This window comes from Dipteris shenzhenensis, chromosome 17, assembly GCF_047967505.1.
Source record: "Dipteris shenzhenensis isolate YYH24624 ecotype China chromosome 17, Dip_SZ_1.0, whole genome shotgun sequence".
NCBI classification, from domain to species: Eukaryota; Viridiplantae; Streptophyta; class Polypodiopsida; order Gleicheniales; family Dipteridaceae; genus Dipteris; species Dipteris shenzhenensis.
The window spans coordinates 15,479,948-15,543,925 of record NC_141612.1 but is presented as its reverse complement, the minus strand read 5'-3'; the positions used below and the strand labels follow the sequence as shown (position 1 = coordinate 15,543,925).

At 41.2% G+C, this 63,978-nt stretch overlaps 2 protein-coding genes across 3 annotated transcripts; one reads left to right on the top strand and one right to left on the bottom strand.

The window, feature by feature from the left end:
• Positions 1-5,865: 5,865 nt before the first annotated feature.
• Positions 5,866-7,583, top strand: LOC147891735 (uncharacterized). The gene is made up of 3 exons (XM_087387854.1): positions 5,866-6,161; positions 6,250-6,677; positions 6,864-7,583. Exons 1-3 carry the CDS (start codon positions 5,997-5,999, stop codon positions 7,303-7,305), a joined length of 1,035 nt encoding a protein of 344 aa, XP_087243980.1. The 5' UTR covers positions 5,866-5,996; the 3' UTR covers positions 7,306-7,583.
• A 32,644-nt stretch (positions 7,584-40,227) lies between these two features.
• Positions 40,228-54,191, bottom strand: LOC147891734 (uncharacterized). Of its 2 annotated transcripts, none has more exons than XM_087388158.1 (7): positions 54,106-54,191; positions 53,875-53,981; positions 42,094-42,590; positions 41,791-42,011; positions 41,453-41,601; positions 41,205-41,243; positions 40,228-40,899 (listed from the first exon to the last, which is right to left on the bottom strand). In XM_087388158.1, exons 1-7 carry the CDS (start codon positions 54,185-54,187, stop codon positions 40,468-40,470), a joined length of 1,527 nt encoding a protein of 508 aa, XP_087244284.1. In that variant the 5' UTR covers positions 54,188-54,191; the 3' UTR covers positions 40,228-40,467. The 2 variants fall into 2 exon arrangements, with proteins under 2 accessions (XP_087244284.1, XP_087244285.1); XM_087388159.1 differs by having other exon boundaries at positions 42,094-42,572.
• Between the last annotated feature and the right edge of the window lie 9,787 nt (positions 54,192-63,978).

Genomic DNA, 63,978 nt, shown 5'->3' with positions numbered 1-63,978 from the left:
TGTTAATGTGCTGCCTATTTTAGGCATTTAGGCCTCAAAAGTAGGACCTCATTTGGTCCTACATGGGGTCCTACTTTTGAGGCCTAAATGTATGAAATAGGCAGCGCATTGACGCACTGCCTATTTCAGGCATTCAAGCCCTAAAAGTAAGACCCCATATCTTTGGAATTACAAATCCAAATGGGGTCATGTCATACATCAAATCAAATGGCAAGAGCCAATTTAGATGTTTTCATGCCTATTTTATATATTTAATAAAACTATATGCATCAAATAATGTTGTTTATCAATTTTTGGCATACACCCCCAAAATCAAGACCCCCATTGGAAAGAAAGTTAAGGAACACAAGTGCTTGTTCTTATGTTCAGGAGATTAAAAAAGAGGCCTGGTAGCCCAAAAATGGCAGCGCATCAATGCGCTTTCATTTTTGGGTTGCCAGGTCTCTTTTTTGTTGTCTCACGAGCATACATATGGAGGTTATTATACAATATAACTAAGAAGTAGTATTGAAGTAGTTCTACAATTTGGATGTATTAAGAGCATTCATATAGCAAGGAAGAATATAATAATTGAATACATTTTTTTCAATACATATTGCTAGTGAGACTACCAAAAAGAGGCTTTACCCCTCATGATGTCTCTGGATACAGAATATGAGATTGCTTGATGTTTCGGCACCTTAAAATTTTGGGGCATTGAGTGGGAATGTCTCCAGTAGTAGCAAAAAATGGCATTTCTGTTGCATTGGCATTGAGTAGGAACGTGCTCTAAAACCACACCTACCCTCTTCTCTAATATTAAATGCATAATATTAAATGTATTATGGCCTATGACCCATGGGGTAGCTATGCCATACGTGGCCCTTTTATTGCCACTCACCCACAATAAATCATGGTCGATCATCATGTAGTTATTCCCTTTCTCACATTCTAACATGTGAAGATTTAATGTACATGCATTATGGGCACATTATATTGCAATTTATGACTAATTTTTTTTATGAATGCATGATACTTGTATATGGTCAAAGAAGGTATATTATCATTTTTGAATGACAACATTACTCTATGCTCCATTTTATCCTATATTAGAAACTATGATCACTAGATATTACATAAATGTATTGCTCCATTATATCCTATACTAAAAACTATTTTGACCCAAATACATAATGCCAATTGAGGTTAGTACTTATGACAAGTGATGAAAACAATCTAATGGTATGAATGAGATCTTGTAAATTTTGGATATATAATATGGGTACTATGTTGATTGAGCTATTTTTCTAAGGGAATATTTTCAACTTAATTACTAAATACATACTTACAATGGTGACCTGATTCCCATCTATATGTATAATCAAGTTTTACTTTGTGTTTAAAAAAACGCTTTTGCATAAGGTTAAAATTCGAATAGTATTTATATTTATTTAAGACTACCCATTGAGCTGGCTCCTATCCTTATATTGAACATGATAATGTTCATAAAGATTTTATGAATACAAATAGATAGCATTGGCTCTCTTTTTAGTGGTTGGGAATGAACCCTAAAAGTACCCTAAAATGACTATGTATTCCCTTATTTGTAGCATGGAAGTGATCATGGTAGAGTGGCATAATCCCTATTTTGCTTTTTTCATAGGTTCTTTTGCTACTTATGGTTGGCGGATACACCATGGCATAGATCCGAATAGATATTTGGTTTTTTGCTTCAACTTGCTTGACTAGACTTTCCTTGATGATTGTTTGATTGTGCATGATGAGTAGTCGCTGGCTTAATTGATGCATTAAGTGCAATGTTTTCCTTAAAGTTTTTCATACTACAGGATACGAGTTTGCTTATACGGGTGGAAATAGAAGCTTGTTAATGCCTGGTGCATATTTTCCATTAGATGCAGCAGGATACTAGTTACAAAGTGTCTTTGCCAATTATTTCACTTGAATCATGCTCCTCTTATGCTTGAGTTTGTGGTCACGTATTGAGTTTAACATAATAGTCTACAGGATACTGGATGAGCACTCAACATAGTGGTTAGATGCATTCATTTCTAGTTCCGATAGAACTATCATTCAGACATTGGTCATAATAGAAGTATGGAGGGCTAAAATCCTTTTTTGGCTCCCTAAGTTTTTTAAAGCATGGTATTGTCCAGATTACATAGGTATTTTCACTAAGCAAAATTAATCCTTATGATGAAAATGTGTTTTTTTTCATTTGACATAGTTAGTTCTGTTTCCATGTTTTTGGATCGAATGTATGGATGATCTTCTGCAAGCATAAAAGACATGATATGTATATGTAGCACATGATCATGTTTACATATTTTCAGTCGTATATTCTACCTTGTGATCTATCATTATCTTGCTGTGTGGATGTTCAATCTGAGTAGTGTTTGCTTTTTTTATCGCAAATTTTATGTATTGTTGTGTCTCTACCTCTCCACAATGACTCAAATGTGATAGTATGGGGATGAAAGAGAAGTTAATTGTGAGTTTCAGGCATGCCGTCATTGTTGGAATATGTTTAATTTGCTTATGATCACATCAATTGTTCCAATGATATTGAGAGGAATAAGATGCTGGATGAGGTTCTCGCTCGCTTGAAACCTATTTAATCTTGCTCACTTATTTGGGACTGCTCGCTTTTTGGTTTGATCCCTTTTGGCTTCTCTTTTGGATTTTCTTATCTTTTTTCCTCAAGCTTGGCCCACTTCTCACACTAATATGCAATATCTCTCCTAGGTGGGAATTTGCCTTGTTTCTCATTGCCATCAAAATTCCACCTATACCTCAAGAAAAAGGGATGGTCCATTGGCAAAAACTTCCTATCATTCAGAGAAACCACTTTCCTTAGGTCCTTGGTAAATCTAGTATCCAATTCTTCATCTCATGTTGGACATGCAAGGTGACCCTTTGTTGTGAGAGCTGCAAAAGTAGTTTTTCAAACAACTAAAATGCATGCTTATCAATGGATCAACACATATTTGCAAAGAATCATGGTAAGAATATAATATATATCTAAGCATAACCATAAACTAGGATAATCATGAAACATCCAAGTTACATCATTTGAGCATTTAACATCTCACATGATTCTAGGATGGTGCATCCTCTTTTGCAATCAAGGCTACTAGTACTTCTTACATCCAGCTCCTTGATGAGCTTATGAGAGATTTGATTGCATTTGATGCCAACAGATGTTTAGACAGTGTAGATTATGTTCAGCTCATGTACTTGAGCATTCAAGACATTCAAATCTCTAGCACTCTAAGACCTTCCTTATGGAATTTGTAATATCCTTTACTTTGAAACTAAAAGTACTTCATTCAAGAAATCAAGCCCTCCCCATGGAATGCATCACATTTTTCTACTGTCATACTTTTTTAGGTTTATGGGATATTACCACAAAGTAAAGTCTCTTATCTGCAGGTGCCCCTATTGTTCTATAGGCCTTGGATCCCTCTATCAATAATGTTTATACATATTTTTATCATCCCCTATCATTCAACAAATCATATTCTACTTCTATATATCTTGTATAATCCTACCACTTGTATTGGTTTGGTGACATCATTGTGGTTTTTCTCAATTTCCCTAATCAGCTTCACATTTGGCATCTTCTTCACATTAGCTTCAAAGTCCACAGTGACTTATGACATGTTTAGCTTTGGCTCATCAATCTATAGCACACAATCATTGACTCATCAACCAGTCTTTGATCCAGGAGGACTTATTTCCTTTTGGCATAGTTGCATCTGTCCCTTAGTCTATTTTTTGTTCCCAAAGGCAAAGGATTCTCTTTAACTTAAGCGGGGAAAAGGAAGGTTAATGCACATTATCCTAGTTGTGCTCCTTGTATAGATGCTGTATAGTCACTGTGCTCACACATGCACATACTGCTTTGATGATTTTAGTTTTTTTAAATTTAGTCTTGATTACTATCATATGCATTAGAATATTCAAAAGGATCTTGTAGATAACCCTCTGCTTTTCTAGTGCAATTCAGGAGGTGTTGAGAATGGTGTAAATTGTACCATTGAGATAGGGTTCATTGGATAAACCCTAGCCCTAAAGGGTGAACATGTATATGCCTTCTCAACCCCATCCAACAAAAGCACATCAAAGTTGACATTAATGTTCTCCAAGAAATTCAACGTCTAAGAAATTTTCTTTTCCTCTCTCTCTCTCTCTCTCTCTCTCTTTGATGAGGAGTAAGCATGGTCTTGTGATAGTGTATAACACCAATAGTCTACTTGCTTTCATTGGTTAAAGTTTTTCTTTTAGGCCTCTTCTAAAAAATGTACATTGCAAGTTCTAGAAGTAACATGGGGGACTTCCTCGAGGCAATTTAGCTCATCAACAAATGTAGCAAATTTGAGGGCAAGAAGCATTGAGAACGGTGGCACAATTCATTTAAATCTTTTTTGCTTGAAAGCCTCATTTAATCTGTGTCAACCTCAAAAAATTGGCATTGTTTAATCAAAAGCATTAACCACCTTTACTTAGCATTTTCACGTCCAATTGTCCTGCCATGCTCGACTATCTAGGTCGTGTTATGTGGTAGCTTGATAAAACAAAAGATTCCCATTTTTGAATTTAGTGTGACTCATTTGGAAAAAATTGCAAATTCTCTTTGACACGAGTTAGTAACACTATGTGACTTATAAGAAAACCTTGATAGAAGGATATGATTTTTAGTTATGCAGATAAGATTTGTACATTAACCAATCCAGTTATGTTTGAGTATATTATCTAGTTTAGTGGTTCATGTGTGCATGTATATGTTAATGTTCATCTTGTGTGGTTTCAAATTTCCAAACAATATAGATTGTGTTGATAAATTTTAAATAGATTAAAAGAGTTCAACAATTTAGACAATGCTCTTTTCCTAAATGTTTTGTTATCTACCCCATCCCATCATTTGCATTTAGTTGCACTTCTAGTGTGCATAATGGCCCATGATTGTGGAATTCAAGAAATGAATTTTTTTTGCAAATAAGAATCCAAACTCCAATAGACCCCCATGATGACTATATAGCATTATCGAATCATTAACATTCATATTTTGGTTTTCCTAAATGGTTCATTTGTACCCATCTAATCACTATTTTTGGAACTACAAGCCAATTTCAATCGCTAAATTTTTGAACATTGAAATGTTGAACAAAGGTGCATCCCCAAAAGAGGATGAGTTTCCTGGTTTTTTTTAATAGCATCGTGGAGAATCCAATGAGAGCCATCCATTAATCCCAAGGGGACATCTCAATGATGCCTCAAGATCCTCCACTTTTTTTAAAAAAAATTTCATGGCCATTGAGCTTGGGCCTCAACTAGCAGGGATTTTAAGAGGAGTTTTTTGGAAGGTGTGTGTACTTTTTTTTGGGTGACGTACTGAAATTGAAGGTGGCAATAGTGTGCCGATGTGGGGTGATCAAGAGAAAGAACTGAGTTGCCCCTAGATTGGCAAAGGCACACCTAGAGACTCTCTCTTTTTTTTTCCAGACATCTACCCCACACTCACCCACATGTGGTCCTATCGGGGGGCACTCGTGTTGGATCGGTGGGCAGGGTCCACAGTTGTGATCAACTCACACACACATACACACGCCACTCTCTCTCTCTCTCTCTCACACACACACACACAACCACACACTATAAGACACAAGGCCCCAACCGCGGAGGGGAAGCCGAATGCTCAAACAACTAACTCTGGCAGGGATGAAGGTGGTGGAAGGGAGGGCGAGGAGTGGTTTAACCGGGGTTAAGGGTGGGGGGGGGGGGGGGGTCGGGTGCGTCGGTTGTTTCATCCGGACAGGCCTAGAACGTTCTGAAAAAGAAGGGGCTGCAGAAATGGGGTGTCTTTGTTGGAGGAAGTGACTTTTTTGCTCTTCATTCTTCATCATCTTCGTTTTCTGTTCTGCTTTTCTGTATTGCTTCTTCATCTCCATCTCCATCTCCATCTCCATCTCTGTATCCTCCATAGCCTCCCTCTTTCAATGGGTGTCGACTACTACAGCATCCTCAAGGTCCCCAAAGCCGCCTCCGATGATGACCTCAAAAAAGCTTACCGTAAACTGGCCATGAAATGGCACCCCGACAAAAATCCCAACAACAAAAAAGAAGCCGAGGCCAAATTCAAGCAGATCTCCGAGGCCTACGAGGTTTGCCTCTCCTTACGCCGATCCTCTATCTGCCTGATTCATATTATGGTTCCTTGCCCTCATCTGGTGCTTTTTCCCTGATTTCCAGGTGCTCAGTGATCCCCAGAAGCGCGCAATCTATGATCAATACGGGGAGGAGGGTCTCAAAGGACAAGTTCCTCCTCCCGGTGCCGGTGGAGCCGGTTTTGCCAATGGTGACGGTCCTAGCGTCTTCAGATTCAATCCCAGGAACGCAGATGATATCTTTGCCGAGTTCTTTGGTGGAGCCAGTCCTTTCGGTATGGGAGGATTTGGTAGCATGGGAGGAAGAGGTGGACGGAGTCCCTTTGGTGATAGCATGTTTGGAGGTTTCGGTGGCACAGAGAGCGTTTTTCGGTCGTTCGGTGATGCAGCAGCTCCTTCAGGTCCAAAGAAAGCGGCTCCGGTCGAAAACAAGCTTCCTTGTACTCTAGAAGAGTTGTATAACGGCTCTACTCGGAAGATGAAGATATCCAGGAACATCGCGGACGCTAGCGGGTATGTGTAAATTTGTTTTCTTGTTTGATTGGAATCCGTATCTCGTAATAGAAAGCTGTTATTTTTCTTGTCCTCTCGATGTTGATCTTACTCTGTCTGATGAAGGCTACAGCTTTTCGAAAAGGTCGCTGTGTTCCTGCTAGTAAGCAAGGCAGTAACCGGGTTTCGGTTCTTTTATCTGTGCAGGAAAACATTGCCCGTGGAAGAAATTTTGACGATTGATGTAAAACCGGGCTGGAAGAAAGGCACGAAAATTACTTTTCCCGAGAAAGGCAACGAACAGCCAAACGTTGTCCCTGCTGACTTGGTTTTCGTGATTGACGAGAGGCCACACGATGTTTACAAGCGGGATGGAAACGATTTAATTTTGACTCAGAAGGTTCCGCTGGCAGACGCACTTACAGGAACCACCGTGACGTTGAACACACTGGATGGTCGGACTCTGAATATTCCAATCAACGAGGTTATCAGCCCGGGTTATGAGAAGGTCATACCAAGGGAAGGAATGCCGGTTGCTAAAGAGCCTGGAAAAAGAGGGAACCTGAGGCTGAAGTTCGACGTCAAATTTCCCAACAGGCTTACTGCAGAACAGAAGGCAGGGATTAAGAGGCTTTTGGGAGGAGGTTGAGCTCTTTAGCACGGATATGCACCTGCGCATCTTTGCAGTTCACTTCTGTGACTGGGCATCCTAGATTGGGCACAAAGTTTGAGGTCACGAAAACAGTGACTTCTTGAATCTGGCCTCCAGGCTCCAACCGTTTGTCCCTGTCATCTATACTTTGAATGAGGCTGGATCATCTTTATAAAAGTTGCTGATGTCAGTATTTGGCTTGCACTTGTACATGTTAGAGGTATCGCTAAATTAGATACAGTTAAGCTTTTTATTTAGAGTGTTAGTTTGATCAATGGGTTCGGGTCCTCAACTGTTGATTTGTCTTATAGTGCGGTGGCCATAAGTGCTTGCTTTTATGTGAACGTCTAGGCCTGAGAATGCTGTTGACAATACGAACGGCTTGCACAAGGCACAAGGCCCGCCTGAGCTTGGGACACTAAAGTTTAGTTTACAGAAACAGATTTTGTACCGCATCAATGAATGTTGTTGAGATGGAATGTATTGACAGATTTTTGTAATTAATTTTGGGAGTGGTATGCCTATGATTTTCCATGTCCTAACCTTAAGCTATACTGGTAAAGTTTTTGAACTGCAGCAGAGTTGATGTCTTTTAGTAACTCTGTGTATGCACAAGTTCATGGAAATTCTCATGACAATAGTTACTTGGCAAAAGAAGGTGAAGTATTTTGCAACATTTAGGTCATTGACAATTGATTGCTTTATTTGAGAGCAAAGACATGTTCTAATTGCAAGAGCCTCAATTTTCACTACTCATTATAGGGTTAAATTTACCAGTGGTCACTCGTTAAAAATGCTGAGAAAGGCTCCATGTGTCCGGTACAGACTAGAGGCAAGTTCTTAAAGGTCAATTTTAATAATGGCCATGCGCGGTGATCTATACAAGTACTTTTATTATGTTGTCAAATCTAATGAGTAATTGCCTGATAAGATGGAATAATTTGCGAAATGGCTACATTCGATGGCTGGATACAGTGGAAACGATTGCTACTCGAACACTCCTTTCATGAATAACTGCTTGGTAACATCTAATAATTTGTATGAACTGTGTATTTGGTTGGAGGCTAATCTATTTGATTAGCAACTGTAACATCTATATTTTCTGTGGGTAATACAGTGTCAGGGTAGGACTACAGGATACTTCTCTCCTATCTCTTGCTTGTGTTTGTGTGCTGGTTGGTTTCTTGTCTGCATGGTGCTGGAGCCACTATGGCTCACCTGGGTGTGAAAACAACTCTCCAAATAGAGCTATGGTGTGAAAACAAAGGTCACGAGCTTGAGAAAGGGTGGCTGGTGGTCATGAGCTAGGTGAAAGAATCTCAAATACTCTCCTACTGAGGTTCACTAAAGTGCTCGTCTTACTCAACAAGATCTACCTCTGTATGGGCATGGACTGCTATGGAGCCGGAGGTGGTTTGGGGATGAGTTCACTTGAAGCTCTCCAAGTATTGTGGGTGTTACGTGGGCTTGGGTTACATGAGGTCTGGTGATGGGCTGCATGATTTTGTTTTGGTACAGAACCTTGCAAATCACATTTGCATGGAAAAGTTACTATGAGTGTGTTGGAAAGTCAGAACAGTAAAGACTAAGATAATGCATTGACCACACACAAGTTCAGGATACCTTGTCAAAACGAGAATGCTTGCTTGCTACAGCCCTGCAGCAGCAGACCTATTTATCATGGAGTTATCCCATATCACTAGAACTTGTAAATGATCAAGTTATCAAACATTAAAGAATTGCAAAGAATGATATTTTTAGTAGTCTTTTTTATGTAGAAAGATGGATATATCATATGAAATTGATGGTTGAAATCCTGATGCAAGAAAGTAATTGTGAATCCTTGCATTCCATGCACAGGGTGCTTCTTTCAAACCATAAAGAGAGTTCTACAAGTTTCTTTCCATTATGTTGATAAATAGGTCAATCAAAGTGTGAAGCAAGAGCTATGATGCTTCTAACTGTAGACAACTCTGCAACTAATACAATTTAGGTATCTTCATAATTTATTCTATACTCTTGGGCATATCCCTTGGAATCCAACCTAGATTTGTACATTGTCAACTTCTCCATTTGAGTTGAGCTTGACTTTGTAAATCCATTTGCAACCTATGGGCTTTTTCTCTGCACAAGGATCTATCAAAGTCCATGTTTGATTCTTGATAAACATTGTACTCTTCATGCATTGCTTATTTCCATTACTTTTAACATGAATGCAAAATTTAATTCCATTAGGTCATACAATGTTATCAACTCTGTGTACATGCATGTATGCAGAGAATACTAAAGATGTGGAAGCATACACTTAGGTGCACAGTCGAAAAGATATGTATTGATGTAGAAAAACAAGTGCCAATGATTATACCTACAACCAAAAATGGCCTTGTATGCTGTCCTACCGTCCGTAGATTCTCTCTCTTCGCCACTTGTAGGATGAGCCAACCTGTTCCTCCTGCCAGCTCTACCTTGATATAGATCTGTCCCAACAGTCAGCACCTAAAAGACTTATGCTGATCACTAGGGCTCCCGCCGGTCTTCCATTGCAGACCAATAGATAGGGAGGGCGCTTACAAAGGGGAGCATGAACCTAGAATGAGAATGCCTCATCATATGAAATGTCATATAACATGTTCCGTCATATGACAGAAGTATACTAGAAAATGAAAAAGCAAATTATTCCAACTTTGAACAAATTTATCCACTTGAGATGATGTATGACACTCTAGAGATCTTAGAATATGAAAAAGCAAATTATTCCACTTGAGATGATGTATGGCACTCTAGAGATCTTAGAGCTTATAAATATACAATATGCAAGAAAAGGAGTCCATGTCCTAGGACTAATGGCCTATGTAATAAATTGCCACAAAGAATTGCCTTAGGCTCTCAGCCCTCCTTACAAAATAGGCAAAACCTAGGAGCCAAGTACTCTGTCATATAGAAGAAAAGGCTTCTACAACCAGGGTGGCATAGGTGGTGTTCCCCCTTGTCATGGACCTCTTGAAAGGTGCTCTCCCAATATATGAAGTTCCGTACAAACTAAGTTATGTTAGACCCAAATACTGATAAGGTGTCTCATGTGGCTTCCCTAAATCTAAACCAAGATGAGATCTCTATGCTAATCGTGTGGCAGCGAGAGAGCCACCCACATGGTAGTCCACCATGTTGTATGTTAACCTCCCCACCTCATCGACTTTGCAAAATGTAAAGGCCATCATCTCTATGATAGATTACCATCCAAGTATCCCCCTCAGAACCTTGGATTTTGTAAAGCACCATACCTAGGGGTTCTATTCCACCTTGAGCATGTATCAACAACATCCGCAATTCGAATCCATGAAATCTTGCATAGTGAAATCTGTGTGACCCCCCACATCGATCCCCACTAGCAAAAATGTCTCTAGTTGTCTCAGGACGAAACATCCTCCAAATCTCAAGTGACTAAGTGAAAGGATTTGGCAAGATCACCACCTGATCCTTCTATCATCATGCAACTCGGCCAACTTGGAGAAGCCTCTCAATCACATTCATTAGTTTGCAACTTGAACTTACTAAGGTCCTTGTCACTTACCCCTAGGGCAATCTTATAGCAAGTGTCGAAAGCAACCTCCACGAGAAATCCACTAGTGTTTGTATGTCTATTCAAAATAGATTTCCATCCCAAGAAGAACAACTCACATGCCAATAAAACAAACCATGCATTGCATTCAAAGCCCATGCATTAGTAGAAATTCACAATGCTATTGTGCATGTTCTATTGTTTCTTCTAACCTATAACTTCATGCACATGTCACTTTATTCATCATCATAATTCAAATGGCAAAACTTACCTTTTAGAAGAAAAGAACTCAAAATTTAATTGAGTTGCAACAATGGAAGAGAACACATAAAATATATGAAACAAAACAAATGCACACGACACAATATATGAGATTGAAATGAGGGGCTCGTCCATAAGGGGACTTTATTCACTTCCACTTCAGGCCATGATCTCAATCAAGGCACGTTGAAGAGGATCATCATATTTCTCATCTATTCCACATCAATATCTCACCATGATCTTGACACATGGCTATTCCACTATCAATTCCATGCTTCCTGCAATCCAAAGAAGAAGCAACACCAAGGGCAAGAAATTCTATAACACCTAGATTCTTTTTTAGAACTCAAAGAAGTTCCAACATGCAAATAGTGTAAAATTACATGAAAGACAATGAGGAAGTTCCTTAATTCTTTGTTAAAGAGTTTATCCTTATCTTCCTATCTCCAAGAAGAGATGAAGGACCATCACAAGAAGAAATTGCAAAACAAAGAACTTCCATGACAAGATCTTCATCACAATGTAACTTGCAACACTCAACAATGCAAAAAGAACCTTTCAACTTGAGTAACAATACATCCAAGATCTATGCTCACATATCCATCATGACCAAGGCTGGGAATGGATGGAGAAGCACCCTTGAAAGGGGAAACTTTGAAGGAGAGCATTTTCTCAAGAACTCGAAAGAGAATTGCTATTTTGATATCTGGAAATGTTTCCTTGAAACCAATAGGCCTTGAGCAAGAGATAGGGAGAGGATGTCTCGTTAGCTACAAATTATCTTTCTCGACCTAGTATATTTTCCCAAGAAAAGAAAACACCAAGTAAACCCTATGCTAGGATTGCTTTGTGATTATTTGGGGCCTTTATGAGCCCCCCCCCCCAAAAAAAAAAAAAAATTTAATCCAAGATGTGGTGCTTTTGGACTTCTTTGATGTTGCTTTGTTGCTACTTTGGGCCATGGCCAATGAATATAGTATGAGAGTAGTGTTGTTATTACGTTATGAGAGTACATTGCAAGTGACTATTTTGATTAAAGCAGAGAACTATTAGTCTATTTTACTGCCTCTGAGCCCTCTCTTGTTATGTATGCCGGCATAGGTTGAGCTCTTCCATGGGATACTAAGGCTATGAGTCTCACAATGTACAACTAGATATGATAGTTTTGGACAAAATAGATATGGCATCTACCTTATACAAACCAAGGTTGTCTCCATGCCCACCGTTCATTGTTGCCTAGTCCAACTTCTTTACCATACCATCATCCTTATACCCAAAGTTCCCTTTGTGTCCAAAATTGTTATATCTATTAATGCATTGTGATCCACCACTCCAATATTTATCTCTCAGCAGCCATAGTGGCCCACAGCCTCCAATAGCTCCAAGGAGAATCAGTAGGCCATGAGGGCAGCAAATAGGAAGAGGGAGATGTTGTATGTTTACTTGTTGGTTTGATTGCTTGGGCTATTTTAATGGATCCAACCAATCACAAACCACCTCGCATTGGCAGCTCTCATAATGTTGGGCCCAACTTATCATGGCCCCAAGTAGCAACAAACCAATATCAAAACAATCCAAAAGCAACTCACATTATCATAGCCTAAGCAGCAACAAAACAATCTCAAACCATTCCAAAAGCACCTCACCTAATCATGGCCCCAAGTAGCAACAAAGAAACCAAATGAAGTTTGGAAGAAGTCTCAAAGTAGCTCATCATGGCTCCAATCAGTGAGAAAGTAGCCTGAAAACATTTTGAAAGTAGTTTCAAATTCATCATCGTGGCTCCAACTAGTCAGAATGTAGCTTGAAAGTGGTCTAAAGTAGTCCCAAAGCAGTTGATCATGGCTCCAACTAGTCCAAAACTAGTATGAAAGTAGTCTTAATGCATTCTAAAAGTAGTTCATTATGGCTCCAACCAATCAGAAAGCAATCTCAAAAGAGCTATAAAAGCGATCAGAAAGTAGTCTCAAAGAGTTGTAAAAGTAGTTCATCATGGCTATAGCTAGTTAGAAATAATTGCAGCAGGCTCAACGAATTGTAAAACTAGTTCATCATGGCTACAACCAACTAGAAAATAACCTAAAAGAATTCAATGGCTCCATCTACTCAAAGCATTGTAGCAACAAAGCAATCCAAAAGCTATCTAAAAGAGGATTAACTCACTAGTTTGATTGCTTGAGGGACTCATCATGGCCTGAAGTAGCCATGCAATGATAAAGTAGTGATAAAGAAACGACAAAGCAAACCAAAAGTAGGTTTGATTGCTTCGGGAAGTATACATGGCCCTAAGAAGTCATAAATAAGTAGTAAAGCAGTTAAAAAGCAGGTTTACTTGGTGGTTCGATTGCTTAAAGGAGGCCACATGAACCCAATTAGTTACAAAGTAGCCTCAAAGTAGTCAAAAAGCACCTATAATTGGTAGCTTTATTGCATATTCTCTTTGTTATGCCCCTAGCAACCACAAAGCATTCTCAAAGTGGTTAAAAGCACCTCAATCCATAGTGATGCAAAACCAGGTTACCTTCATGGTTTGATTTCTTGGGGTAGTCAAAATGGCCCTAAGCAATCACAAAGAAGACTCAAACAAATCAAAAAGTACATAGAATGGGTAGATTTATCACTTGGGAGACTCATCATGGCTCCAAGAAGCCACAAATTAGTCTCCAAGTAGTCAAAAAGCACCTCCTCTTATATTTTTTTCTACTTGAGGGAATCATCATGACCCTAAAGAGACTAACAACTGATAAAGAAAGTAAAAAAGTATGTTCATTGAATGGTATCTCATTGCTTGGGGAATTAATCATCCCACTCAACCTCCCCTCAACATTTAAAAATCAGCTAGAAAGCACCAACAATTAGTAGCTTTATTGCTTTAAGGACCCAATAGTCCCCAAGCAACCACAAAATGATATAAAAGCAAGTTAATAGTTAGAAAGATTACCATAAACTTCCTAGGGGACAATGAGTGTCTAAAGCAGGGTTGTGTCTATTGGACATACCCAATAGTAGTCCCATGAATGCTACAAAGCAATGAGTGCACAAGACCTAGGGTTATTTATAAAGATGGACATGGTGCTTCATGTAGCTTTTTCTACCTGCCCTCTTGCAATCGACATCTTTCTTATTGGCGGACACCCCTGCCTCTTGAATCTAAAATGCAAGCATAATATCATGAACCTCCTATGTAATTCTACTACATCATCATTGTTTTCTTTGGCACAATGATAGTAATAACATTCCCCAATCTTCGATGAACAATCAAGATTTTGTAGAGTAAAAATTCCTCCTATGGACACCCAAAAGCTTTTATGATTTTGTAATGTTGAATTTGTTGATGTTGGATGCAAGTTTTTCTTGTAATCGACCTTCTTTGTAGGTATTGTGCAAATGGTTATCAGTGGGATGAAGAGGGTTTTTTCCAAAGATATCCTTTCTAGTTGTTGTCTCCATTCTATTTGTTTATTTCTAAAAGAACGAGACAACCCCATTTTCTATCTTTTGTCTCTTGTCTGTGTTGATCACAACATTAGCCTGATCTACTATAGCATTCTAAATCCTTGATTTTTGTTGATGCTTCCTTTTTTTATAGCCTTGTACTCTATGACAGCTTTAACTCTTGTTCTTGACGAGGCAATTGCATTTTTGGCCCTACATTGACATCCTTAGATGCCAAAGACAAATAGTTAGCTGCAACTATTGACAAGATGGGCATTCTCTGTTCTATGTTGTTGTTTAGAAGTTCCAAACGAGGAAGCATTTCTATCGTAGAACTCTACTTGGTCTAGCTTTGTCTATGTTTCCTCTAGGTTGTATTGAGTTCTCAGCAATAATGGAATAAATATCTATCAGTACTACTCATTATGATCTTTGTTTGTCATGAATTTGAAATTGGAATGTCAGTTTTTGAAAGTTCTTACCATGTTTTGAATGATACTCTATTTATTTCAATAGGTAGTTTTCTGGATAAGTCTCTACCTATTACAGCATAACGCCCGCTCATTTGTTAGCCCGCCATCCTCTGCCTCCTTGATAGAGTAATAGCTTTCTATGCTTCACTTCTTGATCAATAAGAATCTCAAGAGGGCTCTACGAATTCAATGGATCAAAAAAGGAGTCCACTGTATTGTGGCAAAGCAAGCAAACGCGTGGTTTTTCAGGTCATAGGGGAGTCCAAGGGAAGTGACAAGTACTTGTGTTTTCATCAACACTTTTGCTCCTGTTAGGCCTTCTTTGTTGACATCATGGGTGACTAGGGGCAAGCATTCTTTGCAGAGATAGGAAGGCAAGTCAATGGTTTGCGCAAACATTCTTCCAATCGAGTGCGGACCACTGTAAAGTGGATTGTTAAGAATTGGAATGAGCTAGTTGATCAGTGGGCATAGAGTGTTGAAGAAGCCCCTCAAGAGGCCGTGGGAGAGCCTCATATGCTCATGAACACAATATGGAAAAAAATGAATATGTGCCAAGAGGCCATGATTACATGCAAAGAGGAAAGGAGAGAGACCCAAACCGTGGTAGTGGAAGGGCCCGCGATGTGCAACAACTTGAAAATTGCTATTTTTATGGAAAATATGACCATTTTGAGAGAGATTGCTATGCCAAACAAAATTCTAGCCGTAGAGGTTGTGGTGCAAGGCATCGATATAAGCATTATGGAAAATATAATCATTTTGAGAGAGATTGCTATGCCAAGCAAAATTCTAGCTGTAGAGGTTGTGGTGGAAGGCATCAATATAAGCATTATGTTGGCCAAAGTCCTCTCCTCTCAACTGATATCAACCAAATCAGCCCCGAGAATGCTCACAGATCAGCAATAAAATAGCCCAAAAGCACCGGCAAAACAGCCCCGAAATGTGCTCCAAACAATGCTAATCTGACAGGATCTCAATACATCACCGTACCACCGTATGTATCCAACATAGTCAAATAACCATGCATCCAACGAATTGTCAATGCATCTCAACAAGGCATGTACTTGCCATTTTACTGGTGTTGCAGTTGACGTATGGGGTGATCTGCTGGATGTATTTTGACCATTTTTGGGGCTGTTTTTTACCGGAGCAGATGAGTGCTGTAAAGGGCAGCAAACATTCAAGGAAGCTGTTGTTGCTGTTTTTATGATAAAACAGTCATTTTCAGGACTGAATATCTCTTTCCTGGTGCAGAATTGCACTTTGTGCCGAACTGAAAAGTTGTAGTTCACAGAACATACTACAACTTTGCTTTTGGAAGCAAGTTGATCCAGTATAAGCTGCAGGAGTTACAGCCTTTGCAAAACCACAAAATGTTGCAGTTTACTGTCTATTTGTGACCAATGTGTAGGAAGCTGTTTTTCAAGTGAGAATATCTGAGAATCCACAAGGATTTGGCTCTTAAGGTCAACTGATAAGTTGTAGATCTTTCTACAAGCTACAACTTTGCTGTTTACAGCTTTGGCATCCGGTCTTTCGGTGGAAAGATATCACTGTTCAAAAACAAGGACAGCGTGTTATCTTGCCCAAAGTGGATGTGATTTCTCTTGCACAACAGTAAATTACAAAAAGTGATTGGGATCTCACTTCAGTCCAAGGGCATTATTGGCATTTTGGCAAGTCACTTTGGCACATTTGGCAAGTGGTGAATGCTTGATTTTGTTGCCAAAGGATTGCACACTTGAGGTGATGCATTGGTGATGCAGTAAATGCCATTTCGATGCATTATGGATTTGCATTGGTGGATGCTACACTAATGTTTATGGATAGTTGAGCTGGGCTCCTATTGCCATTGGTTGAGCAGGCATTGCTCATTTGGTTCAGTGCATTTCTTACTTGGATTGCCAGGCATTGGCAGGTTACTGGGCTGCATATATTCTTGTTTATGCCTCTTTATGGCTGAGTGCTTTTGAGCATTGGATCAGCCAGTTTATTTGGAGACCTGATTGTTCTGGACAACACTATATTTTTGGTCATATGGGTTGCCTATTGCACTATACTGCTCTTTGGTTGTAAGCTATTGTGCCATAGATATGGCATCTACAGCTGGTAGTGCCCTCTTTGATATTGAGAGGTTGGATGGATCAAACTTTCAGTATTGGAAAGAGAAGATTTATGATGTGTTAGTGCAGAAGAGGCAGCATAAGCCCATTCAATGCAAAGGTGTCAAGCCTAATAGCATTAAACAGAGTGATTGGGATGACATGGATGAGCAAGCATGCTCTATCATTCAATCATCACTCTCGAAGTCAGTCTACTTACAGGTACAGGATGGTGTACAAGGCGTAGACTGCCATGCATATGAGTTTTATACTCGTATATGCCGGATGTATGAACGTGATACTGTTATGTTACAGCATGATGGGTTGAAATGCCCTGATGTGCTGAAATACAACCTTGATATGTACTCCAGAGGTAGATCAATTGGTAGAAACAGGTCATGTTCAAGGGGGAATTCCAAGAGCAAGTCTAGCTCTCGAACTTATGTTGGATGTTTCTATTGTGGAAAGTATGGCCACATGAAAAAGTATTACTGGAAATGGCTAAGAAAATGCAAGAAGAAGAGCAAGGTTAAGAATGATAGGAAGAAGGAGAAGAAGCATGTTGAGCTTCAAGGCGTGGATGCCAGGGTTTCCACTGACAGTAGCAGTGATGAAGGCATTCTTTTGTCTATGTCTGACACCTCTTTATTGGCCATTGATGTACCCATTCTCGGTGATTGGATGTTAGATCCATGTGTTTCATGTCATATGACCCCTCATAGGTCATGGTTCAGTGCATATCAGGAATGCATTGTGGAGAGTGGTTTGATGGGCATTGATCATTCTATGGATGTCTATGGTTATGGGGATATCCACCTTGTTATGCCTAGTGGCTCTATTCTTGTTCTACAGAGGGTTAAACATATACCAGAACTTGCTACAAGCAAGATCAGTACTAGACAGTTGGTTGAGGCAGGTTATCATGTCTCTTTGGGTGATCATGCATGGAAGATTGCTAGAGGCAATCTGGTTATGGCTAGGGGATCACAGGTTGGATTCTCTTATGCATTGCATGTATCAGGTGTCCAAGATAAGATGCTTATGATTAGTAAGTAGCCATCAGTTAGTTTATGGTATGCTAGACTTGGACATATGTCTACTGCAGGTATGGAAGTCCTTATAACATTGAGATACATTCATGTTATGGATGTCTCTCAAATTTTATGTCATGATTGTGATGATGATCAACAGTCAGGATCCTGTTTTGTGAGGAAGACAATCATTGAGAGATATGCTGAGCCATTGCAGTTGGTTCATAGTGCAGTTTGTGGGCTTATGCCTACCGTTTCACTGGGTGACGCCTCTTACTTTGTGACATTTATTGATGCTGCTACAAAGTACATATGGGTATATCCGATTCGGCAGAAGCATCATGTATATGATACATTTCAACGCTTCTTAGGTAATGCTGAAAATCAGTCAGGAAAGAAGCTATTGAGCTTGATGGCTGATGGTGATGCAGAGTTTACCTCTTCTAGATTTTAGCATCTATGTGATACACTTGGTATCAAGAGGGTGTTGACCACTCCTCATCTTTCTGCTCACGATGCCTTGGCAGAAGGCATAAATCGGATTCTATTGGACAAGATTGGTAGCATGCTACAGTATGCAGGTCTTACCGAATGCTATTGGGATGAGGCATGTAAGACAGTTGCATACTTGCTTAACAGGTCACCCAGGAGATCTCTGAATGGTAGAGTGCCATTTGACTTCTTGACAGGATGGGCACCATGTTATGAGCATTTACGTGTGTTTGGCTGCGAGACTTATGCTCATTGTTCCCGATCGAGGAGGGGTATCTTCCTTGGATACAGTGAGTCCAGTAGGGACTACAGGTTATGGGATTCTTCAACTAGAGAGTTGATACGCAGCCATAATGTCTATTTCAGAGAGGATGCTATGTTTGGACAGCCCAGGACTGTGGATAGCAGGAGAGTGGTGTTCCAGGAGGGTGTAAGTGCACTGATACCTCTGAATTCTATGCAGGGATAGCCCATATTCCTTGGAGTGGGAGGTTTTTCCCACAGTGAGTAGGTTATAAAGTTGGGACAGCCACGATTACTCCCAGATTTTGGTCAGAGATCGTCAGATGTCTCTAGTATTCCACACGTTTATACTCCTATAGAGATTGTTGATGCATGTTCTATGGACACTTACAATTTACTCCCAGGATGCAGAGTGCCTCTTGCAGATGAGGATGAGGCTATGCATGGTGAGGAGGATACCTTGGCTAATGATGCTCGTTATGATCGATTGCTGGTTATGCCAGGACAGATGTGGTTTCTGCAGTTATTGACTCGGGTCATATTCTGCATGGGTAGGAATCATTGATCTGTTTGCTTCGTAAGTGCCTCCATGGCCAGAAGCAATCCCCTCGAGCTTGGCTTCATAGGTTTGATACCGTTATGAGAGCTCAGGATGTGATGCGTAGTGAGACAGGTTATGGTCTCAGTATTCAGGAGGTTACTATCCTTCTGAGGTTACTTGCCATATGGTTCCTTATGGACAAGGATGCTTTGCAGTGGGAGCTGCATGGTCTTGATGATGTTTGTCAGATACTTGGTTGTTTCAGTATGGAGAGGGGGAAGTTACTGAGTACTCCACTGCCTATATTGGCTTCATACTTGAAACACTGCAGGTTCGACGATCACAGATCAGTTGAGCAGCAAGTTATGGTTGATATGGCAGCCATAGTACTTCATGCATCCATGACTGTGTTGAGACTTGGTTCTCACATGTTTGCCATTGGGGCTACACTTCCGGTTCTTGCTTCCATTGCAGCGGGAGTTGGTAGCATGATTATGGCAGATTTTGGCAGTAGGGAAGCGGTTGTGGACATCAGGTCCTTATGCTTCTAGGAGCAGCATGCAGGTGATGCAGGTTGGGTAGACCAGCAGAGGTCTATTGTAGGGCATGTGCTTATGGTCACAGGTGGTACAGAGACATTTTCTTTGCACAGTGATAGTTCGGGTGCTATGGACTTAGCACAGGAGCACGTGGTGGTGAGAGTTCACTCTCCCAGTGAGATCTGGCATGAGATCTTGGTTGACAGGCATCTACAGCTTGTCATTTTCTATCCTGCAAACCTGATGTCTGCTAGTAGCTTATCCTCTATGCACTTTGCACATTGTAAAGTGCCAATGGGCATAGGATGATAGTCTGGTCATCTTGTTTTTTAGCCTATGGCTGATTGTATTATATGTGTACTATACTCCCTTAAAGACACACTGCCTTTAAGTGGGAGGTTGTTGGGGTAAAGGGCAGTGTGCCCACCCACTTGTACAGTGACCATGTATACTCATATATATATGATAGAGGAATAAGCTGGAGTAGCTTTTGCTCCACCACTTTTGGTGTCTCCTTATCCCTTTGTGTGTGCTCTCCTCTCCCTCATGCTTTACTCATAAAGATAATATGAAAGATGGTGAATTTGTGGCTACGGTGATGATACTATACATAAAATTACCACATTGGAAATATTCCATTGGTTGATAGAAATGGTTTTGAGAACACTTTGGTAGATGTGTTATATGTTCCCACCATTACTAAGAATCTTGCATGAGTGGGTCAAATGTCTGACCAAGATTATCAAGTAAGATTCAATAAATTTGAATGCTTTGTGGAATAATTTTACGATGGCAAAGTTCAAAAAGTGGTTGCAAGTGGTCAAAAGAGAGGAATACTATTTACTTTTAATGCAGAAACATCTTCTTTACAGCAAGGTATGTTTGCACAAAGTAACTCAAGAGGCTAAATTATGGGATAAAAGGCTTAGCCATATCAATTATAAAAAAGTTGAAGCAGATGCTAACAAAAGAGCTTGCAAAAGGGTTGCCTAGTTTTAGACATTTGGATTTCATCCATGTATGCCCAACATGTCAGTTTGCCAAGCAAACACTATTGCCATTTCCAAATAGGGGAAGAGTAAGTAAATATCATTTGGAAATAGTGCAGTCTAATATTTGGGGTCCTATGGATAATGTAACCCCAGAAGAAGCAAATAACATTACCATTATAGATGATTTCAGCCACATGATATGGGTATAGTTTTTTAAAGCAAAGACTAATGCTATCAAAGTTTTTTGCCAATACAAAAGAATGGTTGAGAAGGAGCTTGGGTGTCAAAGAAAATGCTTTCACATAGATAATGGTGGAGAGTACATGTGTTATGAGTTTGATGATTCTTGTATAGTCAAGGCATAAAGATATGGATTATATGCAGATACACTCCTCAACAAAATGCTATTATATAGATAGGAAAAATAGTGTGATTGGAGACATGTTTAGAGCCATGATGATTAAATGCATATTCCATTGACTTATTGGGCTAAAGCAATGCACACACATAATGAATAGGACTCCTACAAATGCCATACATGGGATGATACCCCATGAGAAGATTTATGAGTACAAGCCAACTTTGGCATATTTGAAGGCGCTTGGCTATGTGTTTTATGTACATGTGCCCAATGAAGTAAAAAAGAAGATGGACCCAAGAGCTATAAAATGTGCATTTTTGGGATACCCCACTGAAAGGAAGGGGTATAAATTCTATGATCCCACTACAAGACAAGTATATGAGAGCCATGATGTCAATTTTGTTAAGAATAAACCTTGGTATCAGCCCAAAGCAATTATGGTTGAGGATGAATACATGCCTAAGGTTGAGAAAGCAAAATTATAGCCTTCAAGTATGGATATGACAAGCGCCCAGCAAGAAGAAAGTGGTGATAGTGTGAATCCTTAGATGGGTAGACTAAGGGGGACTATGCATGTGGATAAGGGGAAGCAAAAAGTTGAGGTTAGTGAGAGCACTGAGGATGCAAGTTGTAATGAAGGGAGTGATCTACAACTTGTCAAAGTTCAAGATACCAAGCATGCCAGAAAGTATGTGCCACCACACTACAAGAAAGCAAGTGGCAAATTCACAACCCTTGAGGGATCAGAAACAATGAGACATCCATGTATAGGTTGACATACAATGGTTATATGAGGAGCAACAAAAAAAAACCCACAGTTATAGTGTCTAGCACAAAAGCTGAGTATAGAGGGGTTGCCATAGCAGCATGTGAAGAAACTTGGTTGAGACTACTTCTTGATGAGCTAGGTGTATGCATTGATGGTCTAGTTGTGATATATTTGTGACTAGGTAAGTATTATAACTTTAGCCACGAATCCCATTTACCATGCAAGGACTAAACACAGAGGTCCATTATCACTACATTAGAGAGAAAGAGATAAATGGAGAGATTGACATGAGATATGTCAAGATGGATGCACAGGTTGTAGATATCTTTACCAATTCATTGGGTAAATTGTTTTTTCAAAGAGGCTTTAGGCCTATGTGATGTACAAGTCATGCTAAGCTAGAGGGGGAGATTGTTGATGTATATAGTGTTGGTTGTTTGTACTTTGTCTCATAGACACGTGAGGTCTTTTATAAACATTAATAGACCTCTCTCTCTCTCTCTCTCTCTCTCTAAAACAGATGTCTTGTAAGCCTGCTAAGGAGGATATGAGGACTGTATCATTTGTGTATAACAATATCAGCACAATAAGGTCAGCAAGTAGTGATCCATCAACTCCATGGTGGTTAATGAGGGTTGTGATCTCATCAATGTAGAGCCCAAAAAGAGTGGACGTTGAGAGGGGCATCCTTGCCTCACTCTGATTTGTGCTCTCAATCCAACGTTTCACTTTGGGCAAGTACTCTTCATTTGACCAACTCTTATAGGCTCATCACCCCCCAGATCATGAGTCCTAGGGTCTACATCTCTTGAAGTCTCCTCATCATACAAGATCATGGAACTATGTCAAAAGTATTCTGAAAGTCTACAAAGCGAGCGTCGACTTTCTGGGATCCTGACATAGTCTTCTTGATGATGGCCTATAGAGTAAAGACACGGTCTAGAGTAGAGTGTTGTCTTCAAAATCTATCCCATCCCAAAGCTCGTTGTCCCTATACCTCTATGAAAGTGTTGATCTTGCCCTCTAGTATAGACCCATAAATCACGACAATGTGTGGCACATGATAGTTTTCAAGGATCCCTTACTTTGTATGTTGGTACTATGGTGTTGGTGTTCCAAGTAGGGGTAAAACAGTGGCATATAACATGGTTGAACATCTATGGTAGAATCAGGGCCAAGACGTCCTTTCCATGTGCAACATGCTCTTTCCGTAGCCCCTCGTGGTCCTAGGCTCTTGTCAATGCAATGCAACCTGCACATTCTATGTGATAAACATGGTGGATATGGTGGGCTTTGGCACAAAAGACATATCAAGTGGTGCATGGGCTAGGTCATCATAGAGCAATGTGATGTATGTGCACCAAATAGCTAGGTCATGGGGATCAGTGGCTTCCCATCTAATGAAAACCTCATCCAATAGTGGAGTCCCCTCCTTGAAAAGAGTGAATCACCTCATCCAAGCTATACAAGAGGAAAGCCCACCTCTTACTACATGTAAGATTGGCATGAGATCTATTTCCCCTTGGATGTCATCAAATGCCCCAAAGCATGTTCATGCATGAGGTGAGACTCATCTCTCAGCACTCAACATTGAGGCATGAGTTCTAGGCACCTTTCCAACTGGGGGACATGTTGTGGATCGAGTTATGCATCGGAACGATTTGGTGGTAACATCTAGAACCATTGAGATAAGAGTGTCTGAAGCATGAGCATGAGAGAGAGAGAGAGAGAGAGAGAGAGAGAGAGAGAGAGAGAGAGAGAGAGAGAGAGAGACCATGCTCAACATCATGTGATTACATGTGCATAGCACTAACACAATATAGAGTGCTATGAAGGAAAGGGTTAGATGCTCTAACCCTAACCACCCTAAATGGGTTTGTGTATATTCTACATTTTCAACTAAATCTAGTGTACAATTAGTCATTTGTGGTGTGCTCTCTAGCTGTGCCCTCTCTCCTCATCTCCTCTTCCCTCTTCATATTTTTTCATGGTATCAGAGCTCCTTTGTCTTCCGCCGAGACATTGAGATCCTTGTAAGAGTATGTGAGAGATTGAGCTTCCATCCCTTCATTCCGTTGATGAAAGAGGATTCCCGTTCATTGACAAATTTTTGTTCATTTTCCTTAAGAGATTTCTATTCAGCTCTTTGAGAGAGAGAGATTTAGATTGTGAGGATTCATGTGAGAGGAATTCTTCTCATTACAAAAAATTTGGACTAAAAAATGGCCTTGTAAGGGAGCCCTTGGGCTGGTGACATGGAAGAACAAGGTGAATAAAACCCAATAGAATATTGGCTGGTGGAGGGTAATAGAATATTGGAAGTGACCTGACTTCTCTATTTCTTTATTCAATGTCCCAATTAATGATGTGGAGCACCCACTTGCTACCTCAACTCTCCCATCATGTTTTTTAACTGTAACCAAACTGAGAAACCTAGTTTCTCAACCAAACTTATACCATTTGACCTGAAACCAAATCCTCCCATCCAACTACCACACTCCTTTCATTCTCTCTCATTCCTCTTCCTTCCCCCTTATTTTTGAGCACCATTTTCAATTTTTCTTTGCTCCAGCCTTCTTTTCAAAGTTCCTGCTGACTCTTGAGCGGGAAGCTTTTTTCTCTATTCTCCCTCTCATGGGATGGACTCTCATGCCAAAATCTCGTCAATTCTCTTCTCTAGCTGCATTTCCCTCCCATGTCACTCTCATTCTTTCAAAACTTTCAAGATTTTTGAATGAGATTCAACCTACCTTCTCCTTTCTCTATTTGGGGTGCTTCTCCTTCAAATCTCGCCACTTCCTCTCTCATCTGAGATTGTCCCATGATCTGAAATCATTTCATTCAAGAAGACAAGGCAATCAATCTTTTGAGCGAGTCATGAATGATGCAGGGTAGCTACTGGACGAGATTCTTTGAGAAAGGATCAAAGAAGATTGACTTTCAGGCATTGTATTTCTAATGCATGAAAATCAGTCTTTCTTTTGCCCATCTCTCAATACTAGTCACTTTCCCTGCTGCAATCTCTAAGGGTGCTGTGAAGGTTTGGGATCCGCTCCAAGAAACAGATATTGTTCATTCAAGTAGTTTTAGAATGTTTTTTAGTTTTCAACTCAAATCAGGGTCTATCAGAGAGCAACTTGCATGGAGATTCAGGTGAGAAAACCTTTAGAACAATGCAAGACAATGAAAATAATGAGATTTTATGATGCAACTTTGAAGAAGCAGTTAATTTGTAGTTTGTTTTGGTAATTGTGTTGTTTTCTTTTAATACATGATTTGAAGAGAAAGAAAGATTTGTTTGTTTTAAAAGATACACTCTTACTATTGAGGTTTTTTATAGAAGATGGTTTGAAATAGATTGGAGTTGTTTGGAAGCATATAATTAGTTTTGGAGAAAAATCCATCAACTTCAGCATCCTGGATTACAAGAGGGACCATTGAGAAGGACAAGTTTGATCACATTTTTCCTTCAAAGATCCCTGTGAGGTATTGTTCATTCACATAGTTTAACAGTATTTGATGATAAGTAAATGTTTTTTTGAATTTGTAGATACCTTTCTCCATGTGCCACATTAAACATACATTTAATATTCTTGAGGTCATTAGCTAGATTCCATTCTACATGGTAGGATCCATAGCCCTCAACTTCAAGTAGCTCACCATTGTTATGGCCTTTGATCACACTTGGGATATCGGTTTGGTAAAAAAACCATGTCAAAATTGAATGTGAATTTTTCGGCACCTGCAAAAAAAGCTCACATGGTATTTCAAAATATTCTAAGTCTTTCTACATTATTGTATTAAAATTCAAATTTCCATCATAGCTCAAAGGCAGCCAACCACCAAATCTCCAATTGGACGTTTTTCTTCGACGTGGATGAGTACATTTACATCGACCAAGGGGAGACGTTTGATTCAGTTATGGGTAGGTTCTGGAATGATACCGCAGTCCAATTGAGCCAATTTCGGATGTCGGACGGGCTGTGCTGGGAAAACGAAACTTTGGGCGACTCGACAAGGTATTCTCTTTGTCTGTGTAGTCGAAGGTATACATTGGTGTGCTGTGCGTGAGTGTGGGAGCTATTTCCAAGCAATACGTTGCTTCTTTGCGCTTGTTTGTGCTTTGCCTGCATTACGGCTGTTGCCTGCATTACGCACTTGAGAGAACACTTGCAGACATGGGGGTGGTAAACTAAGTCAAGCCCAATGGTTCGATCGGCTCAATGGTGATACAGGCGTATCGAAATAAGAGTAGCTGCAACACTAGCATTCAAAGAATCCTTAGTGTCCCATGCAGTGCAAGATGTTAACATGGAATGTCAAAGAAGAATATACAACTCATCAAATGCAAGACAAAATCATGCAAGGTGGCATTCAACCCGTCATAGACAAGGGTGTATATGGGTGGAGACACATGAAAATGATGGTGTAGACTCTTTCAATGTGGATGCCCATGCATAAGTTTCAGAATTTCTCTGTAATTTTAGTTATGTGATTTGCAGTAAAGCCTACATATAATGGCCATGAGTTGCAGTACAAATGAGAAATTTTGAGTTATTGGATGTTAATTATAAGTATTTAGCTCAAGGTTGCACCAATTTTACTTTTTTTAGAGTTTTTATTAAAACAAGTATTTTTAAAACTTAGGGTTTTGGGCCCTATATAAAAGAATGGGCCCTCATTTTCATTTCATTGTTTGAAGAGCTCTCCACTCTATATTTGCACATGGCAAGCAAGGCATCTCATATTAATTTACTTTACGAAAGAATTTTTAATGACATATACAACGGTAAAATGAAATAATAAACATCAAATCTCAATAGAACATGCAAAAGGAAATAATACTCAATTTTACTTAACATGGAAAAGGAAACAATGCTGTACAGGTAGAAAATTGTTTTTGATCTTGAAAATTTGCCATGTGTTTTTTCTATGCAAAGTTCATTTAGAAGATGTGCACAGTACAGGTTCCACCTCCCGCAGATGAGTGTGATGCATGTATTGCTTATTTGGAGGTGCGGTTGGCAGAGTCTACCAGTAAGGTTAGTCATTCATCATCTTTTACTATGTTCTTGTGCCACTTGTGTTACTCATGTGCTATGCCCCTTTCTCACCTCATGATGTGTGTTTGTTTGGAAGATGGAGACTTGAGTACGATAGTTAGAGACAGATATGGAGACTCGAATACGACAGTTAGAGATAGAGATGGAGACTTGAGTACAACAATTAGAGGGAGAGAGGGAGACTTGAGTATGATAGTTATCGGAGTGCCTGCCTATCACGGACTAGGCATGGATGACCTATGCCTTGGACGTGGCCAGGCTATTAATCCCATTGCCTGCACAATCTTGATAGAGCATTATAGGGCAGAGGCACAGAGGGCCATAGCAGTAAGAAAATAATTTGAAAATTGTTTTCTTTATGGATAGTAGTATTACAAAGAGCACCCACTTGAACGCACAAGCTACTCTTGTCTACACTTCTTCCTGGCTAGGATCCCTTTTTTGCTTGCTGAAGTAGAGAGGGATGCATAATTTAATTCTCTATAGCCTGGGGATCTGTAACGCTAGCTAGCCCTGCAATAGCTATGATACTATGGAGAGGACCGGATCGTGTGTCCAAGAACAAAAATAAAGCTACACTATGACTAACCAAAACAACACAATTTGCAGTAGGACGTATGGGCCTCATCTTCACCATCAAATTGAAGACCAATCCTGAACTTCATGATAGTCAACTTTCCATCTGGCGATAGTTGTTAATGGAACACCAAAATGTGTTGAGCCACTCTGTTGATGTAGTGGTGGTCGATCTAAGCCATCCCCCCACCAGAAGACCCTATAGCTCCACCCTTGCGTCTGATATATTCATCAACCCATAAGATATCATGCAACCAACATATCACATCAAAACCCAAAGATTATATAAATTAATAAAGCATCATTTTTCAAGAATGAATAAGAATAAGGTTTTTTCACATATTAAAAATAATATGTTTAAAAATCATATTTGGGGCAAAAACTGGCACGATGTCAGATTTAGGGCTTGCAGGGGATTTTTGGTCATACAAATCATGCACATGGTTGCTGATGTCTCAGTGGCCTCCTAAATATGATTTTTTAAACATATTCTTTTTCATCTGTGAAAAAACCCTAAAACTAATTGTATTCCCTGTGGCCTAAATAAAAACCATAAACCTGTTATTTTCCCTATGTTACAAAACCATAACCCTAATTTTTTCCACAAATGGAGTGGTAGTGGTGGCAACTGGTAGTGGCAGGATGTCATGGGTTTAAAATTATAAAATTTGGTTGGGTTTTGTACCCTAAACCCTATTTTTTATTCCCTAAATCATATTTGGGAGGCCACTGAGACATCAGCAACCATATGCATGATTTGTATGCAAAAAAAACCCCTGTAAATCCTAAATCTGACATCGTGCGACCAAAGCCCAGTTTCTACAACTCTGGTCACACGATGTCAGATTTAGGGTTTGCAAGGGGTTTTTTTGCATACAAATCATTGCTGATGTCTCAATGGCCTCCCAAATATGATTTTTTTAACATATTATTTTTCTATGTTACAAAACCATAACCCTAATTTTTTCCACAAATGGAGTGGCAGGGGCAAGTGGCAATGGCAAGATGTCCTAGGTTTAAAATCATAAAATTTGGTTGGGTTTTGTACCCTAAACCCTATTTTTATTTTCTACCAGTTGAAGGCAAAGCAATGATTTTTGTTGCTAAAATGGAACCTAGAATTATACTGATGATTTTGAATCACATGATGAAGCTGGAAAAGCTACATACCTTTTCTGCCTCATCTCGTGGACTGCATCAGCTACAGTGTCCAATTGGACTCCCTTTTGTAGTTGGTCTTGAACTTCATGCTAGCTTGAGGTGCCAGCTTCTTCATCTCTCTCCCCAAACAATTCCCTCTGCAAATGCATGAACTGCTCATCGGACATGTACTCTAGTGTGGCATCCTCGATTTCCTTCTGTGTTAGTTGGATTGCCTCCAGATCAGTGAGGCTCGAGTCATCGAAGCATGCAATCTCACTATTGCTGGATTGACTGGACCATCAAAGTCAATGACATCATCAAAGGTATCATTTGAGAGCCTACATAGCACCTCATCCTCTCGAAGACCAGTTTCTTCCATCACTTCCAATAGGGTAAGGTATTCCTCATACTCAATCCTGATTGGATCAACCGAAGCGAGGTGTGGCTTGGTTGCTACCTCATCTAGATTATAGGTGGAGGTGGAGGGTAAATATGCACGAGTCAGATGTGATGATAAGATGACCTCGGTTTCAACTTGCTCCTTAGCTAGGTTAATAGTATGCTCCAGGTCTAGGTTTATGTCATCTCCTCCACCACTTGTTGATGCCTGCTCCTCCACTTGTGGATGTAGAAGGACCCTTGGGTTGCTCACCAACATCCTCATCAAACTTTCTAGTTGTAATGAGAACAATAAGGGCTACATCTCTCTCGATCAAATGAATTGGGGAACATGAATCATCCCTGATGGGAATAGCATACTCACAGAGAGAGATAGGGACATTGTCCATGGCTCTACCTAGTGTCTTCTTGAAGTTAGCACTTTGGTCAAAATAGCTTAAAATATCCAATGAAACCCATTGGTGAGGGGAGTTAGCAATCACAACAGATTGCCCATGGATAAGTCTATTAAAAAACTGAAGAGAGGGATTATCAGTAGAAAGGAGAGCTCTCAAGACTCAAGATGGAATGCCTTGCCGAAGATAGGATAAACCCAATCTGCAGAGGCATGGGAATTAGTGGATGAAATCCACTAGTCAAAAGCCTCTCCAGGGGAAGCCAAGAGTGTAGGAGGATGCTCGGGAAGACGAAAGAGGAGGCTGTGGAATGCAAGGTTACTCAAGAGTAGGAAACTAAAAATGTGAAAATGACCTTAGAAATGTACTTTATAAAATGGGCATTGCCCTTAAAAATGCTCTTAATTATGATACTTTTATATTTATTAATTTTACTTTGAAAAGTGTTTCTCTCTCTCTCTCTCTCTCTCTCTCTGCCCTTAGCTATCTCCCTCTCTCTCTCTCTCTCTCTCATAGACCTGCAAGGTCTTTCGAGAGGACGTTAATATTTCTTTCTTTCTTTCCCTCCCATTGCTCTCTCTCTCTCTCTCTTGCTCCCCCTCTCTCCCTCACTCTCTATCTATCTATCTATCTATCTATCTCTTTCCCTCCCTTTGTGTCCCTATTTGCTCTCTCTCTCTCTCTCTCTCTCTCTCTCTCTCTCTCTCTCTGTGTGACACCCGATGATCATCTTGTTGCCTTGTTGCCCTTAGCTATCTATGTCATGGACATTGATTTTATATATACACTTTTTGTATTTTGTTAGCGGCTCCACCCTTTGGATCAATTGTATCTGGGGTTTTTTTTCAATCTCATAGTCTCTCAAAGACCTTAATTAACTTTCTTATTTTTATATTTCTCAACTTAGAGGTACGAATGAATAAATGCAATCTTAACTCTCTCTCTCTCTCTCTCTCTCCCATTCTCTACCTCTCTCTCTCTATCCCACTCCCCATCTCCCTCTTTCTGTCCCTGTCTCCATCTCCATCTTTCCCTCCCCCTCCCTCTGTCTCTTTACCTCCCTTTGTGTCCCTGACTGCTCTCTCTCTCTCTCTCTCTTTATTCATACATCTAACAATGTCTCATGGCCAGGTGCATTATTTGTGACCCTTTGTGTCCCTGACTGCTCTCTCTCTCTCTCTCTCTCTCTCTCTCTCTCTCTCACACACACACACACACACACACACACACGCACACACACACACACACACACACACACACACACACACTCTCTGAGTCTCTCTTGCACACTCTAATTGCTATCTATCTCTCTCAAACACTCTCTCACTTGTACAATACAGATATACAAATATCCACACAGATTTAAAATTACAAATATTTACCGCTTTATCATTCATAGACCATAGAGAGCCATCAATATAGAGGTGCAAACTTAATAAATAAAATCTTAACAATAAATGAAACAACACTTTGTATTATTTATAATTTGTGTCCATACATGTAGCAATGCCTCATTGGCAAGTGCATTGTTGAAGCACTAAGGATCCAAGAAACTAGATATTATGAAATACCTGCCATCATGTCTCTACTATCTCTAGAGTATGGGGAAGGCAATAATTCTTACAAAGGATACTTGTCTCATCCCTATATCTAACTTTTCTATTATCAAGTCTAAAACAATAGTCTTAGCCTGGAGGGCTTGCTATTGCCAACTGCAATTCTTCCCTGATAAATTGCATGGTCCACTCCTCTTCCAATTCCAACATTAGATTAGGATGTCCTTGCCGATAAATTAATACCTCGACAACAAGATTGTGAGTCCCATCGCATAGATCATCATCCATTGCTTTCCGTTGCAGGTTCTTCCATCTGAACCTTCTATATGTGAAAGTCATGCAGAGATTTTGCCTTCCAATGAAATACCTATAAAATTTGGGATCCGTTAATACATACTATCGTGATCATTTTTTATACAAACAAGAATTATAAGATGTGCTCACCAAAAGGTCACATCTGAAGTGTTCAATCGACATTGTACTAAATCTTCCAACATGACATGTTCTTGTTGTCCATCCATGTCAAATAGCTTAGACAGCCAGTCCAATTCTAACCTCTTGCAAGTGTAAGTAATCTTTGTTTTCCTTAACTGCCAACGCCTTGCAAAGAAATCAAAAAAGCATGGAAATGGAAGAAACTAGCTCAACCTAGCATTTCTTCCACTAGTAGTTGGATTTATAGCATTTCTCACATCATTAAACATTCTATTTCTATATGATTCATTTATTTCCATGCATGGAAGCGACCATTCTGGACTATCAAAAGAAGGCAAGGAAAGATGTTCTAATCTACCATACTATCCTTCTTCATCTGGCACAATGAAAATTGAGTCATAGAAGAAGATCCCATCCTTTTTTTATTCTGATAATGTGCGACCTTCATACTGAAGACACCCGATCTCAACATAGAGGACATGCAACACCCTACTTACGCATGCTGCAGGCTCTCATTCTTTGTAAGTAGATGGATATAAATCTGTAAATCAAATACAAGGCATAAGACAGTTGTGTCGAAGTCCCCAAATAAATGCAAATACTCTAAAATGCAAATGAAGTACTAGTACACTTTGAAAAACTTACAATTGGGCCTATGATACGGAAGTCCTGCATTCGGATGCACGTATATGTTTGCATGGGTAAAGACATGCTGAATATATACACTGCTAAAAGAAATTTCAAAATCTAAGATCTTTCCCCTCAAATATTTAGAGATGTCCATTGCATCCTTCCGACCCACTTTGTAGCACCCACGATTAGTGGTTGCATTGTGATCCAAGAATATTTCCTGTAGAGCTGAGAAATCCATTTCCCATGCTCATCCTTAACATTGTTCAATACAATAGACTATAAACTACTTCTATATCTATCATTTTCTACTTCCATAGTTTCTTCCCCTGTGCCATATGATTAAAATTAGCTCTTTTTACCTCTTTCTACTTCCATAGACCCTCAAAATTTGTCTTCTCTTATCTCTTTCTCTTTCTTTGCAAGTCTCCCTCCCTCTCTCTCTCTTTCTCTCTCTCTCTCTCTCTCTCTCTCTCTCTCCCTCCCCCTCCTTCCCTCTCTCCTTTAACTAAAGCTCTCACAAAAATAAACCAAAAATTATTTCAAAAAACATAGAATACTTCTCTCTCTGTGTCTATCTGTCTTCCAAGGTAGCCCTCACACAAACATCAAATTATTTTGAAATACTTAGTTTAAGATATGCTCTCTTCTTACTCTATTTCTCCACAAACAAAGAAAACATTATCAATATCATATCAATCTCTCTCTCCCTCCCAAAACTCTTTGATTAGGATCTCTTTTTCTTTCTTCTCAAATACTTCTAAAACCTAGCAATTTGAAATACAATCTTTGCCTCTCTTCCTCAATCATTCCCTCAACGAAAGAAAACATAGTAGTTTGAAATATAATATCTCTCTCTCTCTTTCCTTCCTCAATCTACCCCTCCTATATTGTCAAAGAAACAAACGACTATTTTTTGTCTCTCTCCCTCACTCATCCCTACAAACAAATAAAAAAACATAGCAGTTTCAAATATAATATATATTTCTCTCTCTCTCTCTCTCTCTCTCTCTCTCTCTCTCTCTCTCTCTCCCCCTCCTATACTAATGAAGAAACAAATGACTATTTTATGTCTCTCTCCCTCACTCATCCCCTTAAATAGAAAAAAACATAGTAGTTCGAAATAATCTCTCTCTCTCTCTCTCTCTCTTCCTTCCTCTATCTATCCCTCCTATACCAGTGAAGAAAAAATGTCAAAAATCATCTTGTAGTTTTAAATATCATCTACCTCAATCTCTCCCTCTTCCCTATCTTTTATAACAAACAAATAGACAAAGTGTGATACAAAAACGTATCTACTTAATACACACAAAACTTTCAAGGAGAAATCACTTCATTACCTCGAAAGTATGTGTTCCTTCTTCTGGAGTTGACTCTCTATACTCCAAAAAGGTAGAGAAAGAGCCGAAAATGATAGAACACCCGTTTTTCTCACTCCTTCCAAGCAGATTTAGTTCGCAACTTCAGGAGTTGACTCTCTATACTCCAAAAAGGTAGGGAAAGAACAAAAAATGAGAGAATACCCATTTTTCTCACTCCTTCCAAGCAGATTTAGGTTGCAACTTTGGTTTCTAAGAGACAGTGAAATAAGTAGAGAATGAATGAAAGAGAAGAGGGATGAACAGGGCTTGGGCAAAAGTTTCTCTGAGAGATTTTCAAATGTGGAAGAAAAACATGAGCAAAGAGGAGAGAGAATGACTAATCAAGAGTGGAATGAAGATATTTTGAAACCAACTGCTAGAAAGTGGTGGGAATGAATGTTTGAAACGTTTTGGAAGAGAGAGAATAGGGAGAGAGCTAGTTAGGAAGTCAAAGTTTAGGCCAAATGGTTGAACCAAATGGAAAACATGAGCATAGTCCTAGCTAGGGGATAGTTTGCCATGGAAGGAAAACAAGGAGGCCTGACATGGTTAGGGCAGGCTTGCCAAATTTTGTCAACAGAATCCTAAAGATTCCGTCCATCTTTATCTCCGAGGGTGTGGTTAAAAAGGCAACATGTGGCAGGTGGGTTACCACTTTCAGTTTATTTTATAGTGTGCCATGTGGCACCTTATCCTATCTTGCCACATCAACAGACTGTGTTGCCTGCCACATCATCTTATCTGCCATCTCAGCAAGACCAATCACTTGTCACATCAGCACTGCCATCTCACCTGCCAACTCAGCACTGCCACATGGTAGTCCCTTAGCAGTCACAGTTATCCCTTGTCAGGCACTGCATGTGAATCCCTGTGCCACCTCATCACACAATGCCCCAGAGGCACACCCCTTAGTAAGCGCATCCCTGCATGTGACCCTTTGAGTGCCAGATCATCACTGAGCACATTAGCACCCTTTTGCTCCTCCACCTAGATCAAGCCGTATCTCTTGATCCAGGAAGAATTTGAGGACGCTCCAAAAAGAAAAATCGCTCGATTTTTTGTGCTCTACATGCTCATCACGTCATGCACATATTTCAGTGCAATTATCACTCACTTTTGAGCCTCATTGACAAATCCACTTCCTTCACACACATCAGACTCTACATCAACGTATTTGACCCATCACCTGAAACGAACAAAGAAAATGAATTATTTGCTGCTTTTTCATCGCTCGATAGTTGGTCTATATCCAGTTCAGAGTAGATTAGATCATCCATAGTAGCGGAGAGAACTCCAAAGCAGCCAATCGAAGCCATGCCGAAAAATTCCTAAATAGTTCATACTCGAGTCAGTCCTAGCGCTCACACGTGGTTTCACATCATCACATTTCCTAAAACCTGACATTCATCAATTCAGTGAGCAAACTTCAGAGTGTTCAGAGGTATTGATCAACTGATCAGTGGACAGATTGCACATGATTGGATTTCACACACACATGCCATCATTGTAAAGCTTATTTGGCTATTTTTCGGCATTGTGCACGTAGTTTCAAGCCTTGTAAAGCCTCTTCGGTATTCCCAGAAACATTTGCCACCAGCCTTATAACAGATTGGATTATATGTTGCAATTCTATCTTCACCTATAGGTCACTTGCTATAGTCAGTGCTTTGCAATTGATTCAGACAGTGATTTCACAAACAGTTTGAGTTCATTTCTTGCACCATGTCTACGACTAGCAAACTCAATTTGGAGGCATCTGCTAAGTTAGACAACTCCAATTACGTCACATGAAAATACCAAATGGAGACCATTCTTGTACTTCAAGACAAATGGGAGTATGTCGATGAATCTACACCACGATCCAGCCAGCAGTAGCTCTACTCCACCTACTGTTGTCGCAACACCAGTAGCGGGACCTCCAGCTAAACCAATGGTTTTCGCACATGTAGCAGATCCTGCCATTTCCCAAGCATGGACGAGAAAGACAAGTATGCATATCATCTGATCAAGTAGAATGTGCAAGATGTTATGCTAGGATAGCTCAACACAGTCAATACATTAAAAGAAGCATGGGATATGTTCGCAGCTCTCTATGAGTCCAAGATCACTTCCAGGATTCTCACACAGAGAAACCAAATTAACCAAAGTTTCTGCAACAGCAGCGAAACCGGTCATGCTTATGTACTTAGAATCAAAGATTACAACAATCAACTCGCATCAGCAGGAGAGACCATGAATCCCAGCAGAAATGGTTCAATTCATCCTGAATGGATTAGGAGAGGGATACGAGAATTTAGTCCAGAGTATTGCCATCCAACGGCAAATTCCACCATTGGATTTACTTAGTGAAGAACTCAGGATCAGGCCATTCATGCACTCAAAGGTCATTCCAATGATCAAGCATTCACAGCTTCAAATAGAGGTAGAGGCAGAGGTAGATCATTCTAGCGAAGTGGTCATCATCAGCATCAAAATCAGCATCAGCATCAACATCAGCATCATCCTCAACAACATTAGAATTAGCAAAAAGAAAATCATGGAGGAAGATTCCAAGAACAAGGGAATACATCCACCAATGTGTCAAATATTCAGTACAACTATTGTCATAAGTTTGGACACTATGAAAGAGATTGCCGCAAGAAGCAGTACGACCAAGGCGGTCAATCCAACAGTAATCGAGAAAATTCCTGAGAAAGAGAAAATCATCATGGTGGACATTCTAGTTACTGTGATTATGCAAATGAACCTAGGAATATGTTCCTTGCAAATGAGAAAATGCAGAAGACTGATATAGTGTATCTAGACACTGATTACAATTCAAAAGAGGATTTCAGCTATCAAGTCGACCAAGCAGATCAGGATCCTTGGTACATCGACAGCGGTGTATCATCTTATATAACAAAGCACCAGGAATGGTTCACAGAGATGAAACCGTTAGAAGGTCAGAAGAATGTCTCAGTATTGGGTAGAAGCAATAGCCACTGCAAACTACTTGCTTAATCAACTTCCTACTGAACCGATTCAGGGCGTGACACCTTATGAAGCATTCACTGGACACAAGCCATGCATTGGGCATCTCCACATATATGATTGCATAGCATATGCCCACATACATAATGACCATCGTAGAAAATTAGATCCAAAGTCATGCAAATGCATCATGGTTGGCTACAGTGAAGACAACAAAGCATACAAGTTATATGATCCCATCAACCGAAAGGTCATTATCTCCAGAGATGTAATCTTTGATGAGGAATCATAATGAAAAACCTCATATACACAAGAGATAGACAAACCGATTACTCAATCATCTACAGAAAAGGTTAATAAAGAAGAGCAAGAATTGCCAGAAGCACCCCGAGAAGAACCATAGCAACTCATACAGTCTACTAGGGAAAGCAGACCTCCAGCCAGATTGACATATGCTCAAAAAGGCAAAGCAATTCAGGTTGAAACCACCAACTATGCTCTTATGGCTACCATCATGGCTACAGAAGAGCCAGTGTACTTCGAAGATGTAGTTGACAAGTCAGAATGGCAAACTGCTATGAATGAAGAAATTAATGCTTTGTACAAGAATAATACTTGAGAATTATGCGACAAGGCCATAGCAAACAAATGGGTATATAAAGTGAAGTACAATCCAGATGGAAGCATTGAAAGATACCAAGCCAGTCTAGTTGCAAAAGGATTTGCACAGTAATATGGTCAGGATTATGATGAGACTTATGCTCTAATAGCAAAGATGGATTCCATACGGTTCTTGATATCACTAGCGACACTCCAGCAGATGGAATGTGTACCAGCTCGATGTCAAGAATGCATTTCTCAATGGTTATCTAGACGAGGACGTCTACATGCAACAACCAGTGGGTTATGTTGAACTAGGTAAGGAGAATCAGGTTTGCCATCTCAAGAAAAGTCTCTACGGCTTAAAGCAAGCACCCCAAAGTTGGTATAGCAAAATAGACAAGTGTTTTGCTGATCTAGGATACATGAAGTCCAATGCAGATCATACTCTCTACTGTGAAGTTCAAGGGGAAGACATTACTATTGCACTTTTGTACGTAGATGATATGATTGTGACTGGAAGCAAGGATAGCTTCATTAAGAAATTAAAACAAGACTTATATGCAGAGTTCGACATGAAAGATCTTGGACTTATGCACTATTGTCTTGGTATTAAGTTCTGAAGAGATTCAGACAACACCTTCATGAGTCAGCTGAAATATGTTGACAGTCTCCTGAAGAAGTTTCATATGGCAGATTGCAAGATTGCAACCATCCCCATGGAACAAAGTTTGAAACTTATAAAAGACTCAAAAAAGCCTATAGTCAATGAGATACTACAGGCAACTCATTGGATCTCTTATATTCTAACTATCACATGACCAGATATTTGTTATGCAGTAAGTTCACTAGCATAGTTTATGACAAATCCAAAACAGTCTCATTGGAATGCAGCTAAAAGAGTCTTGAGATACATCAGAGGTACAAGACAGTTTGGAATAGAATACAGAGAAAGCCATCCACGGTTGCATGGAATATTGTCACAGTGACTATGCCAGAGATCATGAGACCAAGAGATCGACACAGGGATATGCATTTTTCCTTGGTCAAGGTGCTAATCATGGTTTTCAAACAAACAACCAACTGTTTCTTTGTCTTTGACTGGAAGCAGAATATAGAGCACTCACTACAGGTGCATGTGAGGCTGTATGGCTCAGAAGACTATTGTTAAAAATAGATTACTTTGATGAGTCAAAGCCAACGACTTTATACTGTGGTAATCAATCGGCTCAAGCATTGGCCAAGAATCCAATATATCACTCCAGGACAAAGCACATTGATGTCAAAGAGCACCTCATCAGAGAAAGAGTGTTACTTGGTGACATCACATTATAGCATTGTGATAACAAAGAGAATGTTGTAAACATCTTTACCAAACCACTCGGTAAAGAGCTTTTCAAGAAACACTAACAAGCTTTTGGTTTGACTCCAAGGAAGGACATTTCCATTAAAGGGGTGTGATGGAATGTAATGCTCAGTCCTTTAATCCCCAAAATCATCATCTTGAGGGAAGGCCTACTTCATGATGTTGATCTTGAGGGAAGGTGCTAAGAGACCATGCTCAACATCATGTGATTACATGTGCATAGCCCTAACACATAGAGTGTTATAAAGAAAAGGGTTAGATGCCCTAACCCTAAATGAATTTGTATATATTCTACTTTTTCAACTAAATCTACAATACAATTAGTCATTTGTAGTGTGCTCTCTAGCTATGCCCTCTCTCCTCCTCTCCACTCTTCTCCTCGCCCCTCTTCATATTTTATCAATCAAGAGAGAGAGAGAGAGAGATTTTAAAATTACCTCCATAGAAGTTAATGGTAATTTGTTGATGACAGTTTGAGAGATTCAACAACAGTTTGTTGTTTCATCTAAAATTGTAAAATCCACAAGGCCAAGTAAATATTTTCTAGACAAAATAACTTTAACTTCAATTTGAATCAAATACATTGCGATCTGACTAGCTTTCGTGATTTCGTGGATGAGTTGAACAAGGTCCTTGTCCCTCTCTTCAATCATGCCTCTCTATTTGACATTTTGCTTCACCATGTACAATGGGTGCTAGTTGGAGTATGTGCCTTCTTTGCCCAAGGTCTCTCGACTAACTTTTGGCAAGAGTGGAATCTATGGACTCATCCTAGGTCGACTGGGCACATCAATAGCAACAACCATGAGGTACCTCCAAAGAGTTGGCTCAATGCTCAACTTATGCATGGCAATCGAAGGCTGCATAGCTACAACACGAGGCATGTATGATATAGCTTATTAGCTGCTCAGCATCCTAAGGAGACATAGTCATTGAGAGACATGAGTAGTAAACTCAAATGACGTGTACAAGAGATTATCCACCCAATGCTTCACTCATGAAAATACCCAAGAGATTGCACTTGGAAAAAATATGATGGTCATTCAATTAGCAATGGAGATTTTTTCAACCTTGTGTTTCTAGTTTGGACTACCTATTTTATTTCTTTGTAGCTGGGAAGAGCATGATTTTGGTCTAAGGTATTACCTACCAAGCCTGATCTATAGAACCAATTCAACTCCAACATGTAGTGTAAGCAATAAGCTCTAGGAGAACTATTTGATGGACTACTGGCTAAGAAAGCAAGCATGCATCGAGAAAAACTTGATGTTGTGAGCCAATCATTGTGGGAAACTCTAGATATCAAGCTAATGCAAGCCTAAAGGTTTACAACAAGATAAGCAGCAGCTAGTTTTCTGTACTCCCAAACATTGGGAAGCACAAGAACAATCGCATGTATAATGCTTAGAAAACCATAAGATGAAAAACTTTGGAAAAAATAGTAGGGCACATAATAGGGAAGTTGGACCCTAACCTTATTCTCTCTTTTATCAAAGTAAGATATCCTGTGGTACTTTGTATATCAAGCACTAGCCTCATCAACGCCCAACCACATGTAAACATGTTTACATTGTGTTCATCGTGGATGCTATTATATATTTGTCTTGTCTTATATATTAGCTACGGAAGAACCTTTAGATTTAAGGTCGTCCAATACAAGATTTGGTTCAGCATAGGCACACGAATCAAAGGCAGATTTACTTCAACCTTTTCCCTTGGTAGCTCAAATCTATCAAGCAAAGCAACACTGTCATGTAATATGGTATAGTAGCTGATGATCTGATCCACAATCAGAGATGCCACATTGAATTCTTTATGAAACGTCTCCGTGAAAATTCTTATGAAATTCCAACATGTGGGGTTTTCAAGCGCCCCAAGCTGCTGGTGGCAGGGTAACCTTTCTGCGAGGAATTGCCATTTGCTCCCATTGCTGCAGCTGACTTTGTGGCTCGACATTGAGAGGGATATCAAACTGAGACGGGTGTGCTTGAGGCCATGGTACCTGACCTTGTGACTGAGACTGCAGATCAAAAGGTAAAGCAGGAAACGAATTGATCTCCAATGTTCTTGAAGAAGAACCCACCCTTGCTTCAGTAATCTCAAAGGAAGCATGCTCAGCAACTGGAGATAAGAGCATACAATCTGATACAGAGGCTTCATCTGGAATCTGTACATTCTCTCTGGCAGAAGGAGAATCTAAAACTAAGGATGATAAGTCCATACAAGCTGAATCTATCAGCACCTTGTCACACGATTGAAATTCATCATCCATCAGCTCATAGCCCTCTTTTTCCAGCTGCAAGCACATTGGTTTGTTATAATCTTTGATGCCAAAGCAGACTTCGAGATTGGATACATCTACCGCTGGCCTCAAAATTACAGAGCATCTTAACTGTTAGCAACTTATCCACCTAAAAAGTACATTGTTGTGTACGTACAAAACAACAAAAGAGAGAACAAATGCTTTTAAGCATCTGTCATTGAGCTATGCCTTTTTATCCTCAAAATAAACGTGGACACCAACAAACTCTAGAGGGTGACATCAGCATTAGCAAAAGCAGTATGCAGTATGTCACAGGTATCTAGGCATGTGAGGATTACCAATGCACAAAGCTGCTTTGTGAACAGATCTGCAACGCACTGCACATGCAGCCCATGTGGCATTGTTAAACAAAATGCAATAGACACCTACTTTAACAACGGATCTGCAACACACTGCCCATGGGTAAATGAAGTGCGATAGACACTTATAACAGCATAAAAGTGACAGAAATCATCTTTTCGAAGCAAGCAAAGGCTAAATTGAGAACCAAAAATTTCACTAAACCAAGGCAACTGGCAGGCACTACCATGTTTGGAATGGTGAAAGCAAGGTCATGTGGATTTGCATCAATGAGATCACAGTACTGATTGTCCTTATACTGGAGGCCTGCATCAATGGCTGCCCCTTTCTCGCGGTCACACATGACCAACCTCACTTGAGTTAGCGGACATGATCCTGTATTAACATATTTCAAACGCATGAGAATTTCCTGGTGCTTGCTGACATGATAAGCTCTCTTTAATGCAAGAAAAAAGCCATTGGCTTTTTTTTTTTTGGTACGGAATACCCTTTGGAGAAGGGGAAAGCAGGGTGGGGGCTTGGAGATTTGAAGAGAAGAGTTTGGGGAGAGTGTCAAGCTTTAACCTTCAGACAAGGGCTCACTCCGTTGCAATCGTAGAAGGCGAGTCTTACGGACATTTATATTCCCTCCAACTAAGCCGTGGGACAAGTCCTTTTTAGATCCAGGATCCTTGAGGTATTCACAGGAGCTTGCTAGGGCTAAAGCCAACATTTGCCAGGAAGGCTGTGTCTTTTTTATTTCTGAAAAACTCTCAATCCTTCTCCTCTTCTCTGGGAGCCCATGCCTGTTAACAGGCATTCAATGTTAACACATAACCTTGAATGTTACTTCAAACATGACTCGAAAGATAGCATTAGTTAAATTACCTTTTCGCTACAGAAACCAAAGACACCAGATTTTCTGTAGGGTCTTCCCACAAATTCATTGGCGCCGAAGACTGTTCAGTATCCTCTCCATCATTGAGGCCAAGCAAGCTTTCAAAATATGAGCGAATGCTACCTGCTAGAGCTGCATCCCCAAAATCTGTTGCACTAGCAACATTGTCTGGACAAAGCCGACTATGCTCTTGCTCGGACAGTGATTCATTCTTGACATCATCCTGTTGTTCCACGGACACCAAGAATGGCTGCAGGTTACTAGCACGATGCTGATATAACGCCTGCCCATCTTCAGCTATAGTCAGGCTTTCCAGCATTTTCTGCTCTAAGCTTGGCAGAAAATCATCAAACTCTGCACCTTGTTCCAATAGTGTCCTCATGGGCCCCACCCCACTGCAAGGGGAGGCCAAAGGAAGGGCTGCATAAGCATTATCATCCAGGCCAACTAAATCACATGTGCCATTTCCCTGCTTATAGGCAGAGAACTGCAGTCCAGTCAGAAAAATTACTTTCTACATATCCATTCAAACTTAACAATTTTGGGAGCAGAGCACACATACGACGACGTTCAATACAAAATGCAACTGCAATTTTAAACAAATTGAGGATGGGTAAATTTTATGAGAAAATTTCAAACTGCTGTTACTGTCACTAATGGGTCTCCTAATCTAAAAAATTCTTGATCTCTGCATTCAAGCATCCGATTTCCACGGGATTCGTTCCAATAGGTTTGTAATTTTGTGTTTTATTAGACGCATTAGATGAACAAAACTTTAAAGATTTGAAAGTTTCGTTGAAAAAATTATTTTGGTGATCTAATAAGCCCCCTATTCTAATCTCATTAAACCCCCTAATCTAATCTAACTAAACCCCCTAATCTAACTGTCCCTCCCCCCTAGTTAATATAACTCTTCTTCCCCCACCTCACTGCCTTCCGCTCAGCCTACCCTGCCCCTCCCCCTCCGCCTCGCCTCCCAACATGCTCCCTCCCCTCCGCCTCGCATCGCCCATCCCCACCCCCCTGTGCATCGCTCAGGAAAACCCCCCGCTTGCACCGCTCAGCTCCAACCCCTCTTCCCTCTTCCGTCTCCCTGTGTGTCCCCTGCACTCGCCTTCACGTAGCTCCCAAGCCCCTCCCTCACCCTTGACGGTGCCAGCCACAGAACGGGAAAATCCCGGAGTCAATCGCCCCACGCAGGCGATGATCGCAGAGACTGCGATCCCGAAAGGGTAGACCTCCACGGGCAATGGTTTAAAAGAACGGGGATCGTCATTTTTTGTTGTGGGTTCTCCGTCGTAATCATTCCACGCTATGGCAGAGACGTGTAAAATGTACACGAAGCAAACAAGCTTAGAGGTCGGGTACGTAAAGTGTGAGGGCATGGGAAAATGAAACGAAGGGAGCTCCAAAATGAGATGGCAGATGAAAACGGGATGGCCAGAAACAAAGGGAGATCTCGCTTTATATGCCGGAGGAAGTAGGTGCAGAGAAATCCAGAAGGCCAACACGTGTCAATATATCCCTACCCCTAATTTCTACTTCCCCTCCCCCCCCTTTCTCTCCATCTCTCATGCTCTAATACCATTTTTTACCAACAGGGCCCCGCTATTACCCATTGACTTCAAAAATTCCACAACATGAAACACGTCAATGAAATAAGACAAGGAAATATGCATAAAACTATCATTCTGGTCGATCCTATACACCCATTCTTGCGATCAGCCCATGAAAGGAAGATTTTTTCTGGTTGCAGCATAAAGGAAAGACTAGCTATGTTCTACATTTCCTTAAACACTCATTATCGGACTCTGCTCAGCATTTCAGACGTCTGCTTGTGGAATATCAGCTCAGTTTTACATTTGCACAATAGATACTGAGGTTGATTAGAAACACGCACAGATAGTAACAGGCAAATTCCATCTAGAAATACGTACAGATATTGAGGTTGATTAGAAACACGAACAGATAATAAACAGGCAAATTCCATCTAGAAACACATACAGATATTGAGGTTGATTAGAAACACAAACAGATAGTAACAGGCAAAATTCATCTATCCATGAATAGACCAACTCCACAGAGATATTCCAATAGATCGAAATTGACACAGTGGTAGCTCCTCATATCAAACCATCCATCTAACACTATGCTGCTTTCATACCTGCCCCACTTCTCGCTAACCTTTCCAAACTCGTCAAGGCATTTCTCTCAATACGTGTGATCAAACAGATCAGTTGAAAATGAAATAATATGGAATAAGTGTTGAAGTATCCATTAAAAACTGAAGGCTTCTTACAATACGGAAAAAGATTATCCTCAGATCTTTTTTATCATCCCATGCCATGTTTTAGATCTATTGTTTGAGGACACATACAAGCTACCCTGCGTTGAACCTGTGCTTGAGCAAGGACAAAATATTATCAACTTTGTGACAGGAAAGTAAAAAGTACTTGCACTCTTTAGGAAGCACTCTAAGCATGGGATGCTTAAGCCATGTGAAACACAGATTATATACATCTATATAGTGCTTAGTAACCTGTTGGATGAGAAATTCTTTCATGACTTGATACTCGTAAACATCCTTTCTAATCTAAGGCCAGTAGAAATACCTTTCAAGCTGTCCTAAAGTTGATGACATATCTTGATGTTCTACGGTCTACCAATGAAGGATTATGAGATTCTTCCATTAACCACTGTTTAATGTCACAGCTCCAGAAATAGCCGTTGCCCTTTGACCAAGAACCTGAGCATATGAGCACATCAAAACTGGAGATGAGATATGACGAACAGAAAGTGTCCACCCTTCTTCTTGAGTCATGTGACAAAAATTAATCAGATCAAAAACTGTGCACCGCTTCTATAATCAACATAGACTTGGTGTTGTATCACGTAGACTGAAATTGGGTGGAATAGCATTATGCACATACTCTGAAATGAGGCGCAGGCCTCCTCAGCATGATCAAATTGTTAAGTGCTTATAGAAATCAGCCCCTCCTTAGAAATAAGTCCAAGAACTTGTGCGCTCTTCCTCTTGCTACATGTGAAAAGACCAAATCTGGCCGCCACTAAATGAAATCAGTATGGACCTTCTGACCCACGAACACCCAAGCTGAGCGGAGTATGTCGGCTTCAGGGACCATTTCACGAGACTTTCGATTCACGACACAATTCGCCCCCTCTCTTGTGGATGAACATGCCAATCTAGGAGTGGAGGAGAGCTGACATTCAACAATGAACGCTGATCACTCCCCTGGACACAGCCTACAAGATGCTAGCCAAGGTCTTAAACTTGAGCATGCATCACCTTCTCTCGGCTTTATTCATGGTTTTCGCCTCTTGCAATGCCATTGAGAGTTTAAGCCCCTCGCAATTATTTCTCTTGGATTCCGAGAGACATACCACAATTGGAGTAGGCTCCCTAAAAGAACCATGTGCAAACTAGGCTCTTCAACACAATGAACCAATGCCAGATGCTATGTACCAAGCGACACCTAGTTGACCACCAACTTTTTTTGCACTCAAGGGGGCACGGAACTTAAGTACAAAAGCTTGTAGCAAACGCTCTCTAGGGCAAGGGACACATGTTGCTCCGTCAAAATGTCGATCCCAACCAGGCACCCAAGATAGCAATGTGGTGGGATCCATTGAAAGCCAAGGGTCTTCCAAGCCCATTTACTTGTGCTAGTTGACCTTGGCACCAAAAGCCATGCAATATACTTCTAGGAGTCTCACCCTCTCTTGGCTAATAGCAGATCCCTCCACAACAAGGGCTATGTTGCTTGCACACTTTCGGGTCTAGAAGTTTCCCCTCAACACAACAAGAGGTGCATCCTAATCAGCCCTGTGACCAAAAGACAATATCCTAGATTTTGTGCGACAAAGACGAAACTAGTGGGTGGACCTTACGTGTTGAGCATGGGAGAGGCGGCCTCCCTGTGTAGCTTGGATGAGTAGGAGCTAGGTCTCACTCCAAGTTCAGAGCCATGGAAGCTCCCCGCTTACCACAATCTACTCAATAACAACCCGAAGACGCTAGAAGAGTGGCAACCTTCTCACAATCGGATCTTTACAAGAAACTCCCTCATTGGGAAGGTCTCCCCAATGATGCGGAGCTTGATGAGTGTAACACGCACAGTTAATGATCGTGTAACGCGTAGCAAGACCACCTTTAAACCTTTGTGCGAGGCGTATGTGTAAACTACTCGGTGCTTTCTATCAATTCAAACGACGGATTTTGCAGAGGCATGTGAATGAGATGATTGCGAGTTGCCAAACACATATACTTGAACTTAAGAGTTTGCAATTAAGTTGGAATTAAGACTGATACAACTTAAACACAAAGTGACATCATTGGAAAAATGCAATATGATTGAGGGGCCAAGATGGGGCCCCCCCCTTATCCAGGCTCACTTTATTCTTGAAAATGGAGATACAAGACCAAGATGCAATGCACCTTCCAAACTGATGAACTCAGTGAAAACCTAGGACCTAGATACAAGACTCAAGAGCATATGTATAAGGTAGACAACAAAAAGGAGGAGTCCAAGCTCAGGTTTCAACTCTTGGCTTGCCCAATCCACAAGGAAGAAGCCTGCAACAATCACCACTTACATCCAATATTAGAGACAAGCACTAGTTTCTAGAAAGATAGTAGAAACAACATGAAATAGTGCTGTAAATGAGATAAACTTGACAATACAGGCTCCCTTCGTGACTTGACCCTTTTGTAGATGAAGTCCTTGATGCCTCTGAAGCTACCTTGGGTGAGGAGAGTGTGGAAATGGGGCTGGAATGAGAACAGCTTAGAAAAACAGCCTGTAGGCTAGAGAGAGAAAGCTTTTATGGAGTGATAGCTGTAGAGAGAGAAAGTGCCAATGCTGATCCCAAGGGAGGAGATGTAAGAGAGGAGCTGCTGCTGTTCTAGAGGTGCACAGAAAGGCAGATTTCTGCAAGGGAAATGGGCTGGAACAGTAGAGAGAGAAATTCTGCAGTAGAGAGAGAAAGACTGCAGCAGGAGCGAGAAAAGGGCTGTGGCTGCTCCAGGCTAGGTGAAGGAGAGAGGATGCTGCTGCTGTTCCAGAAGAGCTGAGAGGGGGCAGATTTCTGGAGAGGAGGGGCTGGAACTGTAGAGAGAGAATGTGCTGTTGTAGAGAGAGAAAGTGCTGCTGAGGTGAGAGAATGGCTTGGGGAGAAGCTGGCTGCACCCAAGGAGCTGGAGAGGTTCTGCTGCATCATCCAAAAGAAGGGAGAAGAAAAGTGACGAAATTTTCATGTGTGGAATGAAGGGGAGAGGCCTTCTTTTATAGGCTCAGCCCCCCCCCTAGGCCTAGAGTGGAAGGTGGACACTTGTCCCAGATTTTTGGTGGGCTGCAGTCCCAAAGAGGACAGCCCACAACCTGCCCCAAATCTACCAGATTTGGGGCCAAACACTTGGCCTGCATGCCCTGCCACTTGCCATGCATGCTGCCACATGTGTGGGACAGGTGGACTGACCTGCCAGCTCAGATTCCATGTGGCAGTCTGCCACGTGTCAGCTGCCACGTCACTCTCAAAAACCCTAAAATTTCAAAGTTGTCAGAATTTAATTCTGATCGCACCCACGGGTTCCTAACAGCTGAGACTATCTATTGACGTACTCTAAGGTCATAATTGAGCCATACTGAGCTCATTTGTTTGTTGTCTTATCTTGTATCTCCATTACTCTTGGCATGCTGCCAAGCCTACACCCAAAGCTCAGGGAACATTCTCTTGAATGGTTCCTAGGTCGGTATGCAATCTGTGCATTTGATTGGTCCCATGTTTGGGTACTCAGGTGGGGTGTGGTTTCTAGATGTCCCTCTCAAAGAGAGGCCATCACTCTTGTGGGTCACTAATGCCCATAACCCCAAGCAAGGGGGTCCACCCTCAAATGCTAGACCTAGTCCCCATTGTCCGTAACTGAACAGTAGGAAAACATGTCATTTCTTAATAAGCATACTATTGAAAAACAAAAAGAAATAGTACCAAGCAAGTGGATACATGTTGAAACAGGATGACATTGCCTCCGTCTTTCATTCGGTTGTCCTCAACTGAAATGCTTCCTCATAAGCATCCAGGATTTCACGACACTCCTAAAATGTAGCTCTGTCCACCCATTGGGCATCGGTGGATGGAAGCCCTCTGAACTTCAAAAGGTACATTTTGCGAGTCGTGCTTCGACGTCCCGTAGTGAAGTTATGCAAAATAATTTGCTCTGGGATCAACAAGATCTCAGTGTCCTCTACTTCAGGTGCATCGTCCAGTGTGGGCTCTTGAGGTGGTTCCCCAATGAAGGGTTTCACCAAGCTTACGTGGAAGACATTGTGGATCTTCCAATGCTCTGGAAGTCTCAATCAAACTGAGACATCATTTATTACCTGCAACACCTGAAAAGGACCATAATATCGAAAGGATAGCTTCAAGTAGATGCGCTTTTTGCCCACTTTGGTTTTTAACCGGGCTTTCTCAAATTTCAATAAGGCCATTGGCCTTCTTTCACTGCAAACGCCCTCCGTCTTTTATTTGCAGCTGCTCTTTGTTTCTCCTGTGCCTTTTGAATGGCTGCTCGAACTGTGGCATAAGCAGAGTCATAATCCTCCACGAAAACGATCAACATATTCATTGACTTTCTCTTCTTGGCATTGGCGGAGGATGTCCCACTGCACCATTGTATCTCTCTTAAACTCCTTAGGCAGGAAGTGCCTCATCAAGTTCTTCTTGAAGCGCTTCCAGGTGTGGGCTTGCTGTCCAGTGTTGACCATAGCTGCCCACCAGAGTGAAGCATGGTCTTGCATGTGCAGGACGGCAAACCGGATCTTCGCCTTGTCTTCGTACTCGTTCCCCTCAAAGAAAACTCGAGGTCTCGGATCCAGGCCAGCAAGACCTCGGGCTTGTCCTCTCCCTTGTACTTGGTAAACTTGAAGAGCTTATCTCCAAGAGGTACCTTATGCTTTGCATACCTTTGTCTCCGTGGACGTCTCAAAGGAGATGGACTCCGATGACGCCGTCTACCTCGAGGAGGGAAAGAAGAGGATGATCTTCCCTCCTTGTTGGAGTTGGTGTTGTCCGCACGGCCTCTTCCTTGGGATTGGGGCCCTATGTCATGAGTTTCTGCTTGGCTGCTTTCCAGCACTAGAACCTGTTGAGCAATGTTTGCCAAGAGAGCACTCAACTCATGCAGGTTAGGAGGAGGGTCAGGTCCATTGGCTGCCATGATGACAAGATGACTCAATGAAGAAGAGACTCAACAAGAGAAAGCACAGAGTACAAGACCACTAACTAAGCTCTGATACCAATGTAAACTACTCGGTCCTTTCTATCAATTCAGACAACGGATTTTGCAGAGGCATTTGAATGAGATGATTGCGAGTTGCCAAACACATATACTTGAACTTAAGAGTTTGCAATTAAGCTGGAATTAAGACTTATACAGCTTAAACACAAAGTGACATCATTGGAAAAATGCAATATGATTGAGGGGCCAAGATGGGGCCCCCCCCTTATCCAGGCTCACTTTATTCTTGAAAATGGAGATACAAGACCAAGATGCAATGCACCTTCCAAACTGATGAACTCAGTGAAAACCTAGGACCTAGATACAAGACTCAAGAGCATATGTATAAGGTAGACAACAAAAAGGAGGAGTCCAAGCTCAGGTTTCAACTCTTGGCTTGCCCAATCCACAAGGAAGAAGCCTGCAACAATCACCACTTACATCCAATATTAGAGACAAGCACTAGTTTCTAGAAAGATAGTAGAAACAACATGAAATAGTGCTGTAAATGAGATAAACTTGACAATACAGGCTCCCTTCGTGACTTGACCCTTTTGTAGATGAAGTCCTTGATGCCTCTGAAGCTACCTTGGGTGAGGAGAGTGTGGAAATGGGGCTGGAATGAGAACAGCTTAGAAAAACAGCCTGTAGGCTAGAGAGAGAAAGCTTTTATGGAGTGATAGCTGTAGAGAGAGAGTGCCAATGCTGATCCCAAGGGAGGAGATGTAAGAGAGGAGCTGCTGTTGTTACAGAGGTGCACAGAAAGGCAGGTTTCTGCAAGGGAAATGGGCTGGAACAGTAGAGAGAGAAATTCTGCAGTAGAGAGAGAAAGACTGCAGCAAGAGAGAGAAAAGGGCTGTGGCTGCTCCAGGCTAGGTGAAGGAGAGAGGATGCTGCTGTTGTTCCAGAAGAGCTGAGAGGGGGCAGATTTCTGGAGAGGAGGGGCTGGAGCTGTAGAGAGAGAATGTGCTGTTGTAGAGAGAGAAAGTGCTGCTGAGGTGAGAGAATGGCCTGGGGAGAAGCTGGCTGCACCCAAGGAGCTGGAGAGGTTCTGCTGCATCATCCAAAAGGAGGGAGAAGAAAAGTGACGAAATTTTCATGTGTGGAATGAAGGGGAGAGGCCTTCTTTTATAGGCTCAGCTCCCCCCCTAGGCCTAGAGTGGAAGGTGGACACTTGTCCCAGATTTTTGGTGGGCTGCAGTCCCAAAGAGGACAGCCCACAACCTGCCCCAAATCTCCAAACACTTGGCCTGCATGCCCTGCCACTTGCCATGCATGCTGCCACATGTGTGGGACAGGTGGACTGACCTGCCAGCTCAGATTCCATGTGGCAGTCTGCCACGTGTCAGCTGCCACGTCACTCCCAAAAACCCTAAAATTTCAAAGTTGTCAGAATTTAATTCTGATCGCACCCACGGGTTCCTAACAGCTGAGACTATCTATTGACGTACTCTAAGGTCATAATTGAGCCATACTGAGCTAGTCTTACCTTGTATCTCCATTACTCTTGGCATGCTGCCAGGCCCACACCCAAAGCTCAGGGAACATTCTCTTGAATGGTTCCTAGGTCGGTATGCAATCTGTGCATTTGATTGGTCCCATGTTTGGGTACTCAGGTGAGGTGTGGTTTCTAGATGTCCCTCTCAAAGAGAGGCCATCACTCTTGTGGGTCACTAATGCCCATAACCCCAAGCAAGGGGGTCCACCCTCAAATGCTAGACCTAGTCCCCATTGTCCGTAACTGAAGGGAAGACGGAAATCTGAGATATGGACCTTGAGAGATCTATATGAAAGCTGAGAGAGATGGAGCTAAAGAAACCCCAAACCTCTACCCCAAGGTGGGCTATGGTGCTGCATGGACACCTTCCTGGATCACCCTTAGGGACTGCTGAACTGATGGCTGTCTTGCAGGGGATTTCTGGAAGGGCTAGGAGCTGCACCGGGCTGAAGAACAGAGGCTGAACTGAGGGGAGCTGAGTGAGGAAAGAGGGCAGCAAGCCCCCCTTTAAATAGGGGGCTGTGAGTTACATGGCCGTACTTTCGATGCAGTATCTATGTTCACCAAAGATACATGGCGGCCTGAATATTTTAAAACCAGCCAGAAATGAGCCGACCAACCAATCGGCTGCTTGGCTCACTTCCCACCCCTTTGCTGCCTAGGGAGGGGCGCAGGGCATCCTATAAAGGCAGCCCTCCCCCAGCCCATTTTCCCTTGATGGAGAACTCCTTGGTCCAGCCCTTGGGGGGCCTTATGGGCTCCTACCCTAGGCTGAGACCTAGACCTAGCTAAACACTAACCTACTGTTCTCCAGTGGATACTAGTGAACAAGGACTTTACTTCTGACTTGACCTAAGTCTGAGAGACTGACCTACGTAGCTCGTGCCTGACTGTCCAAGGACAAGGGCTCACAATGGGGTCACGGATTACAACAAAATATCCTATCAGAGGAACTATCTGCACTTTGTCAATGAAGCCAGCTGTCACCTTGCACCCACGTGCAGGGGTGCATGTGACAATGAGAGTTTGGATGCACTTTCAGCAGCCCTTATTAGGGCCAGTCCGCAAGATTAAGCAGCAGCCTCTTATCTAGCACCCTGAGGTTCATGATTCAGTGCGAGCCATGCTGGGGCACAGGAACCATATTGGTTGAGCACAGTGGGAACGGCTCAGCCCACAACGTGGGGGCTTGGGCGACCTCAGCAGGAGGAGAACCTATTCCATAGAGCACAAGCATCTGGACAAAACAATAATGAACAATATGCAAAGATCTAGAAGAAAGGGAAATCAACAGCCACTTATGCATCAAAAGCGGATGATCAAGACTATGCAACGCTTTGCAGCAGTATGAGCTGAGGAGTTGGTTGCCACTTTCATAGACCATACAGATCCTAGGCTGGCAGTGCAAAATGATGTTCATATGACTGAGGCAGAACTGGAAGGCATTCACAGATGGAGTTGAAGTAAACGACTATCAATCCCTTTTCATCATCCAGTAAAGCTCTATTACGGATCTTCCTGAATATGCATGCAATGGCATAAGCATTGGGTGGCAATCTCAATTTTTTGTTGATAGCAAAGTGATTGATGTAAGTTTACATTTTGCAGCAATATGATGGTTTTCGCAACTGTCAAAATTACGTACAAGTCTTCGATTTCACAATTCTAATGAACCTTGCTGTCATCAATCGCCAATTAGCTTTGGCAGATTGCAAGACTTTGATTGAAGTTGTCATCATAAAGACACATACTACCCACTCTTGGTTTGAGGAGGGAATTGATAGGCGTGCATGCGAATTGTGATGTCTCTGAGTAAAATTCCAAGAACCCTTAAAATGAATGTGCGCATCAACCTTGCAGATGCATTTGATTAAACTACTCTTGAAATTCCAAAGTCCTTTGAAGTAATGGGAAGACTGCATATACGCATATACCTAGATGAATCCAGGAACATTCACAAACTCATCCTCTAAAAACACAACATAGTGCAGTTTCAATCTCACGATAGTCACTCATAAGATTGAAAACCATAAACTCCATCACGCATAGCAGGGACTAGCTACTATGACATCCCCACTGACATCATCAGTGCCCAACAGTGGGTGTAGACCATAGTATAAAAGTATGCTCTCACACATACAAATCCACACACCCACACATACTTGAGCATCCATTTATACAAAGTCTTCATATTGAGTTTCTGTCGGCACTCCGGAGGTGAAGGGCAAACTCAACCATGACAAAGGCTAGCACTAAAGGAGACGGCTAATCAAAAAGTAGTCCAAATCTCTTCATTCAAGCTACAACTGCTTGTGAAGACTGCATGCTTCTTTGGCTAACAATTCAATTAAAACAAGATCTAGTGTCATCAATTTCCACATGTGCATTCAAAGTGCACTTCCATATCTAAACTGACTACTCCATACTGTACTAGGTCAAAAGGTAAACAACAAAGAGACTCATGTTTGGAATTCTCAAGAAAGGCATTGAATGAATACTTAAACTTTTCCAGATTTTAAAGCAGGAAGGCTCCTGATGACTTCCTCGACACAGGACATGGCCGGCCATCATTAGCTTGGCCTTATTTTAAAGATGAATATGATAAGAGTTCAGAAAGACTCATGAATATGATAATATGAATATTTCAATTTCCACATGTGCATTCAAAGTGCACTTCCATATCTAAACTGACTACTCCATACTGTACTAGGTCAAAAGGTAAACAACAAAAAGACTCATGTTTGGAATTCTCAAGACAGGCATTGAATGAATACTTAAACTTTTCCAGATTTTAAAGCAGGAAGGCTCCTGATGACTTCCTCAACACGGGACATGGCCATCATTAACTTGGCCTTATTTTAAAGATGAATATGATAAGAGTTCAGAAAGACTTCAATCTAAAAAAGCATAGAAAATAAGGGTAGAAGGATCGAACAGAAGCGAATGAGCACTTGTCAGGCCCAAAATGAAGACAGGTACCTTTTCAAAATTGGCATCTGTATATGGAACAGAAACACAATTGTCTAGAGCAGCACACAAGTTGATTTCATCTGACCATAAATTTGCAGCGAAGGTCCTGTGCCATCCTGCACATTAGATTATAGATTTGATTTATCCACATAAACAGCATATAGATTTGATTTATCCACATAAACAGCATATATGGCGGATAAAGACAAGGAAGCACACACTATTAAATTTTAAAACTACCAAGTCCCCTGCTGGTGCTAGTGTCCTTGGATGTTGGCGATGACATACTGCAATGCATTGCTTCCAGACCAGACCAGCTCATTGTTACCTTTGTCAATCTGCAAGATTTATATACCTAGATGAATCCAGGAACACCTCCAAACTCATCTGCAAGATTTACAAGACTTCAATTTCCTTCAACCAAATTCCAGGACAGGAGAAATATGCAGATGGCTATAATTAAGACGCATTTGCAAAGATTATAAGCCCAAAGTCATGAGTGATTCACACGTTTACTTGCTTATCAATACATGGTACCCCCTGGCAGTGCTCATTGGCTGTTATATTTAGGAGGATCACAGAAATGGCAAATTTGATTTCCATCCCATACATTCCCCAGTATTCAATTCCTTTTAATTTGGTCTCTTTACCTTATCAGCACCTCCCAACTTGTCTTTCAACCCGTACCTCTAAGACCACTCCATTTTTCATGCCATATTTTGCAGAATCAGGCACCAATCGCGCCTTCCATTCAAAAAGATGTGTGCTAGAATTATATAAAACCCAACTTCTTTTTTCATGCCCTCACATGTAGGGTTCCTGTAGAACCAGTAGGGGAGGGGGGAGAAGTTTCAGAACATACCCACTCCCACAAATTTATAATAATACTAAAAAATCCAGATGCACAGAAGGGCAAGCACAACCAGAATAGTCTATGAGAATTCATGATGCAGTCAAAGCAAGGAGGGAGGACCTAGATCCCATCTAGAACAAGACGAAGAAGAAGAAGCGATGAAGAAGATCTACACGAACAGTAAAGGGAGGGAGGGTGGCGGGGGTGGTTAAGCATAACCTGCCAGTGCCTATTAAGATTAAACTGATGTTATTTTACTTACCAGGTACTTACAACTTGAAGGCGGGGATAATTCTACATGGCTAGCAGTGCGTGCTTCCACCAACTTATCATGTAAGCACCTGTTCTGATAGCCTCCAACACTATGTGGCGCCAGCTATGATAATAGTTTCCTCTTACAGCTAAAAATTGAGACTCGCTAATTATGTTCTCATAGAAAAACGATGCCTTACTAACGACCTTGACCGAGCATCTCATGTATATTTCCTGCGTTCATAATTTGGGAATATCTCAATATATTGTCGCATTCCTAGCGCAGGTTCAATCTTTCATATCTGTACAGGGAATTTTATGACTTTCAGTATGTTAGAACTAGGCATGCATAGCTCATTCTTCTCACCATCTGAAAGAGCATTTATAAAGGGTTTGATTTCCAAATAGCTCCTCCAAATGTCCATAATATCCGTCTCCACAATAAGGGTCTACAAGATATAAGAGTTGCCCACACCCCTTCCGGACTTGTCAGCTGAACTTGAATGCAGATTCACAGCCTATCCGACCGACGACCATGAAATACTAATTTCTAAGTGTAGAAGCCTTCTTCACGACTGACGCTTTTTTATATCTATACTTCTTCGTCTCATGGACACTTAAAATGCTCATGGATATCCATACATCTCATAGAATCTATAGAAATAAAGCCACATGGAAAGCTTTCAAAGCTATCTATACTTCTTCGTCTCATGGACACTTAAAATGCTCATGGATATCCATACATCTCATAGAATCTATAGAAATAAAGCCACATGGAAAGCTTTCAAAGCAATAAAACAAGGGAACAATACAGAAGAAAAGCAAGCACACCTCGCGTGGTTATGATCCTCTTAAAAAGCACTCCCGAGATGATGCGTTCAAGTCTCCCAAAACCAGTCGACGTTTCAATAGTGGCATCGATATTCCTTCTGAAGCTCATTTCTGATTGCCTCATGTTCCGAAGATCGAAAAGCTCACCGAAGCTTCCTTTCAGAGCTGAGAACTTGAATGGTGTATGTTGCTGCCTCGAATGCTCCCGATTCCCAACCAAGCAATTTGTGAGGAGCTGGTCAGGTTCCTCGTGGACAATTGAAGAAGGCTCTCATCGTCAAAACGTCTGATGTGTACTGAAGAAACATTTCAAAATCGGATGAGCGTAGATCTTGATGAAAGACAACATCTGTGGATTTACATGGACGGATCGATGAGTACGGAAAGCTGTGGAATCAGGTGATTCTAGAAATCGTTTGTGCTGCGAAAAACTCGGAAGCTCAACGTAAAACTGGATAATAATTCTTGAAAAGATGATCAACCCTACACTCCCTCACCTTTCGGCACGTGGCATTTCCACACCCCTCCAATGCACTCATGAATCAAGTCATGATCATCATCTCTCAAAGTAGCCACACTCTTGATCGATGATCAAATCGCTTGTTATGCAACTCTCTCTCTATGGCTCCAGAAAGAAATAGCTGCAGCCTATGGCCATCGAGGAGAAACATCAAACTCGCAACTCTCGAAAATAGATGGCCACAGAGGAGAAACATGAAACTTATTATACCATACCACGTGAACATCTTTTGATTGAGCATCTATGTGTGTGTGTGAGCGTTTTGTGTGTGTGTGTGTGTGTGTGTGTGTGTGTGTGTAAGAAACATTACAGACACCTTTGCATAGTTAATTGCTTAGAAATAAAGAGAAATGTTATAGATAAAAATAGAGCTCCTTAACAAAGAGTTTGTTACAAAATGTCAAACAATATGATAAAGTAAATAACTAAGGATTTTGTCTAAAGTAGAGGAGCTCGTGACTCTTTTAAGCCTGGACAAGGCAACATAATCTTCACTTCTAGAGAACTTGAGGAGTTTTATTCAATTAGTGAGAGAAACAATGAGTAAAAGAGAAGAGCTTGAATTTACAGCTCAAAGGTCATGGGATCTAATGGAAGAAAAGAACCCAGAGTTTGGAAGTGAGTAAGTACTACTACTAGAAATGCAAGGGAGGGTAGGGGAAGTGGGTTATTGAAGGATTTTTCTTAGAGTGCAGAGTCCAACTAATCTATCTATTTAAAAAAATAATCAAGATGGTAAGATGAGAAAAAATAATAAAGGAGTTAAGTAGCCAAAAGGCATAGATAACTTAAGTGTGCTATGTGTAACCAACCAAAGTTGTAGGGGAACACGTGTATGTGTGTACTAAACACTGAAGACCCCTTTGCATAGTTAAAAGCTTAGAAGTGAAGAGAAAAGTTTTAGATAAATATAGAGCCCCTTTGACAAAGATTTTGTATACAAAATGGTTGATGTGAACGCAGGTCACTCTTATGTGGATGGTGAATCCAGTGGCTCAGAACAGAGCCTTAATGATGAGTTGGGTATTCCTTTTGTTGTTACACCTAGAGTAAGGAAGACAAGGGATGTTTTGAGAGCACCTGGTAGTGAGCCTATTTTGCGCAGGTCTACCAGAGCTAGCTATCCTATGAATAGGCTAAAATATGATGGATTAACAGCCATTCACTATGCCTATATGGTCAAAGTGATACTGGAACTAGAACCCACTTCTTTTGAGCAAGCCATGGGAAAAGAAAAATGGGAGAAAGCCATGGATGAAGAAATGGAGGCCTTAGAAGTAAATGCTACATGGGAATTGGGGCCTTTGCCTAAAGACAAGAATGCAATTGGCTGCAAGTGGGTTTATAAGGTGAAGCACAATGTAGATGGTTTTGTGAATAGATATAATGCAAGATTAGTTGTCAAGGGGTATGCACAAACATATGGCATTGATTATGAAGAAACTTTCAGTCTGGTTGCAAGGATGGCAACCGTAAGAGCAGTCATTGCTATGGCTGCATCAAAGGGATGGTCTTTACATCAGATGGATGTAAAGAATGCCTTCTTGCATGGTGATTTGCAAGAAGAGGTCTATATGGAGCAACCACCAGGTTATGTTCATGCTGTTCATCCTAAATTTGTTTGCAGGTTGAAGAAAGCCTTGTATGGCTTGAAGCAAGCAACTAGAGCATGGTTTGACAAGATAGGACAGTATCTTGTCGCTATTGGTTTTCAGATTTCCAAGGCAGATTTCTCACTTTATGTGAGAAAAATAGAGAAAGGTATTATGCTGCTTGTCCTACTTTCTCTTTTCCTTTTCGTGATACCTGCATACCACTATCTGTAATGCTTTGAGGAGATCCTCCTGATCTCAATCTGCCTGTCCATGGCAAAGTATGTGAACCACTGCTAGAGGACACTATAGGTCCACTAATATTTTGTGATTGCTGCTGTGAATTCTATGCAACATTATTATTTTATGCATGTACATCATCAATCACATTTACTGGTTTATACTAGCTACTCATCTCATCAAAAACAACATCTCTACTCACTGTAAACTTATGAGTAGAAGGGTTACAATATCTATACCCTTTCTGCTGCAGAGAATAACCAATAAAGATGCACTTCTCAGCCTTTGGATCCAACTTGGATCTGAACTCATCTGGCACATGAACATATTTAATTACTGTAAAACTGATACAATAGATGGCACTATCTCCCAGCCGTGCGCTCCTGTGTGAGAAGCTTCGATGGCATGCTGGAAACAGTAGAGGATGGAGGTTGGATGCTAAGGAATCAGGTTGTTGTAGCTAGTGATGAATATGGGCTTCATGGGCTTGCTCTTATATAGCCACCAGTTGTAGTTGGTTAGACCCAATTGGGAGACCGGCCCATTCTGCCCAAAACGGCCGACTGGAGGTCAGTCCCGAAATAGGCCACTGACCACACGTTAGAACCATGGCACAAAATAGAGCAACTAACCTACGGTCTTCGTTTCTTCACCCAGAGCCATCCGGGATCATCTGGGGCTCCAAACGGGCCCCGCAACCCGAGAGTCGGTTGCCCCGAGAAATGCTCCATCTACCATCAGTGCGGTCAGTCAGGGGATGCCTTCCTGCACTTGCATGTAGCCTAGTTAGCAGTGTGCCAACTCTATCTGGAGCCGTCTAGCCACACATGGCCCCCATTTGGTGTCCAAACCAGGACCTACCGGATAACCGAGCTACTTAAATGCCTTCTCCTCATATGGGGGGCTTACAAGTAGAGATAGCTAGTTACCACATAGTTACATGAGAGTGGAGCATTGATATCTAACACCCCCCCTCAATGTCCACCCGTAAGTGAACTTACTTTTTCGGCCCAATGCCAAGTCGATGAAGATGCCTCTCCAACAAGTCTCTTCCAAGAGCCTTCGTGAAGATGTCCGCAACATTCTCTGTAGTCAGACAGTACACCAAGTCGACCTCTCCATCCATGATGAGCTCGCGTACAAAGTGATATTGAATCTCAATGTGTTTTGTGCGAGCGTGGAACATAGGGTTCTTTACAATTGCCATGCAACTTTGATTGTCACATGATAATTGTGTAGGCTTGTTCTACACTGCACCCATGTCCCATAAAATTCTCCTCAACCACACTACCTCACAAGAAGCAAAACATGCTGATTTTTGTACTCAGCCTCGATAGAAGAAAGAGAAACTATTAGTTGCTTCTTGCTGACCCATGACACAGCTCCAGATCCAAGTGAGAGACAGTACTACCTATCACCAATCTCCTGCTATCCATGTCTCCTACCCAATTCGAGTCACAGATGCTAGTCAAGGTGTTGCCCTTGGTATAGGTGATGCCATAATCAAGTGTGCCTTTGATGTATTTCAGCACCTGCATCCCTGCCCTCCAATGGTTCTCCCGGGGCTTATTGGAAACCTGCTTAGTACACTAGTCGCAAAGCTGATGTCCGACCGCGTGTTGCACAAGTAAATCAAACTGCCCACAAGCCTTCTATACTTTGCTTCGTCCACCAGTGGTGATGAATCCTCATTTGAGAGCTTCACGTCAACCTCCATAGAGGTGCCAACTGTCTTGCACTCAGCCATGCCAAATGCCTTCAGTATCTCTCCAACATACTTCAGCTATGAGATGAAGATCTATTTTGGCTCTTGCCAAACTTCAATCCCCAAACAGAAGTGCATCAGTCCGAGGTCTATCATTTCAAACTCTCTTCCTAGCAATTGCTTTGTCTGTGAGATCTTTTCTTCATGGTTCCCTATTATGACAAGGTCGTCCACATAAAGGACCACGATCATACACTTGTCTCCTTCTCTATAGATATACAAATTTACATTAGATGGGCTCCTCCTGAACCCGTTTTGTAGAAAGTAGGCATCAATCTGCCACGCTCGTGGGGCCTATTTCAGCCCGTAAAGTGCCTTCTTCAGTTTACAAACTTTACCTTCTGAACCGGAACCAAGGATCACAAAACCTGGTGGTTGTTCCACGTATACCTCCTCCTTGAGATCTCCATTCAAAAAGGCAGATTTTACATCCATCTGAAACACGGGCCAACTTCCCTATGCTGCTAAAGCCAAAACACCACGAATTGTGGTTAGTCGAGCTGTGGGAGCAAAAGTATCCTAATAATCAAAACCATGTACCTATCAAATCCTTTTGCCATGAGCCGAGCCTTGTACTTATCCAATGTGCCGTCGGACTTGTACTTGGTCTTGTACACCCACTTGGTGCCGATTACCTTGCATTTTGGTGGTCGATCCACAAGGTCCCAAGTGTTGTTCTTCATTATGGAGCCATACTCTGACTGCATAGCCTCCATCCACCTATCATCACCCTATGCCTCTTCAAGACACTTGGGTCCTTCAGCATAGATCACCTCTGTCATCAAAGCATAGTTAACCAAGTGTTCTTGTACCCTTCTTTGCTCCTCTAATCTCTTGGACTGGTGGTGTTCGGATGGTTCCTCCTCAATGGCTGGAGGTTCTCTGCCATCCAAAAGATGCTTTACCCACTTCGGGAATGGCTGTTGCCATTGTGGTTCTGCAGGCTCTTCTTCCTCTTCTTTATCTTGAATCCTCCCAAGCACCATTGGGGGAGTTTGGTTTGATGTTGGTGGTTGTACTGGATGGATATCCTGGTCCTGGTTGTCTGGGAAGGAAGCATCCTCCTCCAATTGATGCAGCTATTTTGAGAAGAGCACATCGTGACTTACTATTACCTTCTTGGTAACAGGGTTATAGAGATGGTAACCCTTTGCCTCTTCACTGTAGCCCAAGAAAATAAATTTCCGGCTCTTTGGTTCCCATTTGGTCCTAGTAGCATCAGGGACATGCACAAAACAATCACATCCAAAAACTCTGAAATGTGCAACTGAAGGTTTCTTACCAGAAAAGGCCTGCAGTGGAGTCATCCCATTCACAGCCTTCGTGTAGCTATGATTCAGAATGTAAACTGCTGTGTTACATGCTTCAGCCCAGAAAGTCTTTGGCAAATCTTTCCCTTTCATCATAGTCCTACCCATTTTGTAGATGATGCGCATCTTGCGCTCTGCTACTCCATTTTGCTATGGTGTATGTGGCGGGGGTTTCTGCCTCTTAATCCCATGACTTTTGCAATAACTTTCGAATTCACTTGATGTGAACTCACCACCTCTGTCTGATCTCAACTTCTTCACCTTCCTCCCCATTTCTTTCTTGACCATTACATGCCATTCTTTGAACTTACTAAAAAGCCTCATCTTTAGTCTTCAGGAAGTATATCCATATCCTTCTATTGTAGTCGTCGATCAATGTCATGAAGTAGTAGGAACCACCCAAAGCTTCCATCTCCATCTTTTCGCAGAGGTCCATGTGAACGAGCTCTAGAGGAGCCTTTGCCCTGCTAGCCTCTTTAGGAAAGGGCTACCGATGCTGCTTGCCCATCATGCAAGCTTCACATACATCGGGAATATCTATAATTTTTGTAGGTCTGCAATCATTCCACTTTTATGCATCTCCTTTAAAGAACTAAGGTTTAGATGACCAAACCTCTCATGCCACAGCTTAGTATTGCTCACATTAGCTCGAGCACTAAAAGCTGAGAGTTCATAGATGTTGTTGCACCATGTACCTTTACCAATGACCTTCCCTTGAAGATCCAAAATCTATGCACCATTCCTATCGAATTGAACTTTGAGGTCCCGATCCGTGATCTCAGAAATGGACAACAAGTTCCTCTTGATATCTGGCACATAAAGAACATTGAACAACTATTTTACAACTCCATCTGACTTGAGAGCAATCATACCTTTTCCTTTTGCTAGACATTTTACATCATTACCGACTGCTACTAGGATGTCATTCCCTACCAAATGTAGAGAGGTATACCAATCCTTCCGACTGGTCATGTGGCACAATGCACCAGTGTCAATAATCCAAGGTTCATCCGCAGGTATATGAATTGCCTCCATGCAAATCTCCTCAATTGCTATGAATAGCTCTACTAGTACTGCCTGTGCACTGTTGCTAGACTCTTTTGGAATTATGAGACTCTATGTTCTCAACTCAAACTAATTTCAATAAAATAAAGCCAATAAAAGAGACTCTTAATGAGATAAATAAATGTGTTCAATCTTACCCAGCTTACACATCTACTCACCTAAGTGAAGAGCAATGAAGCTCTAGAGTTCTATGTATAGAGAAGTAGTGCAGATGAAGAGAAATTGCATGGGAAGCTTTACCTTTTACCCAAGATCGGTTTTAAGCCCTTGGTTTGGGGTTGAAGGCCAAGGCTTTCCTTCCATCCCCAAAATAAGATCGGCTTTAAAATTGATCTTGTTTTGGAGATGGAAGGTAGACCTTGGCCTTCATCCCCAAACCAAGATCGATTTTAAAACCAAGCTTGGGTGCAGGGATAAAAGGTTTGCAAAGCATCCTTTCCCTAGAACAAGATCAGTTTTCAAATCGATCTTGGGCGGGGGGATGAAAGGTAATGCCATGGCCTTCCATCCCCAAAATAAGATCAGTTTTTAAATTGATCTTGGTCTAGGGATGGAGGCCAAGCCTTGCCTTCTTGGTTTGGGGATGAAGACCAAACCAAGAAGATTGGTTTTAAAACGGATCTTGTTTTGGCCTTCATCCCTAGACCGAGATCCATTTCAAAATTGATCTAGGTTTGGGTTAAAACCAATGTTGGTTTGGGGATAGAAGGGCCTCCCATCCCTGAACCAAGGCCGGTTTGAAAAATGATCTTAGTTTGGGGATGGAGGGCATTAAAATTGATCTTGGTTTGGTTATGGAAGGCCAAGCTTGCCTTCCCACCCAAAACAAGACCAAACCAGTCTTATTTTTGGGAGCAGGGCAAGCCTTGGCCTTCATCCCCAAACCAATATCGGTTTCAAAACTGATCTTGCATGGGGGATGAAAGGCAATGCCTTGTCCTTCCATCCCCAAAACAAGATTGATTCTAAAACCAGTCTTGTTTTGGGATGAAATGCAGAGGCTTTGCCTTGCATTCCCACCTAAGCTTGGTTTTGAAACTGATCTAGGGCAAAGCAAATTCATCTTGCATCCAATTCAAACTTATTCAATCATATTTTCTAAATTTTGAAATTTGAAATAGTAAATTTGAAATCGCCACTCTATTCTATTTTATTATATTTCAAATTTGAATCTATTCTAGCTAATAGTGACCACTTACTATATTTAGATAGAGAAAGAGAGAGGAAGAGAGAGCAAGGTTGACAAAGAGAGAGAGAGAGAGGGAGAGAGAGCTTGAGCAACTGAGAGGAAGAGAAAGACATTAGTGCTCTCTAACAGAGAGCATCACACACACACACACACACACACACACACACACACACACACACACACACACACACACACAGGGTGAGATGGAGACCACGTGAGAGAAAGAGAGAGAGAGAGAGAGAGAGAGAGAGAGAGAGAGAGAGAGTTTATTAAAGTCTTCGAAAGACTGATGGGACTATGAGACTGTGAAAATCTTGGTACAAACAAACTTTGAGGGTGGAGCTACTAAAACAAGCATCCACACCAATGCAAAATGCAAAAAAATGCAAAATGGTAGTACTAAGTACAACATAGTCATGTCAATGAGTCGACATATCAATCTCATCATCATCGTCATCACCAACATCATCAACATCATCATTGCATTAGGATGGGC

Excerpts from the sequence above, each read along its gene's own strand:
- LOC147891735 (XM_087387854.1), top strand. The coding sequence starts at position 5,997 with ATGGGTGTCGACTACTACAGCATCCTCAAGGTCCCCAAAGCCGCCTCC. Across the intron at positions 6,162-6,249 it reads AGATCTCCGAGGCCTACGAG|GTGCTCAGTGATCCCCAGAA; the intron begins GTTTGCCTCTCC and ends CCTGATTTCCAG. Across the intron at positions 6,678-6,863 it reads AACATCGCGGACGCTAGCGG|GAAAACATTGCCCGTGGAAG; the intron begins GTATGTGTAAAT and ends TTATCTGTGCAG.
- LOC147891734 (XM_087388158.1), bottom strand. The coding sequence starts at position 54,187 with ATGAGCTGGTCTGGTCTGGAAGCAATGCATTGCAGTATGTCATCGCCA. Across the intron at positions 41,244-41,452 it reads CTTTCACCATTCCAAACATG|TGCGTTGCAGATCTGTTCAC; the intron begins GTAGTGCCTGCC and ends CTGCATGTGCAG. Across the intron at positions 40,900-41,204 it reads CAAAGCAGCTTTGTGCATTG|CTGGAAAAAGAGGGCTATGA; the intron begins GTAATCCTCACA and ends ATGTGCTTGCAG.